This window comes from Fundulus heteroclitus, chromosome 16 (assembly GCF_011125445.2).
Source record: "Fundulus heteroclitus isolate FHET01 chromosome 16, MU-UCD_Fhet_4.1, whole genome shotgun sequence".
Lineage (NCBI taxonomy): Eukaryota > Metazoa > Chordata > Actinopteri > Cyprinodontiformes > Fundulidae > Fundulus > Fundulus heteroclitus.
Genome location: NC_046376.1, coordinates 1,501,800 through 1,572,174, shown reverse-complemented (window position 1 = coordinate 1,572,174; position 70,375 = coordinate 1,501,800). Strand labels below are relative to the sequence as shown.

The following is a 70,375-nucleotide window of genomic DNA, read 5'->3' as shown; positions in this document are numbered from 1 at the left end:
AGAAACTGGGAAAAGTGCTGAGGCAGGAAAGTACTCGGGGAGATGAGGTGAAGTGGTGAAAATTTAACCAGGCTGATGAAAGTTTAAGTGCGCACGTTAAGCAGGAGGCGGCTGAATGAGACGCTTTCACACAGTTTCTCCTGAATGACCGCGGTGCGCTGCTCAGACCGGCCTGACTCTGATTTCACCTGACACCTCAGGATGCTGCACAGCCCTCCGCTGGCCCTGGCCTCACCTCAAAAGTAACATCGTACTCCACTTCTACTTCCTGCTTCTTGATAATTGGCTGTGAGGCTGCTGTTTTGTTTCAAGGACACTGGCAGCATCCCTCTCTGCACTGCAGTCTGGTCAGTACACATGCCAAATCCCTCAAGTGCTTTTTTTGGTGACTTTTTCCTCACATGAAGGTACCAAAAACTAGAGAAATATCAATACCAGCATGCGGTACGAGTCTGATACAGTGTGTGTACACCATGAAACAGACGCACCAACTCCACGACATTCATCCCTAACTTAAAGGAGCTATAAGTAAAATATTGACTGTAAAATCAACCTAAATTATTTGTAACCTGGGATGTTAGTAAGATTCCCTCTAAACAGTCGGTCCTCTCCATCAACAACGTCTCAGTCGCGTTTTTCTCCTTTCAAACCTAGAGGTTACGGTCCGGACCTACTTCACTTCACGGTGTAGTCCGTGTTTACTTCCTGGTTCCTGAACCAATCATATGAGAGTTCCCAGGCTTCCCAAAACAGAGCGCAGCATTTGGTATTTTATGTTGACAAAGAGCAGCAGCCTGCAGACATGGAAGCCAGTAAGAGAAGCAGACCAGAACCAGAACAAAATACAACAACGTATACCTGTCCAGTGTAAATAAAAGTTCACAGCAACAACAGACCGTTGAGTAAATGGCGGGTCTCCCTGTAAGGCACTCTGTGTGTTGTTCCAATTTTAACCACTGGGCGTCATTATTATTACTTACTGTTCCTTTAAGGGTCAGATGGTAGCAAAGGGCTTTTATGCAAAGAGACGTGTAGCTGATGCTGTGGCAGTGGGACAGACACTATCTTTAGACATTTTAAAAGATATTCTGTTAACTGTGACATCATCAGGGGAGGCAGATCATCCTCTATTACCATCTAACATAGAAAGTACTCCTGGGCCAATGTGAGCTTCTGAGCTTTCTGTGTCTCTGCTCTGTCTTCTCTAACATAGAAAGTACTCCTGGGTCAATGTGAGCTTCTGTGCTTTCTGTGTCTCTGCTCTGTCTTCTCTAACATAGAAAGTACTCCTGGGTCAATGTGAGCTTCTGAGCTTTCTGTGTCTCTGCTCTGTCTTCTCTAACATAGAAAGTACTCCTGGGTCAATGTGAGCTTCTGAGCTTTCTGTGTCTCTGCTCTGTCTTCTCTAACATAGAAAGTACTCCTGGGTCAATGTGAGCTTCTGTGCTTTCTGTGTCTCTGCTCTGTCTTCTCTAACATAGAAAGTACTCCTGGGTCAATGTGAGCTTCTGTGCTTTCTGTGTCTCTGCTCTGTCTTCTCTAACATAGAAAGTACTCCTGGGTCAATGTGAGCTTCTGTGCTTTCTGTGTCTCTGCTCTGTCTTCTCTACCATAGAAAGTACTCCTGGGTCAATGTGAGCTTCTGTGCTCTCTGTGTCTCTGCTCTGTCTTCTCTACCATAGAAAGTACTCCTGGGTCAATGTGAGCTTCTGAGCTTTCTGTGTCTCTGCTCTGTCTTCTCTAAGCCCCAGTGGGTGGAGGCAGATGAGCGTTCACACTGAGCCTGGTTCTGGTTCTGCTGGAGGTTCTCCTCCCTGTTAAAGGGGAGTTTTCCTCTCCACTGTCGCTTCATGCATGCTCAGTATGAGGGATTGCTGCAAAGCCATCAACAATGCAGACGACTGTCCACTGTGGCTCTACGCTCTTTCAGGAGGAGTGAATGCTGCTTGGAGAGACTTGATGCAACCTGCTGGGTTTCCTTAGAGAGGAAACTTTCTCACCAACCTGGAGGATCTGATGGAGTCTGACTTTAGAAAGAGCCTTAAGATGATATGTTTCATGAATTGGCGCTATATAGATAAATAAAAATTGAAAGTTGAAATTAAACCTTCCACCTCGGTCTACTCCAGCCCTGCAGATATCCAGGAGCATGAAAAAAGACTCCAACCAGGTGTGCAGACCCGCTGCAAAATCTCTCATTGTATCTCAAATTGTAATCATTTTTGTTCTGCAGAGATCAAATACTCAACAATTATAGTCTTGGTAATTATTGACTGAAAAATACAACCAATGCAAAATGTGTAGTGGCATTAATTAGTACTGATATGGGAAATACTGAAGTTTTGGGTACTTGTACTTGGAGTCAGTTTTGGTGCTAAAAACAACCATCTACCTCTGTCTGTGGCGTAGAAGAGTCCTGAACAGAGATGTAGAGTTTAAGAACGGTGATTACATAAGGCCGGCTCACTGTGGGGACACACACTCACTTCACAGTGTTGATAGAGTCTTTCACAGACCTGATAGGGTGTTGATTAGGATGTGCTTTCCCACAAGGATCCAGTGCTGGATTAGAGCCTCGTGTGCTTTTCTGTCTCTGATTGCCGCTGCGTCACATCGTCCTGCCTTTCTTTGACCATCATTTGTGACTGAAGTCTAAGTCAAACACATGCTGCATCTACAGCACACCTGTCCTCCTCTTACCTGCAGGTGCGGTGCGAGCCTCCAGCATCTTCCCCATCCTCAGTGTCATCCTGCTCTTCATGGGAGGCCTGTGTATAGCTGCCAGTGAGTTCTACAAGTCACGCCACAACATCATCCTCAGTGCAGGGATCTTCTTTGTGTCTGCAGGTGAGTCAAACACCAGCGACATGAGGCCGGAGGCAGCACTCTAGCTCCAACGTTGAGACCGAAACTAGTTCGAATTACTACTTTTATTCACAAAATCCATCGACAAATGACTGCGTGGTTAGTAAACATGTGAAAAACTCAACATAAATTGGATTTAGTATGGAAAAATATGCTGTAGACTATGAGTGCGAAGAAATTCTCTGCTTTCTTCCACTTTCACTTTGTAAAGGTAAACTACTTCAATGCTGTTACAAAAAGTATTTGTTCCTTAAAGATTTCTTCTGTTTTTGCAGCATTATCATGCCTAAATGATTCAGACCACCAAATGATTTTAAAATAAGACAAGGATAATCTTAGTAAATGCAAAAAAAAGAGTTTCTAAAAGAGTTTCTAAATAATTCCTTAATCTATCCAAACCAACTAGGCCCTATGTCAAGTTGTCCCTTGTTAAATCGTGAATTAACTGTGATTAATTTAAGATTTTGGTTCAATTTCACTTGTACCACCCAGGCCCAGTTACTGGCAGACGTTTAGAAACGACAAATCACCTAAATAGAAATGTTCTGACTGCATTAAGGGAGCCATAAGATATCAGCCCAGCCACCAGCCTGTGACTGAAATCTGAAAAAACTGAACTAAAAATAATTAACATTTTCTTGAAATGAGTACATGTATCCTTGATTTGAGCAGGTAAATAAGATGATTTGCCAATGGAATGAGTATTTTCACCCTTAAAATAAGATCATTAGACATCCTGCACTTGAAATAAGAAGATGGAGATGAGTTGTTCCTATTTTAAGTGCAAAAATCTCATTCCATTGGCAGATAATTTTATTTACCTGCTCAAGTAAAGGATAAAAGCTCTAATTTCAAGAAAATTGTTGTTATTTTTAGTTCTGATTTTTCAGTGCAGCAGATGCTTTTCCTTTTCTCCCATGTATGCGCACAACACTGGTGTCATTTCCACTTGTCGCCAGAGGGGGCAGACTTTTGAAAAAGTTCTGGAACTTGCGCTATGCTCCTTTAACTGAAATCCAAAAAAAATTTTGAAGAGCAGTTTGTATTTCCCTAGGTTATCTTTGTCTGATGTTAATATTGATCCGAAGCATTTAAGTGTGACAACAAAGCCCATATAGAAGAAATTGTGAGGAGATACTTTTTCCACAGCTCTGTAAGTCATTCTCTTTTCCAGCCTGGGTTATAAAAAATGTAGCAGCAGATAATTTACACTCTCAAAGGTCTGACGTTGTCCCTTCTGTTGTACCAGGAGCCATTTCTCCTTGTGTATTCTGGTCTGTTCTCTTGATCTTGTTGCTAGGCTAACCGTCACCCGTTGGGATTCATCTCCCCGTGTGTGTGTCCCTGACACACTTTCCCTATTATCTGTCTTTCAACACTCACCATGTCAAAATATTCTCTATGACTAGACTAATAAGTTGAAGCATCTTTGCCGTTCTTGGTCTGACATTGAACATTTGATTAGAAGAAAGAAAAAGAAAAAACCACCAGGAGCTGCTTTGAGCTGAATCTTTGTCTTTTCTCTTTCTTCCTTTTTTATCCATATTTTCATGTCTTTTTCTCCCATCTGCTCCTGACCGATGACCCCCCCCCCCCCCCCCCACGACTTCCAACCCGCCAGGTCTGAGCAACATTATCGGGATCATCGTGTACATATCAGCCAATGCAGGGGACCCTTCAAAGAGCGACTCAAAGAAGAACAGCTACTCGTACGGCTGGTCCTTCTACTTTGGTGCCCTTTCCTTTATTATGGCTGAGATGGTTGGCGTCTTGGCCGTGCACATGTTCATCGACCGCCATCGACAGCTGCGAATAGGCGCACGCGCAGCCGACTACCTCCAAGGCTCGGCCATAACACGGATCCCCAGCTATCGTTATCGCTACAGGCGCCGCTCGCGCTCCTCCTCCCGATCCACAGACCCGTCACATTCCCGCGACGCCTCACCCGTGGGCCTGAAGGGCTTCAGCGCGCTGCCGTCCACAGAGATCTCCATGTACACGCTCCCCCGGGACACCCTCAAGTCGTCCGGCACGCCCACGGCCACCTACAACTCTGAGAGGGACCACAACTTCCTTCAAGTCCACAACTGCATCCAGAAGGACCTGAAAGACTCGAGCCACACCAACACAGCCAACCGCCGCACCACGCCGGTATGAGAGAGAGGAAACCGGCCCGGCGGGCGAGCGCCACAGATCAGGAGACGCAGGGAGGCCCTGTGGGAGAAGTTGGATTTCCATGTTTATAGACGTTCATTACTTTTGTTCAAATGCATGACTTTCCATAGCCATTGGTGAGAGAGTTCCAACGAGTCGGCTTCGTTCCAGGACCGAGTGGGTCAGGTGGTCCCGAGTCAGATCTGTCATCTTTTTGGACAGGCTTTCTTTTTGGGGTCCAGGGCACCAGATGACGGGTGGGCGGGGTGGGCATTTACCAGATAATCAGTTCCATGATTTCATTGCCCTTGGGTTGGAGCGACAGGTCGAGCTCCCCCTCAGCCAGCCTACGCTAAGATATACACTCCCTTTTTTATTTATTGACTCATTTCTTAATTTTTTTTGCATTAAAACTGTGAATTGTTACAGCTTGGGATTCAGTAAGAAGTACCCCAATCTGTAATCTCTAACAAAGGTACTATATATATATATATATATATATATATATATATATATATATATATATATATATATATATATATATATACATAAATATATACATAAATATATGTATTACTTTTATAAATAAATTATTACGTTAATAATCAAGAGATAACAGACTTTACCGAAGCAAAAAAAAAAAAAGAAGAAAATTCAACCAAGTGCTGTTGATAATATGAGAAAAGACTTTTGTATCTCTTCATGCGAAGGTCAAGAACAAGAGAAGGTCCTTTAGGTACCTGAAGCAGACGCAGGCATTCAGCAGTAGAGTATTATATATTCTTTTAATAGAACCTTCTCGTCTTTTTCTCCCGGCTCTGTTCTCTTTCTTCCTCGGGGGGGATTGGTGTAACGGGAGCGTTTAACCCCCCCATACCCCCCCCCCCCCCCCCCATCAGAAAGAGCCAAGCAAAGGAGTCAAAGCTCCACCAGCTAAAGACTCCAAACCATGACTTCTGCAAAACAAAAGGGAAGGAGCAGAGGGGAAGAAAAAGAAGAGGACGCCAGACACAAAAACAAGTTTAATATGAAAATAGAGCAAGAAAAGCTAAGAGACTCACAATTTCAGAAATTAAATGCATGCTATTAAATTACAGCAGATCTGCTCTTGAGAAACTTAAGTTTTAAAGGTTAATTATTATAAGGGGAAAAAAGCAAAGGCGCTAGAGTTTAAAGTATTAACGTTTTCATGTGTGGTTTGATTATTTCTCTTTTTTTATTATTATTATTTAGCACATTTTATCTCATTGCATTTGTCAGACAAACCAAACAATTTACACTGAACAAAACTGCTTTTTTTAACAGTTTGGTTGGTTTCTTTATAAATATATAAATAAATGTATGTGTGTATTTTTGTTCTGGTTTTTAAAACTCACGCAGCCTTAGTCATTTTTTGTTTTTGTTTGTTTCCTTTCATTTTTAATGTGCTGTTCAAATTGAAAATGAAATCTTTAAAAAGGTGCCAAAAACCGAATGATCCTATACTTGGAAGCATCAAGTCCTGATGAATAAAACACGAACCCCAGGGGGAACAAATCAGCATGTTTCTCTGCGTGTCTCTAACACACTTCCACCAAACAACACCTTCATTTCTCTCAGGTTTCACTGCTAACTCTGTCTGCCGCGTCTTCAGATATAAACCCGCTTCTGTTGGCCTTAACCTCTCAAATGGAGGCTTGGACATTTGTTGTGAAGAAACGATGTCTGACACGTGAAAGTTGGGATTTAACATGAGCAGAGCTACAAATTCACAATTTGATCATTTTTGGGGAGAAAATAAAATTTAACAGACCCATCTTTACTGTAATGGTAATAACAGGAAGGTACACCCTAAACATGCTCTTAGTTTTGTCTTTCAGGATGTAATAAACAGGAATTTGGTCTTTTTCGGGTTAAATCTAATCTGCAATGTGCATAAACACCCAACATATTGTACAATGGGAGGGTTTATTAAGTAAGTACACTGTATGATCCTGATAAATTACCGGTTAATAGCTTGGCATAGTTGTTTACTAGTCAGTCATATCATTATGGAAGAATTTTGGCCCAAATTACTGACAAATTGCATGATTGCTGTAAGCAGTGATTTCCAGCCTCTGCATTTTGAATGACTTGCTGAGACACCGTCGAGAGGGAAGGGGGTCAAACGTCATTTAATTTGATGCACAGAAAGAGAAAAGACAATTGACTCTCCTAGATTCTTCACCATACATCTATACCAACACATAGTATGACCTAAAAGTCATGAGTTATGATCAAAATAGGTCACAACATAATGTTGGTCCCTTCGTCCAACAGGAGGACAGGAACAAGAGAGAAAAGGAAAGGAGGGGATCCCAAAAACATCAACAGACAAGAAAGAAAAGGTTCTGTGGTCGGGGGGGGGGGGGGGGGGCAAATATTAAATCATTTGGTGCAATTATAATGGAAAAAAACCATAATTCAAAAGGAGAAACACACTTCCCGGTTATATTTCTACCTGACCCAGTTTGGGTCAGACTGTAGCTGTCAGAAGTTTTTACACCTGTTGGATTTTTTTCTTGCTGTAAAGTGAAGAACTTTAAATGATTTGCCTTTCTAAGGTCTTTGCTAACGTCTCTCCAACTTCAGTGTGGAAGCACTGAAACCGCCCTTAAACTTCTGCTTTCACACAGGTGCCTACACAGAAAATGATCAGTTAATAATAAACTAGGTTAGTTCAGCTAAACCAGGAAACAGAAGCTAATTTTTAGTAGGTTCTGATACGTAAAACATTAGGACGAAAAGCAGGGCGCACTTTCTTTTTCACGTTTAAAACAATCACTTGATGAGAAACAAATGTGATATTTTTGGACACAGGAATATTTAAGGTCTCTGCTTATAAAACTCTGTTTGGGTTCAGTTGATGACATTTTTATAGTCAGTGTCCTACTTTATTCTTTTCTCCTTTTTGATTAAGATGTAACCTTTTAACTTGTCGTTTTATCTTTAAACATACTCCAGTGTCTTTTCAATTTAGCAGAATACAGTGCAAGGTTGTTGTTGTTGTTTTTGCCACGTTAAATGTTTTAGATGATCAAAATAATTTTAGTATTGTAAGAGCAAAATATAGATTTCCAGTGGTGATTTCACTTATTAAGCAACACTTTGTGGCAATAATTGCAATTAAGTGTGCAGTAATTGGCAGTGAGCCTTCCACACCACTGTGGAGGAACATTGGGTTGGGTTTCTTTGCACAATTGTTTTAATTCAGCCACATTGTGGCGTTTTGAATCATGAAGTACCTGCTAAAGTTCATGCCACAGCAAATCAGTCAGATTTAACCCAGACTTAGTCTGTTTGAATCCAAAATCTTCATATTGTATGTTTTTTTAGAGCCATTCAGAGACAGAGTTAGTGGTTTGCTTCCAAACCCACATGTCCTTGAGTTTAAGGTCGCAAACTGTTGGCCAGATATTTTCCTTCAAGATTTTCTGCTTGAGAACAAAATTCCCATTTTGATCGATTGCATGAAGCGCCCAGACCCTGAAGCAGCAAATCAGCCTCAGACCATCACACTACTGACTCTTTGTACAGGACTGTCTCAGAGAATTAGAATATTGTGATAAAGTTCTTTATTTTCTGTAATGCAATTAAAAAACATGAAATGTCATACATTCTGGATTCATTACAAATCAACTGAAATATCGCAAGCCTTTTATTGTTTTAATATCGCTGATTATGGCGTACAGCTGAAGAAAACTCAAATATCCTATCTCTAAATATTAGAATATTTCCTCAGACCAAGTAAAAAAAAAAAAATTCTAACAGCTAAACAAAATCAAACATTTGAAAATGTCCATTAATGCACTGAGTACTTGGTTGGGAATCCTTTTGCACAGATTAGTGCATCAATGCGGCGTGGCATGGAGGCAATCAGCCTGTGGCATTGCTGAGGTGTTATGGATGCCCAGGATGCTTCAATAGCGGCCTTTAGCTCATTTGCATTGTTGGCTCTGGTGTCTTTCAGCTTCTTCTTCACAATAGCCCACAAATTCTCTATGGGGTTCAGGTCAGGGGAATTGGCAGGCCAATCAAGGACAGTAATGCCATGGTCAGTACACCAGTTACTGTGAGAATCTGATGTCGTCTCTTAACCACTACCATACTTGTGATTTAGTTTACTGAACCAAGCTGAGTGTTTTTCAAGGCTCAGGAAATCCTGCAGTGTTTCCAGTTAATTAGACGATTCAAGTGATTAGTTGAATAGCCTACTAGTATACTTTTTCACCATATTCTAATATTTTGAGATAGGATATTTGGGTTTCTTCAGCTGTAAGCCATAATCAGCGATATTAAAACAATAAAAGGCTTGAGATATTTCAGTTGATTTGTAATGAACCCAGAATGTATGACATTTCATGTTTTTTAATTGCATTACAGAAAATAAAGAACTTTATCACAATATTCTAATTTTCTGAGACAGTCCTGTACTCCTTTTTCTGGACATAACAGGATGTAGCTTTATCTTCTGAAGAAGTCTTTAATGCCCCTTGGAGAACTTTTAGTAGGCAAACCACGACTAGGAAGGTTCTCCACTCTTCCATGTTTTCTCCATTTGTTGATAACGGTTTTCATTGTGATTCTCTTGAGTCCTAAAGCCTTAGAAATCTCTTTCTAACCTCTTTCCAGACTGATAGATGTCAGTCTGGAAAGAGGATCAGACAGATTGTTTCTCATCTTTTGATTGAGGCCAGATGTGAAGTTTTTTTCTTTAGATCTTTTTTCCTGCTCAATTAAATAATTAATCTCAAAACTTTTTTTTAGATTTACTCAGCTTCTCTTTGTCATATTGAAATTTGTTTGATGACCTAAAAAAATTAAGTGGGACAAAAAAAACAGGAAATCTTTAGGGGCAAAATACTTTTTCATTGCACTATAATTACTGTGCTACATCATAATAATTATAAAGTTATTAATGCATTTTCAAGCACAAGGTTCACCAGAATATTGAGCAAGCACTTGAATTGATCATTAGCTGTGGAGAGTTTTTTTTTTTCTTCTTTTTGCTTTTTCTTGGTTAAAATTTAATTTTGTTTTTGAACAATTTCTTGATTTTGGCTCTACATCATGACAACAATAATAAAAAAAATAGTAGCACACCGAAGGGGAGGGTCTGATTTGGCAGTAATTTGATGAACCTGCAGACCAGTGATGGGTTTTAAAATTATAGTTTCCAGAGCTTCGTGTCAATAAGGAAAATCTGACCGTTAAGTGATTGCCAAATATAACATCTTTTCATCCAGTTTTCTTATGTTTACCAAGGAAATCTATAGCCTGCTTGTCAGAGTTAGTGTAATCAGGTTGAAAACCATGATTTTAATCATGTAAAATGACACAGAGTGAAGGAATTTTGACAGAAATGAGAAAAAAAAAAGCAAGTTAGCTCTGAAAAAAATATTGGCATCAGCTCTCCCATAAAAATAAAAGCTGAGTTGACAGATGTAAAGCCTTGTGTGCTCTGCAGAAATCATGGCCCTGGCCTGCTGTTGTAAAATGGCGATAACACGTTGTAAACGACCACTGCGAGCTATAATCCAAAAAACTACAGGCTTACCCATCAAATATCTGAGCTTATTGCATTTGAGAATGTCTCCTCTTCTGTTAAATAAAAACGAAAGAATCTGCAGAAGTTCTGTTCGCCTCGTGTTGCAGGTAAGCGTCGGAAAAGGCAGCTTGTTTTCTGGAAAATGTTCATTTCTAGGGGAAAAAAAACTAGTTTATGGGGTTTTATACCCCTTAGCAGAGGATTCCCTGCAACACCGGTCCTCCAGTCTTCACCACCATTGCTTCCATTTCCCTCTCTGTTGCTCTCAGTGTGCCTGAAACTGATCCACAAAGTCTGGAAGTCTGAAAAATCTGTTTGTTTTTTCAAGGTTTGTGGATCAGGTTTAAGTGCTTAAAGCTGAGAGAGTCGGTCCCAGAGAAACTACAGATCCCAGCACAGGTTTCCATCCTCTCATCATTGGCATGAATATCATATGTGGTTTGGACTTTTAAATACTGATTTAAGCATTTTTATTAGAATTAGCATCTTCTCATTAACAGGACAGCACCACCATGTAGGTAGGCCAGAAAGTTCTTGCCTTACACCTTCAACATGGCATGAAGCTGTTTGTTCACTGATCTTTTCTGACAAAATGTTAGTCCTTTAGAGAACAGCTGTTACACTGAAGGGAAACTACACACAGGAAGGCTCTAGTTACTAATTAGCATTATATCAGACTTTATTCAGGGGTATCACAGTAAAGGAGGCTGAATATAAATGCACGCCACACTTTTCAGAGTTTTCTCTTTCACAATTGTGCGCTCTATTGCTTCACGTTGCGCAAAAAGTGTGGAAATGTGAATATGTTTGCATGGCAGCTCAATAAAACGGGGCTGATTTGATGGTTTAAGTTAGCGAAGAAATATTTGACACTGATTTAAATCTGAAACACGTGATTTAATTCTTAAACATTTACAATTAAAGGACAGGAGTCAGTAATAAAGGCTCTCAAATGTGACATTGTGTCAAGTTTCAGCTCTTATTAGCTTGCATAACCAGTTCTTTCTTTCTTTCTTTAGCCTTTAACTCCTGCTCTTTCTTCCTTCCTGCATGTCCTGCTGTTTTGATCTAAAGCATCTATGCAGCGCTGCGTGGTCAGGAAGGGTCACCGGAGGGCAGGAGGCCTCCACTGCCGAGAACATTATCAGCAAACATGGTGGCTCTTCTCACTGCCCGAGCCCGGCTTTTCTGTCGCCCGCGGGCTGAAAGGTTACATAACCTCACATCAAACCTAATAATGCCCTTTCTGTGACCTTACTGGACAAAAGTGCTCAGGCAGAGATGCAGGCACCGATTGAAATTATTTACAATGTAGGACTTGCAAAAGTATTCACAACCTTTGAATTTAGAAAAAAAACTAATTGCATTGGAACCCAAAAACTTTTCTATGTTTCATCTGTATTTTATGTTGTAAACCAATTAGGGGTAGTCCTTTATTGTGAAGAGGAAGGAAAATTATTTAATGCATTTAAGCTTTTTGTTCAGCCTCTCCTACTGTGATACCCCTGAATAAAACCCAGTCCAAACAATTGTCCTCATGGAACACCTAATCGATACATAAAGTCCTGCTCTGTGCAGCGTCTGAGTCTAAATGCAGCTTTTCTGTTTCTAACCTCAGAGGTTTGCTGGAGAACATTGGTGAACAAACAGCATCATAAAGACCAAGGAGCACAGCAGGCAGACAGATCAGGGAGAAAGTTTAAAACAAGGTTAGGTTATAAATCGACAGACAATCCATCGTCTGGACAGAGAGAGGATGGACCAACTCAAAATCTACCAAGACACGGACGTCCAACTGAACGGACAGGCCAGACAAGGTGACATTAATCAGAGAAGCGGCCAAAGGACCTCCACTCTGACGGAGCAACAGAAATCCAAAGATCAAGTGGGAGAAGTCCTGCCCTCCACAACAACGATGCAAGAGTGGCAAAAAGAAAACACAAGAACTCCAATTTCCAGTTCACCATCAGCCATTTAAGAGACAAGAGGTCCACAAGTCAGAAGAGACCAGAATGACATTTTCTGTCAATATAAAGAACTCACCATCGTAGCTGTGACACATGGTAGTGGCAGCATAATGCTGTGGGGGTGCTGGTCAGTGCTGATGGGGAGACGGACGGAGCTAAATCCACAACAATCCTAAAATAAAACATGTTGGAGGCTGCAGAAGACCTGAGACTGGGGGGGGGGGTCACCTTCCAGCAGGACAGCCACCCTGAGCACGCAGCGAAAGAATAAAACTATTCAGATTATAAACACATCCAAAAATATTTAAGCATTAGATTGGCCTAGTCAAAGTCCTGAAATGAGTCCAATTAAACTTCACAGACGCTCATCACCCAGTCAGACTGAGCTGGAGTATTTTCTGAAAGAGGAATGGACAAACAAATCTATTTTAAATGTGCAACGCTGGAAGAAAAAATATAAAACGCTGTAACTGCTTTTCTATCGTTTTCTCTCTGGGTCCTCCGGCTTCCTCCAACAGTCCAAAACAAGATTCTTAGGTCAACTGGGGTCTCTAAATTGAGCTTAAATCTGAGTGTGTGTGTGCAGGATTCTCTGCTGCCCTGTGATTAACTCTTGATCTGTCCAGGGTGTTCCTGCCCCCCCCCCCCCCCCACCCCCCCCCCCCCAACGACCGCTGGATGTATGTAGGCACCAGGCCTCCAACAGCCCCACAAGGACAAGCAGGTATAGACGATGAATGGATCAATCATTTTATTCCACTTCAATAATAAGCACTACTTCGTATTAACCAATGAAATAAAATCCCAATAGAAAACATTGTGTTTATATAGTGACAAAATGTGAAGAAATTGAAGAGAATAAGACTTTTTTTTTCAAGCTACAGTATGTGTTGTCAGAGTCATCTGAGGGGTGTCTTTAAAGTTTCATCTTTATCATCAAAGTCATCAGTACTGAGAGTTAAAGATGCAACACAGGTTTCTGCGCTAAACAGAAAGCTGGGAGTGTTCTCGGTCTCCTGCATTAATAAAGAATAATGCACCGTTCATGCTTTGCAAATAACTTTCTAACACAATAATAAACATATTTTCCAAATTAACCTGTTTTTGTTTCACGTTTCATGCAGATATATTTTAAATTATGCAACTTTGAATTAAATAAAGCTGGAAGTGAACGCAGACTTCTCTACTTTAATTTTTCTGCTTCAGACTGTGTGACATTTATTTTTAGACTAAAGCCAAAGTCACTGAGGAGCCTCCTGAGTGGGACTGATCTGGAAATAAAACGCAGCTCATAATGTGTGTACATTTACATGCAAATGAAGCCAATATGTGTTAACTGCCTCAGAGCAGTCAGTTGAGACGTGTCAACCTGCTTGTGTCTGTCTGCCTTTTATTGCTGACCAGAGAACGGAAGCTGATCTTTGGCTATTTACGGGCCATGAAAGGTTGAGTGGCAACACTGATCTACAGGCAGACATGCAGATGAAACAGAAAAAAAATTGATTTAACTGGAAAGAACACAAAACACAAAGACAGTAGGAGGGAACCCCGTTTCTTTCCGAAGAGGCTGCGTGGACCTGTCTGCTGAGTTTCTGCTATTTTGTGAAAATAGTCTGAAGCCTTTAAATCCAGCTCTGAAAAGAGGACAGCTATTTAAAAAAGGGGGGGAGAGAGAAAGATAAAGAGGAGGAATTAAAATAGGCTGCAGCTCACAGAGTGCTTCTGGATGTGAGGAGCAGATAGAGCGACGCGTTCTGCCCTCTGGTGGTGCGGTGAGGGCAGTGCAGGATGCTGATGCTGCTGCTGCTGCTGTCTCCATCAGCTCAGGGAACGCTGTGTCCATGAACGGACCTGGAATACTGATGCAGGGCTGCAGGAGCTGCAGTGGGGAAGAGCTCCGACGAAGAGGAGCTTGGATCCAGTGTTGTCTGCAGCAGAGAGCCTCCGGCTTACCTGTGGAGCGGGAGCGTCTTGGTACCTGCAGCATGTGGCACGGATTGAGACGTCTCCCTGATACTTAGAAGATGCACCGCCAGCCACAGAGTTTGCTCACTCTGGTAAATCTTGGTTGCTCACATGTCTGCAGTGAAATCGGGCCATCATGTGCCAAGATGTCTGCAGTCGGTTGGTTCAGAAGGGTCCTGTGGACTGGAAGGTTGCAGGTGTCAGGAGGATCTTTGAAGCGTGGCAACAGTTTGTGAGCCGTAGAGGCTGCTGGAAGGATGTTCAGACATCCTTTCATTATTCAGAAAGAGGTTTATTTGGTGTCATAGCAAACAGTTTACAGGTAGTTAGGAAAATCCAACAAGATTAAACTATTAATGTTGAGAGCAAATAAAAAAAACATGGTTTGTCTAGGTTTAATGCCCAGAGTTACCAAAGTGGTCTCAGCAGGATCAGCAGCTGTTCAGGAACACCTTCCAAAAGGTGAACCTTGGTCAAAAGCAGCTGATACCCTGGACTCCGCCAGCAGGAGGCGCTGTTTGGTGTAACTGTGGAAAGCATGCAAGCTCTTCAGAAACAAACAGACAGATCTAGCTTTTCTTTCTGTTAATGTAACACAAGAAAACATGGTCTCCTGGAAATAAGAGACAAACCTGCAACCTTCACTGACACGAGTCGTCTTACTGAGCCCGTATCCTGCGTGGCTGACGACTTTATGCATGTTTGGGTGCATTTATTAAAGGTCTAAAGACAAGATGAAAGGCTAAAGGCTATAGACCTGCCTCCATCTGCACCAACCACCTGTGTTGGTGGGATAACATTTTTATCCTTCTGCAACTGCAGTCCAGGGGCCTCATTTTGGACCCCTGGTGTAAACAATACGACAGGATATCGGTTCAGGCTGCTGCTGGTGGTGTCATGGTGTGGGGGATATTTTTTTGGCACACTCTCAATACCACTTGAGCCCACCTGAACGTTGTTGCTGATCGTTTCCATCCCTTTGTGACCACGGTGTACCATCTTCTTCTTCTTCTTCTTCTTCTTCTTCTTCTTCTTCTTCTTCTTCTCCTCCTTGTGGCTCTTGAAGTCACATCCGACCGGCCCCCGCTTGAACAGGACGCTGAGTTCACTGCACTCCAACGGCCTGCGGTGGATGAGAGAAAACTAAAAGCAAAATTTCATTATTTTAGATAGAGAGAACTAAAGGAATCTTTTTAGATGGACTATGGTTAAACATCACATACTATCGCCCAGTCTCTTGTTTACAGAGCCGGGCCGGCCGCTCGTGCACGAACGGAGCCCCTCCCTGCCCATAAAATGCTACCGCCAGGCTCAAAATGGCAGAGAACACGCCCATCAGATCAAAAATGTTCCCTTGCTGTCAGTTATAAAGTTATGAGTTACTTACTAATTTACTAGACATGTTTCTCTGAAAGGTGAAGCTGTTCTGCTGTTTTTATCCTTTGCAAATATGTGCATATGAGCTGATGGGGGAGAAGGGGAAATGGGTGCTGAGTGCTGGAGCAGGTAGAGAGAGCCGTGGTTTGATACACGTCTTGTTTTGGTCTACAGACAGCGCTCAAGCTCCACCTACTGGTGAATTATCGCTTATTGCTCCTTTAAATCTTAAAAAGATTGCCAATAATAACTAAGACAGGTCAGCTTTTATTTAAAGGATTTACATTTCTTTCTGTTTTAGCAGATTCAAACTGTTATAAAGTGTTAAACTCGATTTTTTTTAAAGAAACAATATTCAAATAAGACACTCACAATTGTTATGGCCAAAGAATTAAATAACACGTGCACAAATTTAGCTTTAAATGAGGAAAACTAAAGGATTTGTATATATTAAAGTAAATATTCAATACCACAACAGCTATACCTTGAATACAAATCAAGTAAACATATACTTTTAATGTGAAAAAGAACCAGTTTTTAGTTTTAAGTTGGAATGCATCTAAATTAATAGCGACACCAAGTGGTTAAAGGGTAAAACACAGAGGAGGCGGGGCATTTTAGATAATGCTCATAATTGGGGTACTTTAAAGTGAAAGTTACCTATGCTGTAGGAGTTTCAGTCTGACTGGAGACAAAATGGTGAACAGCTGTCCTCTGCTGTCTGGTCTCTGAAAATAAATCCAATCTTAATCTAAACCTTTGATTGGGTTAGTTAGTTATGAAGAACAGTTATATTGTCTTAGGTTTAGGTACCTGAAACATGATTGTGATTACATAAATTCAGAATAGCAGCTCTAGACAAAGGGTTTAAAATGTTTATTTTTTTCAATTCCTCCATTGTTCTTTAATACATGCTCAAAGAATGTAACCAAAATTCAGTTTAATCTGATGTCTAATTTATGGCTTAAAGTGGAAAACTTGAAAGTCAGGTTCTTCCTCTGTTTTGCATCTTAATGTTTTAGCAGTGAGGGTTTCCCTTCCTTTGAAGTTTCACAAAATGGACTTTAAAAAAACACACAGAAGAATATAAATGGTAATTCAGCCGTTGGTTGAAATGCTCCCACCCCTCCCAGGTCCAGGCATGGTGGGCCGAGCTGGTAGGACTTAACTCATCTGCCTGCTTGGTGATCATTTTCTGTTTAGGCAGAAGGTGATGCAGGAAACATTCTTGGTTATTTTATTCAAGTTCAGCACCTTGGTCAGCGCCTGATATTTTAAATGTGCCTTACAAATACAGTTGGCTTGGCTGTTGAAAATCCTTCTAATGAAAGGCATTGATTAGACCGTCTGGGTTGTTTTTACAACAACTTGCCAAGAAATAAAGACTGAAGCCATTAACAGCTTCGGTGTTTTTACTGTTGCCAAATATTGCTGAAATCCATTCAAGGGAGGGAAAACTGAAGGTTACAAAAAATAGAAATTGGATATGTCCTCTGGATGAGTTCTCCTTTGTTAAAATGTTGTCTCCAGTCTGTAGAGGTGTAGGTAAGCTCAGCCTTAAAAGTCGTACCTTTGCATAGTGGACCAGCAAGTTTAAAGGTGATCAAGTCTTGTTTTTTGGGACATAATCGTCTCAGTTTCTCTGAAACTCCTGCAACACAGGAGATGACTACTGGTCTGGGTTTGGGGTGCGCTCAGTCATGATCCTCGGCTGTTTGGTTACTTATCAGTTTTAGGTTCCTGAGGATCGTATGTCTTTAGATCGTTAGTCTGTAGATTGTGTTCTTCCCTTCTTGTTTCTTGTCATTGTTTGATTTCTGTACATCATGGATTGAATTCCTTATTTCTTGCTTCTGTTAGATCTTTGTTTTACTTGTCTTCAGTCCACTTATTAGTGGGTTTCTTTAGTTTTAGACTCTTTTTATTGAATGTGGTTTCCGTGTTCTTGTTGGTTCTGTATTCCTCCTCATCTTCTGCCATGTCATGGCTCTCAATCCGCTCATCACCTTCATGTCATTCACGTTTCTTTTCCTACTAACCACCTGCCCTCCTCTCTGTTTTTTTCTTATATATTTAAACTGCTGGTTCCTCTGCCTCTTCCTTGGATCCTCTGTTGTGCTGTCTGGTCTTCTTCTTGCTTTAGTTATGGGCCTTCTCATCACTTGCACTGCCTGTAAATGTTAAAAAAGTTAAAAAAAAAGTTATTATTTATTCATCTCCCCATGTGGCTGCCTAGCTGTCGCCTGCGTTTCAGTATATCTACTTTTCCACAAGACGTGACACATTTATTCAACAAGGCTATTCTCTTATTGGGTTTGTTGCTCTAGTGTTGTTCAACTCTTCAGAGCTTTGAAATTTGAACAACTAGGAGCTTTATATGCATGAATCTGAGTCTCTAATGCATAATGAGCTGTTGTGCTTCGTTTAGGGATCTAACACTTTTGAATATAGCCTCTTAATAGCTCTAAATCTAAAACACGTATTGCTTCAACAGGAACTAAACTTAGTTAATTTAGTTACTAATTGCAGCTTAGCTTAGCTGGTTTGGACTTCTGATCAGAATTCTCCATGGGTGCCTCCCATTGGGGTTTCTCCAGCCAGCGCAACAGGGGAAGATCCAAAACCCACTGGAAGAACTTTATATCCCGTCTGGTCTGGGAACTTCTTGTGGTCTCCCAAAATGATTGAAAATCCCATCTTTGACTGTTTTAAAGCTTTATTTTCTTTGCCCAGTTTTGGCTTCAAAGCCAATTTTATAGAATTAAACAGTTTACACCTGGTTGACTCAACTAAAACAGTATAAATGCAATTGAAATCAACTTTTTATTTCTTTAAGAATCTCATAAGTATTTTACATGTTAGAATGGGTTCACATCCTCCTTGCTCAATGTCGAGCCCATACCGTCTGTCAGATAAATGTAAAACGTGGAAGTCAGCGTGATAAGCTGAGAATGTATTTATTTTAATGCAGAGATTAACAGGAAAGCCGTTGTTGAGGTGGTCACCATCCTGGAGTGGTTGTGGTTAGAGTCTTAGGCTACGTCAGCTCTGCAGCCCTTCAAGACCGTCTTTGCTGAGCGCATGAGTGACGAGTGCAAGCATCACTTCTTCAAGAACTGGTTAGTTTAAACCATAAATGTTCATACTGGTCTCTGAAGTCGATGTTAGCTGCCAGAAGAAACCAAGGATCGTGCACCATGATTGAGCCATCCGCTGAAAGGATTATAAGCCAAGCCACCCCCTTATCATTGTTGGAAGGAGGGATTGCATGACTGCTGGCCCTTTTGGGGGCTTGCTGCTCTCAGGGATGAATCCAAGAAGACAGCCTGCAACAAATACTGCAGGAAATGGCAGGACTGGATGGGCAGAAGCAGCTAGAGAGACTTTCTGCCATGAAGAAATAGTCCTCACCCACACACAGGTCGGTTTATCTGACTCTGTAAGGAGGAGAAGGTTGTGCTACGGACAACGATCAGATCATGGAGATTGTGTCAGGCATGGTGCCAGGTACTGAGGCCCAGATTCAGGAGGGTTTGGGCCGGCGGGCTAGAGCCAAATTAAGGCCCCTTTCTACTAAACATTTCTGGGTGAATGTGAATACTAATTATTTGGTACACATGAATGTGAAATCCTCAATCGTACAGCAGGGGTGTCAAACTCGTTTTGGTGTAGGGGCCGCTTACAACTTAATCTGATCTCAAGAGGGCCACACGAGTGAACTCATTGCAAGATTAAATAGAACTAATAAAAGTGGACTTGTTGTTGATTTTTTTTTACATTAAATGAATTTCACTTTTACACAATATATTATGAATAACCTCAGCATTTTTAAGAAAAGTATGTGCAATTTCAACAATACTTTTACTCAGTTAAACATTTACTTGAGCATTATGCATAAGAACTGATCACAGTGATTATACAATGTTGAAAAACAGTTATTCACACTGTCCTGCATGACAAAATACATCAAACAGATAAAAATTAAGAAATTATTTAAAATCAATTTTCCACATCTGAAGCTCAGTGCTACCATCTGCTGATTAAAACACAGCGCCCCCCGTGGACAATATAGGAACTGCAGATTTTCAATTAAACGAAGTACATATTTTTTTTCAATAATTGTTTTATAATTGTAAAGTGCCTTGAGATGACATGTTTCATGATTTGGCGCTATATAAATAAAATTGAATTGAAAATTTAATTGAATTAATTGTCTTCCATTTATCTACTCTTTCTTTCACCTTTTCTCTTTTTCTTCTTGTTCTTCCTTTCCTCTCCTACTTTCCCATTGTAGTGTCCATATCATTTGATATATTCAGTAAGATTGTTATTCACGCTGGCGGTAATGACACCCGGTCACGCCGATCAGAGGTCACCAAAGTTGGTGTTGCTTCGGTTTGTGAGTTTGCTAAAACTATGTGGGACTCTGTAATTTTCTCTGGTCCCCTGCCTGATCTGACCAGTGATGACATGTTTAGCCGCATGTCATCATTCAACCGCTGGTTGTCTAGGTGGTGTCCAGAAAACGACGTGGGCTACATTGATAACTGGAGAACTTTCTGGGGAAAACCTGGTCTGATCCGGAGAGACGGCATCCATCCTACTTTGGATGGTGCAGCTCTTCTTTCTAGAAATCTGGCCGGATTTATTAGTTCTCCTAAATGCTGACAACCCAGGGTCCAAACCAGGAAGCAGAGCCGTAGTTTAACACACCTCTCTGCAGCTTCTGTACTGTTAACCACCCATTATCCTATTGAGACGGTGTCTTTCCCACGGCCAAAACTTAACAGATCAAAAACTGATCTAAAAGGAACAAATCATAAAAATCTAATAAAAATCAATACGACTCACCCTGAACCAAAAAATAAAAGAATTAAATGTGGTCTATTAAATATAAGGTCTCTCCCTCCAAAGACTTTGTTAATTAATGAATTGATTTCAGATAATCAGATTGATTTATTTTGTCTCACAGAAACCTGGCTACAAGAGGACTACGTTAGTATAAATGAGTCAACTCCCTCCAGTTATTCAAATTTCCACATTCCCAGATCTGTGGGAAGAGGAGGAGGAGTGGCAACCATCTTTCAGTCTGATTTATTAATTAGTCCCAGGCCAATTAATAACTACAGTTCTTTTGAACATTTAACCCTCAGTTTCATCCAAACTGCAAAGCAATAAAACCTCTTCTGTTTGTTGTTTTGTATCGTCCACCAGGCCCTTACACTCAGTTTTTGGATCAGTTGTCAGACTTCTTATCTGATTTGGTGTTAAATACTGATAAGGTTATTATAGTGGGGGATTTTAACATCCATGTTGACACAGAATGTGATAACCTTAGTGTAGCCTTTAAAACTATCCTAGATTCAATTGGTTTTGCTCAAAATGTGCATAAACCGACGCACTCTTGGTTACATACTTTAGACCAGAGGTTACGGATTAGCGGACCGGGGTGCGGATCCGAACCCACCTGCTAGCTAATCCGGACCCAACCTGATTTAAAACATTTGTAAATTACTGCATGTTGGCGACAGTATCTAACTTCACTTGCGTCGCTTCTCCTGTTAAGTCGGGCGTACACTGTACAAGTTTTTCAGTCGTGGTACTTATATACATCTCAAACTGTGCGACGGAAGCGCGGGGTTTAAAAGTTCACCGCTCACGATCTGTGTACGGCGCGACGCTCGGACGCGACCGGAGTGCTAACACTGTACGTCCGAACGTAGACAGAAGAAGACGAAGAAGAAGAAGAAGAAGATGGAAGTGTCAATGGATACTGTAAACATTACCGGTGAGAAACGCGCTGCTTTGGCAATATGTGTAATTTTGTGTGCAGAAAGCCCTAAAAAGAAAAGGCGACGACGTATTTGGAAAAAGACATGGCTGAGGAAACATGACTACTACGGTCTGTCAGTTTTACAGAAAGAACTTAAGGTAAGCACATTTAACACCCCAGCCTTTTCCTTTGTTTATCAACAATGTCACGATAGTCAGTTAAATCTACTTTTTTGCGCGTGCACACTGCGCGAGGTTGGGGGAAAAACGGCTCGTAAACTGTGGTAGCTCTGCTTGAACAGCAGGATGCGCTCACGAAAACCTCACGACGGCCGACTGAATGGGTAAAGCCCTCCGGAGCGTCCGGCACCAGGCTGCACGTGATGCAAATTAGCCAATGAGCTGTGTCAGTCAGGATTGCTGTTGCTAGCTAGTTTTAGACACAGCAGGCAAACCTGAGGAAAGCCGGGCGGAGGAAAAGAAGTAAGAGACGAAGAGAAAAAGAGAGCAGAGAAAGTTTGGACTGCTGGAAAAAAGCGGTGAACTGGTGAAAGAAAAGGGAAATGTCGTGCTCAAAGATTAGGAAAGTAAACACAGAAAACAGGTCTTTTAAGGAAGAATGGACTGACGCGTACCTGTTCGTCTTGCCAGGTGGGAGCACAAAACCTGTCTGTCTCATTTGTTCTGAGACAGTCGCTCTCATCAAAAGCAGCAACATCAAGCGACATTACGAAATGAAGCACAGCTCCTTTTCCCAAACATATCCGCTTGCTTGAGCCTTACATGCGGAGAAAATAGCCGATTTAAAGGCACAGTATGATCGGTCCTGCTGAATTATGGTCCATACATTCACTCCTCAGCAACGTGCTAATGAGTGCTTTCTGAGAATCGCATGGATATTGGGACAGCATAAAAAGTCATTCAGCGATGCAATGGTTGTCAAAGAATGTATGAGTGCAGTTGCTATGACACTGCTTGATGGAAAGCAAAAAGAAGAGCTTTGCCAAAGAATACAGGAAATCCCTTAGTCAGCAACATCCACCATAAGCAAAACAGAAAATGTGACACATGATGTGCTTGCACAGCTTGATGAAGCGATTGAAATGGCAGATTGCATAGATTTGGCCATAGATGAGTCCACTGATATAACTGACAATGCCCAGCTTGTAGTTTTTGTGAGATTCTTTAACAAAGAGGAAAATAAAATGTTTGAAGACCTGTTAGGTGTAGCTTCCCTGGAGAGCAAAACAAGAGGGGAGGATATCTACCAAGCAATAAAAAAGATGCTAACAGAAAGGGGAATAGATGTGAGAAAAGTTGTTTCAGTCACTAGTGATGGAGCCCCGGCCATGTTAGGGCGAGAAAAGGGAGCAGTGGCAAGAATGAAAGAGGACCACCCTGAACTAATCTCTTACCATTGCATAATACACCAATCAGTCCTGTGTTCCATTCTGTTGGATCAGTATGCTGATGTGATGAACACAATGATGAGAATCATTAACTTTCTCCGGGCATCTTCTTCCCTGCAACATCGCCTACTCAGAGAGTTCCTCAAAGAAGTTGAAGCAAATGCAGATGACCTCTTGCTGCACAACAATGTTAGGTGGCTGAGTAAGGGCAGAGTTTTGGAGCGCTTTTGGTCCATTTAAAAAGAAATTCAAATTTTCTTGGGACAGCTGAAGAGCGAAAAGGCAACACTATTTTTTTCATTTCTTACTGATACAGAAAAGATGGATTATGTAGCATTCTTGGTTGACATGACATCCCATTTGAATCAATTGAATTTAAAGCTACAAGGCAAGGACAATTCAGTCTGTGATCTGATGGCATCTGTCCAGGCATTCCAAAGCAAACTGGAGATATTCAAAGAAGACCTCCAGGGGGAGGGCACACACTTCTCGGCTGTCAAGGAGCAAGTCAGGGGAGACAAGACGGGATGCGTTGAATTTGTGGACAAACTGATCCTCAATTTGGAGAAACGGTTTGATAGTTTCACCCTTGGAGAACAGCTCAGTCTGTTCATTCAAAACCCATTTCTTATCACTGACATCCGAAGATTTTCCAAGGAGGCAGGTGACACTTTTAAGTGGGCAAATGTAGGTTCGCTTGAACTGGAATTGGCAGATCTTCAGTCCAATGTGGTGCTTAAAGGGTACGTAGGAGTGTGTGATGCTACAGTTTTCTGGACCCAAACAGTCTCAGAGACCGCTTTTCCAACTCTGAAAAAGATGGCCCTGCACATTTTGAGAATGTTTGGCTCGACCTACTACTGTGAAGCAGCATTCTCCACCATGAACATAATCAAAAATAAATATCGATCCAGGCTCACGAATGAGCACCTTGATATGTGCTTGAGAATGGCTTTGTCACCATTCAAACCAAGGTTTAAAATCCTTGCAGGGCAGCCTAAAGCCCACTTCTCTCATTAAGCCATATAAAAAAGAAAAAATGTGTTTTATTAAAGATGTGAAAAGTCAGGAAATTGTCAATATATCAAACTGCGAAAGATTGTTCTCTAGTTCAAAAAGCACTGTAGATTTTAAAATGGAAAAACTTTCTTTTTTTGTTATTTTTTTATTTAAAAAGTAAATGTATAACATGGATGCATAAACACCTGCATTTTAGTTCAGTGTTAAATGCTGTTTAAAGTAACGGATTATAATTAAAAATGTTTCCGGACCTTTACTGGTTGTTGATTTTCTTTATTCGGACCCCACTGATTTTTAATTAGTGACCCCTGCTTTAGACCTTGTGCTGACATATGGCATTGATTGTGAAGAACCCTGTCCTATCTCATCATTTTTAATAACATTTGAGTTTAATCAAACTGAGTTCTCCACCCCCACAAGAGGGTTCCATTATAGTAGATCTTTATCCGATATTGCTGCATCAAACTTTAAAGAGTCTGTCCCACTCTTAATATCGTCAATAATGCAGAAATACCCTGCAGATAGCAGCAATGTTGTTTCTTCCCATTCACAAATAGACGTCTTTGTTAACGGTGTGACTTCCTCATTGCGTTCTCCATTAGACAATGTAGCTCCCTTGAAAAAACCTGCGCAGTGTCTGAACTCTTTAGAAGCAGTAGAGCTTTCTGAGCTATCTAAAATTTTAGCTTCATCTAAACCTTCTACGTCCCAAGAGCCAACATCTGGTCAGGATGCCTCCTGGACGCCTCCCTGGTGAGGTGTTCCGGGCACGTCCCACCGGGAGGAGGCCCAGGGGAAGACCCAGGACACGCTGGAGGGACTATGTCTCTGCTGGGAACGCCTTGGGATTCCTCCTGAGGAGCTGGCCCAGGTGGCTGGGGAGAGGGACGTCTGGACCTCCCTACTAAAGCTGCTGCCCCCGCCACCCGACCCCGGATAAGAGGAAGAAGACGGACGGACGGACGAACGGATCTAAACCTTCTACCTGTATGTTAGACCCAATCCCAACCAAGTTGTTTAAGGAGGTATTCCCTCTGATCAGTGGTTCTATTTTAGACATGATTAATCTATCCTTGGTAAATGGATATGTACCACAGGTTTTTAAAGTAGCTGTTATTAAACCTTTACTTAAGAAACCATCTCTTGATCAAGATGAGTTAGTAAATTACAGACCTATATCTAATCTTCTTTTCTTATCTAAAATTCTTGAGAAAGTAGTTGCTAATCAACTATGTGAACATTTACAAAGTAATGACCTACTTGAGGAGTTTCATTCAGGCTGCAGAGCTCATCATAGCACTGAAACAGCTCTGGTGAAGGTCACCAATGATATTCTCATGGCCTCAGATAATGGACTTGTGTCTATACTTGTCCTGTTAGATCTCAGTGCTGCGTTTGATACAGTTGATCACAATATTCTCCTACAAAGACTTGAACATACTGTAGGGATTAAGGGGAAAGCATTAGGCTGGTTTAAATCTTATCTGTCAGACAGATTCCAGTTTGTTCATGTTAATAATAAATCTTCCTCAAACTCTAGGGTCACCTGTGGAGTACCACAGGGTTCAGTCCTTGGACCAATTCTATTTACTATATATATGCTTCCGATCAGCAAAATTATCAGACAGCATGGGATTAATTTCCACTGTTATGCTGATGATACTCAGCTATATTTATCCATAAATCCTGATGAATCCAATCAGTTACTTCGACTGCAGTCATGTCTTGATGACATCAAAAGCTGGATGACTTTAAATTTCCTGCATCTAAATTCTGACAAGAAGGAAGTTGTAATCTTTGGACCAAAGTCCTCAAAAAATAAACTTCTTAAACAATAACTTAATCTGGGTGGCATTAACCTGGCCTCTGGTAATAAAGTAAAAAATCTTGGTGTTATTTTTGACCAAGACATGTCATTTAAATCCCATATTAAACAGGTTTCCAGAGTTTCCTTTTTTCACCTCCGGAATATCGCCAAAATTAGAAACATTCTGTCCAGGAGTGATGCTGAAAAACTGGTCCATGCATTTGTTACTTCAAGGCTGGACTATTGTAATTCTTTACTATCAGGAAGTCCACAAAATGCAGTTCAAAGCCTTCAGCTGATCCAAAATGCTGCAGCAAGAGTTCTGATGAAAATCAACCAGAGGGATCATATTTCTCCAATTTTAGCTTCCCTTCATTGGCTTCCTGTTAAATCAAGAATAGAATTTAAAATTCTCCTTCTAACGTATAAAGCCCTTAATAATCAAGCTCCATCATATATCAGAGCTCTGATTACCCCGTATGTTCCTAACAGAGCACTTCGCTCTCAGACTGCAGGTCTGCTGGTGATATATCGTATATATCGTGATATATATCGTGTATCGCGATATAGCCCAAAGATATCGTGATATTAGATTTTCTTCATATTGCCCACCCCTAATTTGACTTTGTAAAGAGCCTCGAGATGACATGTTTCATGAATTGGCGCTATATAAATAAAATTTAATTGAATTGAATATTCCCCGCGTGAATCATAATAAAACTATTCACATTCATAAATCAAGCGGAGCACTATGGCAAAAGCCGTACTGCTCCGCTTGTGAAAGTCAAATCTGATGAGCTCTTTTTGGCATTACGACAACAATTCTTATTGCCACATTGCCAGACAGGACACTGAAAAAAAATAAAAAAATGTTGTTGAATAATGATAATGCATTTAGCCACTGGACCGGACTAAATTGTTCGGCGGGCCGGAAACGGCCCGCGGGCCGTATGTTTGACACCCCTGTCGTACAACATAGTATTAAACGTCACTAGAGCTGCACAGTCTCGGGAAAACATGCATAAGCAAACATCTGAATATTACAATAATATCAATTATATTTAACTCTGATTTGCTTTAGATGCTAAAGCTAAAAATCTTAACCTTCCTAAAAATCAGAGCCCACGTCTTTCTTTCATTTTTTAAACACACAAAATAGTACATTATTTTAAAACATTGATTTAGGCAAAAGATAATTTTTGGGTCCTTTTTGAATTTTGGATTTTCTACAACGATTTACTCATCAATTTCCTGGCAAAACATCTGACTACTTTCTTTGTTCAGTTAAAATATTGCATGCTTAGTTTATTGTCCAGCAGGGAGAAAATCCACTTTTTTGCGTTATTTTAGTTTGGACACCCCTCGTCTGGGCAAATCTGGGAAAGCGAGACGTTTAGCTGTTCCATGTTTAGGGTCTGCTGCCTTGTGTATTGCTGCTGAAAAGGTTGCGGTCAGCTGCGGTGAAAGCAGCCACCTATGCAGAACAAATGGACAGCGAGTTTAGCAAACATTGCATGTTTTTTTTTAACTGGCTATACGTGTCCTTGAGCTGTAAGGCGCTCATTCGGCTGACGGCGGATCTCTCGCAGTCGCAGGACGGTAATTAAGCTCCAACATCATCTGTTCTGACTCATCATCGCCAAAACTAAAAGCTCCACTTCAGCAGGTAATGAGGAGAACCCTGAAAGCGCTCTGCAGGCCAGTTAGGTGGCTCTCTGGGACTTCTCTGCATAATATTCAGCACTCTTTGCAGGAAATCTGGATTTACCGCGAGGACTTTCAAGGTCCCGCTCACCTCACCCAAAGCAGAGGGAGCTGAAGGACGATGGTTGTTTTGTGGAGCAGCACTTAAATACTGACGTTTTCCCTACCAAAGCAGTTTTACAGAAAGAATTCTCCTCTGAAGGACGGCGGTGATAAACGTGTGAACCCACAGTGTGAGAGGCGGGATGAAGGCCTCCAGAGACAGACCCCTGTCCTGCTGCACCTTCATATAATCCCGATGGTCCAGACTCGGGTCATTACTGCTCAGATGTTCTGGCAGGAGTTCTCTGTCTGACTCCACCCGATCTGCTCCAACGGCACTTTTCATCGTCTCCAGTGAACTCTGAGACAGTAATTAAGCCTGTTGAAGAAAATTATTGTCAATAAAATTCAGAATACCTGTGAAGCAAAAGCTGCAATTATCAATTGTTTTATCAGTGTTTTTTTACAGTTCTGTTTGAGTTTTCTCCATTTTTTAGGGTATTTTTTACTTTATTTGTAGTGAATGTTTGTCTCAAGTGTCATTTTGTCTCAAGTTGCAGTCATTTTGTATTAATCGATTTATTTTAAACTTTATTTTAAAATGTTGGTTTTAAAATAAAGATGTAGGTTAACCATGTTTGGGTTCAGAGTCTGGGTTAGGCACAAATGGGTTTAAATAAAAGTCAAAAAATGGCCCCACTACAGTTAGAAATCCAAACCTCTGTGTGTGTGTGTGCCGTCCTGCAGAGGGACCTCCAGTCCAGTGCTGTGCTAGCAGCTGTTGCTGGTGGGACAGCAGCCAGGTAACCAGGGTGCATGCTGGGACAGCGGAGAGGGCCAACAGTTTGATTCATGTGGATCTGGGTGTATGCTTGCCTGCACTCTCTCATGTTGGTGTGCTTCCTGGCATCTCGGATGCCCGGCTGGCACCTAGGCAGGGGCGGGCCGGCCTGCAGAGCGAGGAAGCGGCTGGGCGGGACGACCAGAGACTCAGGACCATCATCACACCTGGAGGCCACGACTGGTCCAACAGAGAATATGGGCTGATGACTGTAAGGTGCAGAAATCTGTCTGTGGGCTACAGTTTGTCCTTGTTTAAATGCTTTTTATTAATTCACAAAGACTGTTTCTCAGTTTATGTAAATTGTACATACTTTTGAAAAGGTTGGTTCTCTTTCATGATGAGAAAATTGTTTTAGTCCGGTTTGAGAGAAAGGAAAGGAGAACATCCTGAAATAATATCTCCCTGAATAGATTTTATCCAGACATGATACACACACACATATCTGCAGGGCTGGAGTAGACCGTGGTGGAATGTTTAATTTCAAGATTTATTTATCTATATAGCGCCAATTCCCAACACACGTCATCTCAAGGCAAGTAAAAATTCCATCAGATCCTCCAGGTTGGTGAGAAAGTTTCCTCTCTAAGGAAACCCAGCAGGTTGCATCAAGTCTCTCCAAGCAGCATTCACTCCTCCTGAAAGAGCGTAGAGCCACAGTGGACAGTCGTCTGCATTGTTGATGGCTTTGCAGCAATCCCTCATACTGAGCATGCATGAAGCGACAGTGGAGAGGAAAACTCCCCTTTAACAGGGAGGAGAACCTCCAGCAGAACCAGAACCAGGCTCAGTGTGAACGCTCATCTGCCTCCACCCACTGGGGCTTAGAGAAGACAGAGCAGAGACACAGAAAGCTCAGAAGCTCACATTGACCCAGGAGTACTTTCTATGTTAGAGAAGACAGAGCAGAGACACAGAAAGCACAGAAGCTCACATTGACCCAGGAGTACTTTCTATGGTAGAGAAGACAGAGCAGAGACACAGAAAGCACAGAAGCTCACATTGACCCAGGAGTACTTTCTATGTTAGAGAAGACAGAGCAGAGACACAGAAAGCTCAGAAGCTCACATTGACCCAGGAGTACTTTCTATGGTAGAGAAGACAGAGCAGAGACACAGAAAGCACAGAAGCTCACATTGACCCAGGAGTACTTTCTATGTTAGAGAAGACAGAGCAGAGACACAGAAAGCTCAGAAGCTCACATTGACCCAGGAGTACTTTCTATGCTAGAGAAGACAGAGCAGAGACACAGAAAGCACAGAAGCTCACATTGATCCAGGACAAAAAGTTAAAAGCTGAAATAACAACAAACACTGCAGATTGGAGAGCAGTAGGAGAACTCAGCAGAGAGAGAGAATTAGATCCTGATGTCCTCCAGCAGCCTAAGCCTATAGCAGCATAACTATAGAGATAGCTCAGGGTAACATGAGCCACTCTGACTAGAAGCTTTGTCACAAAGGAAAGTTTTAAGATTAGTCTTAAAAGTAGACGGGGGGTCTGCCTCACGGACCAAAACTGGGAGTTGGTTCCACAGGAGAGGAGCCTGATAGCTAAAGGATCTGCCTCCCATTCTACTTTTAGAGACTCTAGGAACCACCAGCAGACCTGCAGTCTGAGAGCGAAGTGCTCTGTTAGGAACATACGGGGTAATCAGAGCTCTGATATATGATGGAGCTTGATTATTAAGGGCTTTATACGTTAGGAGAATTTTAAATTCTATTCTTGATTTAACAGGAAGCCAATGAAGGGAAGCTAAAACAGGAGAAATATGATCCCTCTTGTTGATTTTCATCAGAACTCTTGCTGCAGCATTTTGGATCAGCTGAAGGCTTTGAACTGCATTTTGTGGACTTCCTGATAGTAAATAATTACAATAGTCCAGCCTTGAAGTAACAAATGCATGGACTAGTTTTTCAGCATCATTTCAAGACAAAATATTTAGATTTAATGAATACATGATCATTTTATGTCAAGAGTTGGTCCTCCATAGCTGCCAGCCAATATTTAAATATGGAGGGAGGAGCAGCATGTGACCTGCACAGCTAACTCAGATGTTTTCTACCGCAGATGAAACTGATGCAGAGCTCTGCATTTGTCAGGCCAGTTCATGGTCACAGCATCGCTGCACTGCTCCCACCACACCACCAGAGGGCAGCGTTTCATACAGTCTTTCAAAAGTCTGCCTCTTTATTTACACTTTGGTGCGTTGGATCTGAAGCCTTCAGATTGCTTTTGTAAACAGATTTTTATTAATCCATTAACTGCCATCAATATCCTTTGCTCTTTACTTTTAACCACTAGAGCTGCTGTGTTCATGTCGGAGTTACGCTACGGTCCAGGTCAGACTTCAGAAACACTTTTAATACTGAATGTATGGCTTTAGCAATGGAACAAAGCTCCCCCCCCCCCCTTCTTCCAGAAATTTTACTTTTAATCAGTTTGCACGTTTTTGAAACTAACATTTATGTTATGGAAAGGCTCCTTCTGTGGCAAACATCCGTTTTCTCTCATCTAGAATGACCATATTATTTTTTTTAGTTACACAAGTTATTTGGTGTACACAAACATTTTGAAATTTTTTTTTACAAGAATAAAGTCAAAAGGTTAGTACAGTTTCAAAGTCCTGACAATAATAATTTGATACCCACTTAAAACATTTCCTTATTCGTCAAATTGACATGATTTTACAAGAAGTCCAACATTCATCATAACAGAAGGTTAGACTTAATTTCTGCTTTAGTCTACAGCATTAAGCCCATAAACTCTTCCTTCACCTGTTCTCTGGTCAGCAGAGCCAACAAGCCTTTAAATCACAGGTGGAGGTTTACCTTTAGTTAGTTAACGAGGCCTTCACTCTGTGGTAAGTGATTCTCAGCAGGTTATAGAATCAGATTCATGGTTTCAGGCCAACATGGAGCTGACAGCTAGAGACGCCTTCATCAATGCTGCCAGTCATCAAAATAAATAAATCAGTTTCTCTATTCTGACTGGTTGGCCTCATAAAGGCTGCTCTGCTTGGTTTTCCTTCTCCAGTTGTCAGAAAGGACAGAAATTAGACAGATCACTCCTGGGGAAGTCAATCCACATCTACACCACTGAGAAGTCCAAATTCATAAAAACCTACAAAGATCTTGATACTAGTTGCCTTCAGAGCCACAAGTCCAACCTCTGCAGGTAAAACATAGGCGGTAACATCCAGTCTGGACGTTATAAACCTGCTGCAGACCTGTTGCTGCTTTTCTATCTAAGAACAGAGAGACAACCACACGTCTGATTTTAGCAGTTTTTATTAAACAACTCTGCAGGACAGCAGCAGAGCCTAGACCGTCTCCTCCTTGGCGATGCGGTCCTTCTTGAGGGGTCCCTGTGGAAGACAGACAGGCGGTCAGTAAACAGCCAGACAGCTGACAGCAGCAGCTTTAGGCTGGGGGGGGGGGGGGGGGGGTGTGTTCCCAGAGAGTGAACAGGGAGCCGGCGCAGATGGACACGGCTCCCCTGCCTCACTGGGGGTCTCTGTGGCACTGGAATGGAACCGGCAGCTCAGATGGAGGCTGAGCCGGGTTACGAACAGTGCGGGGGGGGGGGGGGGGGGGGGGGGCCCTCCATCAGAACCCGTCTCACCATGAAGGCCTTCTTCTCCTCCACCGTCTGGAAGCGGCCGTGGCCAAACTTGGAGGTGGTGTCGATGAACTTCAGGTCGATCTTCTCCAGAGCGCGGCGGCTGGTCTGCACCAGGAGGGACTGAGGGGAGAAGGTTTGATTAAAGGCTGGTCCTCCTGGTTAACACCCCCCCCCCCTCACATCGCTCCCTGTCCTGGTTAACCCCCCCCCCCCCTCACAGCACTACCTGTCCTGGTTACACCCCCCCCCCTCACAGCACTACCTGTCCTGGTTACACCCCCCCCCCTCACAGCACTACCCGTCCTGGTTAAACCCCCCCCCCCTCACATCACTACCCGTCCTGGTTAACACCCCCCTCCTCACATCGCTACCTGTCCTGGTTAACCCCCCCCCCTCCTCACATCACCACCTGTCCTGGTTAACCCCCCCCTCCTCACATCGCTACCTGTCCTGGTTAACCCCCCCCCCCCTCACAGCGCTGTATTTCCTGGTTAACCCCCCCCCTCCTCACATCACCACCTCTCCTGGTTAACCCCCCCCCCTCCCCCTCACATCACCACCTGTCCTGGTTAACCCCCCCCCTCCTCACATCACCACCTGTCCTGGTTAACCCCCCCCCCCCCCCCCTTACCTTGCGCAGAGTCAGCACCCTCTTCTTGGTTCCCACCACGCAGCCCTTCACCATGACGAAGTCGTTGGTCACCTCTCCGTAGTGGACGAAGCCGCCCTGCAGACAGAAGGCGTGTCAATGAGAGCGCTGTGGGCGGAGCCTGCAGCTACCTGGGGGGCGGAGCCTGCAGCTACCTGGGGGGCGGAGCCTGCAGCTACCTGGGGGGCGGAGCCTGCAGCTACCTGGGGGGCGGAGCCTGCAGCTACCTGGGGGGCGGAGCCTGCAGCTACCTGAGGGGGGGGGGGGCTTACCAGGGGGTTGATGCTCTTGCTGGTCAGGTCGTACTCGGTGGAGGCGTTGTTCTTCACCACCTTGCCGTCCTTGGTGTGGTAGCCCTGGCCGATCTTGTAGATCTTCTTGTTGATCTCGGTGCGGTGGTGGTAGCCCTTCTGGCCGGCGCGGGCCACTGAGAACGCCACGCGGGCCGGATGCCAGGCGCCGATGCAGGCCACCTTACGCAGACCACGGTGGGTTTTACGGGGAAGCTTCTTGGTGTGCCAGCGGCTGGTGACGCCTGGAAGGACACGGCGGTTAATTCCCGGCCCTGATGGGGCCCCTGGCGGCCGGGGGGGGCCGACCCGCTAACTCACCCTTGTAGCCGTGACCCTTGGTGACACCGATCACGTCGATCATCTCGTCCTGGCTGAAGACGGCGCTGACGGCGACCTGCTGCTCCAGCTTCTCGCGGGCCCAGTCCACCTTGTCAGAGATGGTGCCTCCGTTGAGCTGCACCTCCATCAGGTGGGACTTCTTCTGCCTGAGAGGCAGCAGACGCATCTGCAGAGGAAGAGGCGGTCAGAGCGAGGCGGTGCTGCAGGAGACCAGACTCTGAAGCCAGCAGGTCTCAGAAGGAAGGCAGCATGGAAGATTTCCTCATTGGTATCGGGCGCCATGCCTGACGCAGGTTCCGTGGTCTCATCACCGACAGGAACGTGGGACCCCCTCCTGGGGGGGGGCGCCTACCTGTGTGTGAGCGATGACCCTGATGACCTGGCAGTACTTCTTCATGGCAGAGAAGTCCTTCTCCAGCTGCTTCTTGCCCTCCTCATCCTGCCACTTCTTGCAGTACTTGGTGAAGGCCTTCTTCTTGGATTTGTACCTGAGGGCAGCAGCACAGCAGAGGTTTGCACCCGTCCCTCATGGCCCCCCCCAGGAGGGGGGCCAGCGGAGGAACGCGGCGCACGGCTGCAGGCCGTCCTCCCCGTCACCGGTGGAGGGGGCCAGAGCAGCGGCGAGGCGTTTGGGCTCATGGCGGTTTCTAAGCAGCACTTTCCACCAGCCAGAGGAGCCTGGAGCTCATCGGGGCGCGCTGCACCCGAGAGGAGCTGCCATGGGGGGGGGGGCACCGTCCATGTTAGAGTCGCTCAGTGACAAACACTCTGGTTCATTTCCACTGGCTACCAACACTCGCTCCACAGGGGGGGGGGCACTCACCAGTTCCTGTAGAAGCGGCGCTTGCACTCGTCGCTCATGTGCTCAGAGAAGATGGTCTTGAAGGAGCGCAGGCCGCGGGGGGTGCTGACGTAGCCCACCACGCCGACCACCACCATGGGGGGCGTCTCCACGATGGTCACCGCCTCCACCACTTCTTTCTTGTTCACCTCTGCGTTAAAGTTAGAGACGCTTTAGCTTCAGCAGATCTACGCTTCACTGCAGAGACTGAAGCCACGGACTGCTCAGAACTCGACATTCAGCAAAGAGGGTGTGAACCCATTCTGTCCGCCCGTCGAGAGGCTCATCATAGGCAGAACCGCACAGGCTGCACATACTTAAGGCAAACATACACATACGAGGAACATGTGGCATCCAAAATAATATAAATAAAATAATGAACTTCACTTTATTTAAGTCAACTTTCTACATAAAGGGCAAATCCGGGTTTTTTCTTTGCAAAGGGCGACCAGGTGTGGCCGTTAAACCTGGTGTGGCAGAAGATCTGAGACATTAACATGTAAAATATTAAACTTCATCTCTAAGATGAATTAAAGTTCAAGTTGATTAAAGTTACTTTGACCTTCATGGAGAAATTCAACATGGTGACAAAGCTGCAGAATCAGGAAGGCACGTCTTTTTATTTCCCTTTACAATTATAAACTAAAAACATCAATAGCAACTTAGGTGATTGTTGAGTCATCAAATTTGCCTCCAATTAAAGAACACCTGGTGAAGGTGATTAACCGTAATGCAGTAATACACCTGACCACCAGAGGCAGTAATGATTTCCTGGGACTCCCAGTGGGAAGAATGAACGTTTACCAACTATGGCTGATCAGCTCCACGTGTGGAGAGGAAAGGATCATCTAAGGCAGCCTGATAAAGTTAGTCAATACTTTGGGGGATATTAAAATTACCTTAAATAAAAATAAAAGGCATTTTTAGTGAATCGGCTTTAACATGGCAGTAACCCAGCTTTATCTCTAACTGGGCAGCTAAATAAAATAAAGTTAAATCTTTTTGCAGCTTTAAAAAAAAAAAAATGACATTATCTGAGTTATTTTAAAGTTCTATACCTTCTTTAGCTTACATACTTCATTTTGCATCCATATAAAAATATATTTTATATACAATTCCTTTTGCAAATCTTCCAAAAACCCTATATTCAGTTACCTTTTAGTCCACACAACAGCAACAATAGCACAATCTGTTTTAATAGTTTAAATATTTAAGGGTTTAAACTAGAGCCGATTAGATGTCCATCTGAAAATCTGCAATTAAAGCTGAAAAAAATGGCCGCTAACTGAACCCAGCCAAACGCCTAACCCGGTTTTTAACAAATAAAGTTAAATTTAACAAATAACCAGTTAAATTATGCATTTTTGTTTTTTTTGCACTGTTTAAATGGACCAACGCTTACTTGAGCCTGGTCGGTCCACCTCCCGGACGATGTGGGTCATGCCGGCCTTGTAGCCCAGGAAGGCGGTCAGGTGCACCGGCTTGCTGGGGTCATCCTTGGGGAAGCTCTTGGCCTTACCGCGGTGACGGCGACTCCTTTTGCGGGGCAGGAAGCCCAGCGATCCGTGTCGCGGAGCCGAAAACTTACGGTGGGACTGTAGAGTTAAAATAAAAATCAGGTCTAGTTAGCTTCCGAAAATAATCATTTTAAGATACATTTACTAAAGTGGCTCGATTCGGGACACTAGCGTTAATCTCGTCTAATTTAACTGTCACAATTCAAACCCGCTTTTAAACGCTAACGTCTTTAAACTGGACCTGGCGCAAGGTTTTAGCTGTTGGATAGAATCTTTAGGCCTGGTTAAAGCAGCCATTTTGGATCCAGACCTGCCGGGATGTGCCCACATGCTTAATAAAATCCTCAAAATGTACAATCAAATAACTAGAAATGGCTGTAAAAATCTATTCTAAAAGCTAAACTAAGGCAATCTGGCTTCTCTAATGAAGGAAACTGTGAGCGATGGTTAAGATTATCCATTGATTCATCTATGAGAAACTGCCAGGAAGAGCCACTGACTCACCATAGTGTCTCCCGTTCGCTTGAAAGAGGCCGGCACTGTGGGCAGCTACCAATATATAGCACAGGAACTATCGCGTGAATCTGCGTGACTATTTTTTCCAAAAGGTCCCGCCTCCTCCAAGCACTCTCGAGGTTTAGCCACTTGGTGTCGCTGTTTCACTGGATGGCAATCCACACATACCGGCTGACATTTGTTCGCTTACTTTTTTTTAAATACTAGTCGGGCTTTAATCTGCTGTTACTTTTGTTTGTTTGTTTTATTTGGATCCCCATTAGTGTCAGCATAAGCTAAGAGCTATTCTTCCTGGGGTCTTCCAATCTTCCATTTATTACATCACATTACACACTATACGCTCAGGGCATTACACAACATTGAAGACATATTTTACAATTAATGCCTTTTATCACCAAAATAAAAAAACATAATAAATAATAATAATAAACATAATTAATAATTAAAACAGGATGTCTAAGTCTGGCACTAAAGGAGCTGCGCAGCTCCTCTACAGTCTGGTGCAGGGGGTGGAAGGTGTTGTCCATGATGGATGTGAACTTGGACAACACCCTCCTCTCAGCCACTTCCTCCACAGAGTCCAGAGAGCAGCCCAGGACAGAAGTGGCCTTCCTCACCAGCTTATTCAGCCTCTTTCTGTCCCGCTCTGTGCTGCCAGGAGCCCAGCAGACGACAGCGTAGAGGAGGGCTGAGGCCACCACAGAGTCATAGAAGGTCTTAAGCAGAGGCCGGCTCACTCCAAAGGACCTCAGCCTCCTCAGGAGGTGGAGGCGGCTCTGGCCCTTCTTATACAGGGCGTCGGTGTTGTGAGTCCAGTCCAGCTTATTGTTGACGTGAACACCCAGGTATCTGAAACTCTCCACAGTCTCTATGTCCTGCCCCTGGATGTTCACAGGTGAGTGAGGTGGGGGTCTTCTCCTGAAGTCCATCACCATCTCCTTGGTCTTACTGGTGTTTAAGCACAGATGGTTTTTCTCACACCAGTCCACAAAGTCCATGATGACCGACCGGTACTCCACCTCGTTCCCCTCAGACACACAGCCCACAATGGCCGAGTCATCAGAGAACTTCTGAAGGTGGCAGCTGTCCGTGTTGTAGGTGAAGTCCGAGGTGTAGAGGGTGAAAAGAAACAGAGACAGGACGTTGCCCTGGGGGGCCCCGGTGCTGCAGAGTGCCACCTCTGACTGACAGCCGTGCAGCCGCACGTACTGAGGGCGGTCAGTGAGGTAGTAGATGGTCAGTGAGGTAGTCTATGGTCAGTGAGGTAGTCTATGGTCAGTGAGGTAGTTGATGGTCAGTGAGGTAGTCCATGGTCCAGTCAGCCAGATGTTTGTCCACCCCAGCGTCCTCCAGCTTCCCCCTCAGCAGCACCGATCTGATGGTGTTGAAAGCGCTGGAGAAGTTAAAGAACATGACTCTCACAGCGCTCCCGGTGGTCTCCAGGTGGGTTAGCGCCCGCTGCAGCAGGTAGATGATGGCGTCCTCTACTCCGATGTTGGGCTGGTAGGCGAACTGCAGCGGGTCCAGGGTGGGGCTCACCACAGTGCGCAGGTGAGCTAGGATGAGGCGCTCCATGGTCTTCATCAGAGGATGAGGCGCTCCATGGTCTTCATCAGAGGATGAGGCGCTCCATGGTCTTCATCAGAGGATGAGGCGCTCCATGGTCTTCATCAGGTGGGAGGTAACTGGTCTGAAGTCGGCCGGTTCCCTGGCGTGCGGTGTTTTGGGAACCGGTACCACACAGGAGGTCTTCCACAGGGTGGGCACCACCCCCAGGCTGAGGCTCAGGTTGTAGATGTAGCTGAGGACCTCACAGAGCTCGCACAGATCCTCAGTAGCCTGGGGGTGGGGGGGGGGGGGGGGGGGGTGAGGGGGGCGTCCGGTCCAGAGGTGTGGATGGGTTGGTGGTTGGTGAGAGTGATGGTGGGGGGGGGTAGGTCTCTGGTGGTTGGAGACGTGTGGAGGGTTGAGGACAGGGATGGTCAGTATCCTATAGAACTCAGTATTAACTATCTAAGTTCCTCTGAAGGTAATATTTCTTAAGTGAAGTTTTGAAACCATAGAGAGAGTTTTGTTGTTTGATAGTATTTGGGAGCAAATTCCATTCACACATTGCCCTGTACCTAACTGAACTTTGATTGATGTGGTTTAATAAAACCACCTCATACTGCATGTCTCTTTGTATAATGATGTGTATTAATACTAAAGGATAATTTTGTATATAAAGTGAAAGGTGTTTTATTTGTAATAACATTACATCAAAATACTATTAGTTAAAACACCAATCTATTTTTAACTTTTAACCATAAAAGGCTGTCATGCATTTTGTCAACATTTGATCTAAACCTACATGAGAGAGCAACATGTGCAGCTTTATTCAGAATTACTTGTAGTTTTTTATATTAATTGATTAAATATTTGACCAAACCACAGAGCAATAATCAAGGTGTAAAAAAACAAAGCATGAAGTACTTGGTTAACAATCTGTGGTGTAAAATATTTTTTACACCTTTTAATAACCGATAAAGTATTATCCATTTTAGTTAACAATTTCTGAACATGTCTGTCCCAACACAATCTATTATCAATTATCACTCCCAAGTTTAGCCTCTTCTCTTTGATCAACAGAACTTTACTCTATGCTGAGATCAAGTTTCGGTTTGGTGGTTTTAGTTTTACTCCTTATCCTTATCCAGTAGCTCTCTTTGTAGTTTTATAGTTAAATCACAAGTATTAGTTGCTGCTAAATATATAGTCTCCTAATCATCTGCAAACATTGAGATGCTTGCCTTTTCTAAAACAGATGGAAGATCATTGGTAAAGATTGTGTAAAGGAGCGGCCAAAGACAACTTCCCTGAGGCACGCCATGTTCCACAACCCTTACCTTTGAAAAACTGGGTTTAGCTGCTTCTATCTGACAAATAACTTTTCATCCATAATAACGCGGTTCGTAAAAAAACATAATACTCCAATTTTTTTAACAGTAAGTCATGGTCAATGATGTGAAATGCTGCAGTGAAATCAAGCATTACACCTATTATTTTCCTCTCATTAACCAACAGTAAGGGTGATAAGGCTGTTGAGTGTTTTCTTCTATATGCATGCTGAAAAGTTGTAATCAAATCATTATTCATAAAATAAGACTGACTCTGTTCATAAACACTTCTTTCCATTATTTTACCAAGAATTGGTAATAAACTTATTGGTCCACTGTTTGATCCAGAAAAGGGCATTTTCTTATTTTTAGGTATTGGCATTACTTTACAACTTTTCCAGTCTTGCAAACATACTTATCTAAACAATATGTATATTTTGTTGATTATTTAAAAAAAAAATTGTTTCCCACATTTAAAGCTATATTTATGAGTGAAGTGCTTTTGCGACACCCGTCTCACCCGTTTTGTCACAACAAACGTCATTTCAGTTTGAGGTGTAAGGGAAACTATATTAATGTAAATTAATATATGGTTTTCAACATTTAACATTTGAAAGGTTTCGCAGGAATACGTATCAAACTCTTTAATCTGAACCCTTAAAGGCTAGGGCACAGCTATCATCAGAAGTTACCTTATTAGCAGAATTCACGGATGTGTAATAGGATTTTATAAATACAGCATTTCTGTGAAGGCCCCAGACGCTTTTGATAACTTTTTACAGATAAAACGGCATCATGCAGACCAAGGAAGTGAGATCAGAAGAAACTGGCGGCAGTATCATGAGTTGATAGTTGCTCATCTTCAGAAGGAATGCTGGTCTGAATGGATGGGAGGACAGAAACGATTTCACTACTGCATACAAGAAAAAAATGATAGCTGTGCTAAATTTGTACCGCCTCACTTCTTATGTCCTTATGACATTCTTTGCAATATAAATCCTACACAGCATGATAGTTTACTACAATGAGATTTCTAATATATAGTGCAGCTCTACAGAGCAAATCTAATTTCTCCCTACTAGCAACTGTATAATTACTAGTACATAAAACAGGAAATCATCAGTGTCATAATCAGGTTGTAATATTTTAATACAATTTCCATTTTATAAAACAGAAAAACATTTACATCCATGAAAACGCTGACATTTTCTTTCTTTAATGGTCCAGTGTCTAAAGTATTAACTCATCAGAATACTACGTCCTTTAAATCACATTTCCTGAGACCTCTTGATGAATCTAAATAACTCAAATTCCTGCAACAGTTGCTCTGTTGCTGTTTCTTGAACAAACAAAACTAGGAAGTCCTCTCAGGCTTGCTTCAGTCCTGCGCTGGGAGGAGAGTGTCTCCTCATAAATGAAGGTATTGCATGTATCCAACATACATAAAAATCTAATGTTTTGGGTGCATTATTTTTCCACAGGTCTCTTGTTGCATGTGAAAGAATTATTCATTCAATCAGCATTCAAAACCTGTTTGTTATCTACACAGCAGATAGTTGCTAAAATCGTCCCGTTTTAATGCAACGGAACAACAGATCATGTAGTAACGCGAGTGCAGAGGCATCTTCTCTGGACTGGAAGGAATGAGACTCCAGCTTGGCTCAGATCTGTTGCAGTCTTTGCACCTCTGCCGTGCAGAGTGGGGGAAGTGGCCTCGGGTTTAAAGATGATTCCTCCACAAAGTCAGTCCAAACATCCTCCCTTCAGCATTGAAACGTGTCTTCCAACATTTACCAAATGTTCTAAAACATGCATAAAAGGTCCACAGTCTCCTCAGGATGCAGACTCAGCTAGACGGGTTGCTGCAGTGAAGGTTGAAGGCGTGTCTCTTTTTTCCAGGAGAACCATTCTGCAGATCCTTGCAAACGCCACACATGTCAAGTTACATGTTCAAAGAAAGAAAAACCTAGATGCAGGCCAGCCTGTTCATCACGTTCTCCACAGTTACACCAGCCGGCGCCCCCTGCTGGCACAGTTCACGGCGCTAGTCGCTGTCGGTCCAGGTTCAGCTTTTGGAAGAAGGCCTTCCCAAACTCATAGCTGCTGATCATTACAGCACAGGCTGGAGCCACTTTGATCACCCTGGGCATGAAACCTAGACGACAAAATATAGATTTTCACTTTTCTGGCAAACAGATTTTTATTCAACAAATGACCCTTTGTGTACCTGCAAAGAGACCTCTGTAACCCAACTCTGACCAGATTTCCTTCATTATGTGCCACGTGGATGATGTTCCCTTTTTGGTAACTGTAACAAAACACAAAAACACCAAGGTCCTTTTAGAACAGAACATTTTGTCAGAGATTAACACCTGAAATAAGCAGGTATGAGCACAGACCTCCCAGAGAGTCCATCTCTCCCAGCTGGATCTGCCTTCGAGTCTTCACTACGTCAAACGGCAGCGTCAGGATAGCAGCAATCTGAACACAGACACATGCGCTGTGTTGGCAATATTCAGATATTTTTGTTTTTAGGAGGGATTGATGGAGGCAACTGTTGTGGAAAATATTATTGACGTATGTAACTGGGATCATATCTTGTCTGGAAGCACCTGCTTAACTTCCCCGTGTGAAAGAAGCTCTCATGCTCACAGATTTACTGTGTTTCACATCCAAGGACACAGAGAGTCGAGTTAGATAAGAACTGGATCGTACCAGTCGCTGCACTGAAGATTACTCCCACTTTCTATGTTAACCCAGAATGTATAAAAGTTTAATGTGTTCTTGTTTCCTGACTGCATTGGGGGACAGAGCCATTCAAACACTTCTTACCTTTGAATTAAACTTACAAACACAAAGATGTATCATTTGTTTTCATGCTTACTTAATTGATAATTGTTAATATCCACTACACAACTATCAGAGAAATGGGCCTAACTGCACTGCAAAAAGGGAACTCAAGGTAAGTAGAATCTTCTTGAAATTAGTGTATTTGTCCGTGATATGGAGGAAAATCAGACTTTCTGCCAATGGATGAGACTGTTTGACTTAAAATAGGAACAATGCATCTACAGCATCTTATTTCAAGTGCTGTACATTTAATTTTCTTATTTTAGGGGTCAAAATACCCATTCCACTGGCAAGTAATCTTATTTACCTGCTCAAATCAAGACAAATCCACTAATTCCAAGAAGATTTTACTTACTTTTAGTTCCCGTCTTGCAGTGTGGGACGTGTGTTAAAGCAGTGGTGACTACTCACGGCTCCAGAAACAGCTCCTGCAGTAAAGCTGATGGAAAAGTTGGCCTTTGGCGTTCCGTACTGTTCGCAGAGCTGGGCCTTCACCAGTTCATAGTTAAACCAGTACAGAGCTGGAAGAGCAACACAAGCAGCGTTATTTCAAAATACCGGCAGAGGACGTTGCACCTGAGTAACAATGGAGCTAAACGACACATTTGGGACATATTGAAGCGTTTTAGGAACCATCTGCATGAATTTAAACACGTAACTAGTAGATTGCTGCAGTCAATAAATGAGGTTTAATAAAGTCCAACCATTTCACAATGAAAACGTGGAATTTAATAATAGCATTTCCCCATTTGATCAATCAGGAAAAAATGCATCTGTCTGTCAAATGAACCAGTAGAAATGATTCTTTAAAATGCCATGCACCTTTAAACAGAGCCATTTCTCACCAACACTGAGCTGGCTAGGTGAGTTGGCAAAGAATCTTTAACTGGCTTTTTATTGCTGTATTTCTCACCAGAAAAAGGCACGTCCCTGAGAACGGTGGGCCCCCAGCCCCTCCACAGGGACAGCAGGCCGCCCTGCGCCACAGCCGAGCGGATGCAAACCCGCAGCTCGCTGTACGTCAGCTTTCTGGACTGCATTTTGGTCCTGACCAGCTCCAGAGGGCTTATCACCGTCACCGCTCCCACTGGGATTAAAACACAGAGCTTATGTTGCAGTTAAAGACGACATTAAACCATTAGGGCCGTGTTTTTTTTTTTTTTTGCTCTTACATCTGGCGAGACCTCCAGCAAGAAGAGGGACGTAGCTGCCCTGCAGACCCAGACCGAACCACAGGAAGTCCCTCAGCTGGTCGTAGCAGGTGAAGTAGATGACTGTGGCTGGAACCGCCATGACCCTTCACACACGCAGAGGAACATGAATAACAGCTGCTGCCAATGGTCACATAAATATATAAATATAAATATAAATAAAAGATAGAAATCAGCAGTGAGAATTCAATTCATTAAGAACGGACTGTAATGTTCAAGTTTACATCAACCCAGAACTGCATGAAAGTTTGCTGACTTAAGATAAGAGATAAGATAAGATAGTCTTTATTGATCTCACAATGGAGAAATTCACTCGTTGACTTGGTGCCGTTCAGACGATATATGAATAATCGTTGCTTAAACTGCAGCGTCATACGCGGTTATCGGCCGAGTCTGACGATGTTTGCTCTGAGCACAAACCTGCAGATTGATTTGTGCTCAGAGCAAACATTTCAGATAGCCCAGTCCTCCCCATGCTTGTTTTCTTTCAGGTTTAGAGAAGCTTTCCCAATGTTCAGGAACAAAAACTGAATCTGGACCTATAAAAAGAACAAACATGCAAACTGCAAAAAGAGCCAGGTTGCACAAACAGCAATGTGTAGAAGCTGCAACTGCTTCAAAATAAACAAAAATAATACAATGTCCCTTTCATGAATTAGACCCAGAGCTTACACTGAAAAACCTGGAAGGCTTTTATCCATTTCATTTTACAGTTATCAAAATCAGTGGGTAGAATAGAAATATCTTTTATTGTGCCATAATGGGGAAAATCAGGTGTAGCAGCAAAGGGAAAGGCAAATGGAAGCAGGTGGATTCACAAAAAGGTAAAAATATAAAAACAACTCTGCTCACAGTAGAGTAAAGGCAAATTTAAAACTGTATAAAACTACAGTACAGTTATTAGTTATTAAGAAAACCTTACTGCAACTGAGCAAAGTGATTCAAACAAAAATGTACAAAATATGCATTTATGCATAGAAACCCCGTAAGACTATTTACGGGAACAAAAGGGTGTCGAGGCTGACAGCTTTCCAATAACTTCCTCCTCCCTGCAGCCTTTAGGCTGAAACTAAAGCTGCTCCACGAAATAAAGAAGAAAAAGAAAATAAAAATAAAGACGTCACGCTACACACTCACAGCGTCGGTGGCAGCCCACTCCACAGAGAGCGCAGTCCTTCATGGCGGCTGATTTTCACAAAAGCATCCTGGGTAAAAACAACAAAGACATCTGGATGAATCAAGCGGACACTAAACACGCAGAAAAAAAGACGTAAAGCTGCAAAATGATGCAACTGACCAGGGTGCCGCTGAAATGCGTGGGCGTTTTGTACCAGTTGGTGCAGCTGGTTCCGTGCCGACAGACGTAGATGTGATCCATCAGGCCGTTGCAGTACAGAAAGCATTTCCCTGCAGAGAACAAGCAGCCGTCAGACCTGAGACCCCCATGAACCCTTTAGTTACTCATTAAGCCCCATTTTTATCCCACAACGGTTTCTGAGAACGTCACAGCAAAAACAAATACAGGCCGATGGCACTGACACTCAGAAGATAACACCAGGGCCGGCCTTGTTGCAGTTTATTTTGGCCCGATCAGTGACTGCCGTTAAAACACAAAACAAACCGAGGAGGCTATTTTAGCTTCACAAGCAGAGTTTATCTGGCATGGCTGAACAGAAACACACTTTGCAGACAGACCGCAGTGCGCCTCTGCAGCAGATCCATACTCACATTTGGAAGAGCGGCGGACCCCGACCCACGGAGCCGATTCACAGCCTAAAGCTAGAAAACGAAGCCAAGGTGGAGCGGAGGGTTAGCTTAAAGTGCAAAAGCAGTTAATTTAAATGTGACATAGAGCAAGAGAATGAAAGCCAGTCCTACCCTGGTGGAAGGGCGTCTGCTGAGCCTGCAGCCGGATCTTCACTACGTCCAGCGGCGTGACTGCCAACAAAGCCACACGTAGAATCAGAACAGAAGCAGCAAAGTAGGTGCAAAAAGAAAAAGAAGAAGAAGAAACAGAGCAAAAAGTCTACGGCTCTTGTTCTCGTTGTTTCTATAATCTAACCAAATAGAGATGTGAGGAGGGCTCCAGTGCCAGAGGCCAGCATCTGCTGCACTGGAGAGATCGCAGCCACAGGGCCGCCAACGGTCCGCTCCCCCATCCTGCCCACCTGTCAGACCAAAAAAATACAAAAACATACAAAATAGCAGGTCACGGCTGAAAAAAGATCATCATGCACTGTCACCATCAACCGGTCCAGGAAAAACCGCGATGCAGGAGGAATACAAAGATCTGCAACCTAAGGCTGAGTTTGCTGATGGACATCCATCCATGCTACTCCTTAGAAGGCTCTAAACTGGATCAGTGGCTGAAGTATTAAGCAGAGAACTCAAACTGATCATATTTACCTGCATTGAGGCCAGAGGCGCTTCCTCTGCTCACACTGAGCGGTAAGTCTAGGTGGAGCTGTTAAAACAGGCTCCCTGACACATCCTGATAGCTTATCTCCCACATGCATGATGCGGCCAGCCTCCTGATCCTCAGCCAGACACAGCCGTATCAAACTGGTTTCCCCCGTGGGGGGGGGGGGGGGCTGGGTTTCCGCTGGCCTGTCCACCTCCAGGGGCTTATGTGGCCTTCACAGCCAGCCACGGTTTCACCCAATCAGTCAAATGTATTCCAGCTCAGCGTGGACGTATTACGTTAAAAAGCTGCACAACCTGCACGCCTGTTTATTAAAATCACCAGACCCACAGTCTGACTTCCTCTCTGCATAAAATTCAGCGCCTGGACACGATGTCCTTTCTCGCGATGCCGAAGTTAGCTTCCGGTTGGCCAGTGGAGTAAAAGCCGTCCAGGAAACATCTTCTGTTAGGGTGGAGCGCAAAATCTAAAGCATACACGCTGTAATTAAGAATATTGTTAGTTCATTACAATGACGCAGTCCGAGGTAGATCAACCAAATTGTCTAATTATTTTTAACTAAAGTCCCTAAAAGCAGAAATGGTATGACCCTATCATTCTGAAGCCAACTTCACTGCCTCTTTTTTAATCGGCGTTAGCTTGCTAAAAAATATTTTTATATAAATATACACACAATAGAGGTGAGCAGGAACACGTTAATACTAGTTTTCGTTTAAACACTGCACCGAGTATGACGTCTTAAACCATGTTTTTTTGTTTTTTTGTTTTTTTACCGCTAACCGTAGAACGCTCGGTAGCCATCTTGCTGTTTCCAATCCACGATGCTCTATTAGAAACCATGAGTCGGCGTTACCCACCTCTTACTTCAGCTGCCAGCCTCTTTGTGAAACATAGGTGTCTTCGCCCATGTCAGTTACTAAATCTGCGGTTATTCAACTTTGAACGCTCCATTCCGGTGGGAACCCCGAACCCGAAAAACGTTATCAAACTCTTGCCTCGCCAACACATAACTGCACGTACGCTTGCCGTAGATCTCAACAACATGTGCCTGGGCTTAGCAGCGGACCGCCGTGCCGAACGGATGGTTTGTAGATCAGCGTTTGGATTTGGCACCGCCTTCTTCTATTCTGGAGGCTTTGGCGCCCTCTAGCGGGCAGGGACATCACTGGCTGCATCTAGGAGCTTCATGTAAACAAGTTCACTGTTACACGTTGCAAAAGCAAACCCAGTTGCTGAATGAGAAAAACAAAATTGCACATATTCAGTCACCTTCAAAAAACAATACATAAAAATAAAAATACTTTAAGTTTAGCGAGTTAAGACAATAGAGAGACAGAGAGCTCGAGGATCCTCCTCTGTCTTCCCCTCCCACTGACTGTGATGGGGGCGTGTTCGGGATGATGCAGGACTGCTGGACTCATTGTGGGGATTCACTGGGGTTATTCACTGTGGTGAGACGCAGCGGGGAAGCTACACTGTCGGTTCACAACAGCCTCTCTGTCTTTTGCAAAGGTACGTTACGTGTAAAAAAAAAAAAAAAAAAAAAACTTCTTTTAGCTTTCATCCACCGGAAAATGCTTTGAAATTAACAGATTTCCATGGCTAAAACGTACTAAGTAATTATTTACCAAAAAACATTTAAAGTTGTTAAATCTTAATTATTGTCGTTATCATCTGTTTATCACATGTGCATTTATTGAATACATTTGGTTATAATTTCATTTAAACTGATTGTTTCTTTATAATAATTTGTGTTGGGAGATGAAGACAACTGTGAGGAAACACTTCCTTGAAGTGCTCCTACAGGAAATAAACAAATATGATTTGTCACCGAGTCAGTATAAATTTATTCTTGTCTATATTGTCCAGTTCATAAGGTTTTTTAATCAATATTGTAAAAGGCACAGTTTCAAGGTTATATGCAGAATCACTTACAATACAGTAGAACCTGGAGCCATTTGAGGTAACTTGTGATCTCAGAAGTCCAGAGGGAAGGGGTTTTTAAGTTTCACTTTCTTCTTCCTTCTTTTTTTAACTGGATCTCCCTGGCCCTGCCTGCAGATGCAGACCTGGGTTGTGATCTGTTGGGCTATCCTTGCCCTGGTTGGTGCAGATGAGTGTCCTGATGGAGGCAGATGTGTAGAGGGTCAAACCTGCTGCAGCAGCCCAACTAATGGCTATGGATGTTGCCAGTTTGATCAGGTAAATGTGGTTGCCCTCCAAACTCCTGGGTTTGAGTACATGCTTCATTCTAAGAGAAATAAATCTGCAGGATTTACTCAGTGTTAGGATGAATGATCGGGGTAACCAGCAAAATAAACCAGTTACTACTATGTAGTTCTCCACATTTTATTGAATTAAACACCAATCTAAAGTGTTCACAAATAAAGGTTGTACAGCCTTTGTAAGTGATCTAATGCGTAAAGATGATTTCTGTCGCTCTTGCCATGTTTTATGTGCAGCAAACAGCCATATTGGATTTTGAAGCTCCAAATCAACAGAACTTCACGGGTTGTTGACGTTAGTTTTACAACTTCAAACTGAAAAATTCTGGCTTCCAAAAAAGCAACAAAAAATAAATGTTTATGCAAAAAATATTTATAAATATTTTACAAAGAAATTGACATTGTTATTGAATATTTTCAACCTACATATAACATTCTGAAACTAGCATTTAATGAAAAGAAACAGCAACATCTAGCAGCATCAATGAACATTTTATTTACACAACCCTTGTACCTAACATTTATATCAAAAGTATTCTTTAAAATGTGTAATTTCATTCAACATCTGTTTTAAAAAGATAATAAAGAATCCTGTGGAATACTTATAAAAATGTCTTAAATATGGTAAACAAGTAGCCCCTAGCGTCAATGAAAATTAAAATAATCAAATTATTCATCCTAAATTAAAACACACAGTAAAGAAACTTAAACAAAAATGTCTATTGAATTCCTTAATTTTACTGAAATGGAGTTAACTGGGTTAACAATCAAAATTCAAGTTACCACATTCTTCCGCCTAACTTTCTCACATAACAGAATAATGTTGCTGAAGGTTTTCATTGTTACCAAATTTATTGCAAATACTAAGCATAAAGACTGTAAACATGTAAAGAGTTTATTCACTTTTATGCAACTCTTGCTAGGATTTGCTTAAATATCTCTTGTTATGGTCCTTTAGTATTACTTTTCTTTTATTCTTAGTCGCTTAAGCATGGCAGGTTTTGCTCAATCAATTATTATACATATTGGTATGAAAATATTTTATTATAAATGCTGATGTACATCATCGTGTCACACATTCAGCTACGATGCAGCGTTTCATCCTCATCCAGGTCCATATCATCACAGTTATATTGACATAGAAGATAATGTTTGTCCTGTACTCTAAACTAAAAGGTATTCTATAGTGGTACTATTCATGCTGTAAGGCGTTTTACTACTGAACAAACCAGATAACAGAGCTGCCGTCGCTCAGAGGGACAGATAGCCGTACCAACTTTGGTAGTCAAAGTGTTCCTACTACTCCCGTGTCGACAGGCTGAATGCTGCGAGGATCACATCCACTGCTGTCCAGCAGAAATGCTTTGCAGCCCAGAAACGTCCAGCTGTGTGAACGCCACTCTCTCCATGCCATGGGTGGAAAGGACCTCTGCTCATCAACCCACAGTCTCCAAAGTAGGAGTAATATTATTTTGCTTGCCTCCACAAAACCTGGTTTAAGCCTTCTGAGTGGTGTCCCTCATTGACTGTCCCTCCAGTCCTTCAGGATGATCAAGTCGTACTCGGGCGAAGACGACGATAACATCTGTCCCGATGAGTCACGCTGCCCCGCTGAGTTCTCCTGCCTGAAGGCTTTGACAAGGTTTGGATGCTGCCCCTTAGCAAAGGTAAAGAAACCAGCACAGAAAACACTAAACCTCTCATTGATACACATGCCAGTAATGATTATCAGCAATACCTTGTAGGGGAGGGATTTTTATTTTTCTCCTTAAAAACAGGCTAAAAGATTCGATCTGTTCTGAGGACAAAACCGCTGCTGACCAACAAGAAATGTCTTGTTGGTCCATTTTATGACAAACATTCTGTGGACTGACCAGACAAAGTATTTATTTATTGGATTTTATGTTTCCTATTAGATCTGGAGCACAATTAGAAGCAATGCATGATGGTGGTCATGTGGTGTTAGAGTCTGCTCTCCTGCTTTAGGACCTCTCTAGAGTTTGTGAAGTTCAGCTGAAGACCATTGGGACGATGATGCAGGATTCACAAGAATATCTACCTTGGTTTAAAAAAAAGAAAGAAAGGTTTTGACGTGGCCTAATCAAAGTTTGGACTTAAATCCGAATGAAATGCTGTGGTGTGGCCTTAAACAGATTGTTAATGTTCTTAAACCCTCCAATGTGGCATAATTACAACAATTTTGCCAAATTTTTCCCATGGCAAAGTAAAAAGATGAGTTAGTGAAAGCACTGAATGGCAGATGTTACTGCCAAAGTGGCTGGAACAATTAACGGGTTTATAGTTGCCTGATATCAAAGTTTGTTGGTTTGAAGCTTTTAAATGTTGGAGGGGGAAAAAATACATAATCTTTAAGGGTCTTTTTCACAGGAGTGATATTTTGTTTTTAGTCATGCAAGTTTTTCACTTCCTGGGATAAATTGTCTTGTATGCTGGATCAAAACCCATAAATCTCTTGTGGAAACATTGTTATTGCAGTGGAAAAATGCCTGACAGGTGGCATAACGCTCCGATTTCAGAGACGTTTCTAACTAAATGCCCTCCAACAGGGAATCTCCTGCTCTGATGGGAAGCACTGCTGTCCTGAGGGCCACCAGTGCACCATGGACAGCCGCTCTTGCATCAAAAAAGGTTCAATTCATAGAAGTATTTGACTTTTTCTCCCACTCATCTGTATTATTTTATTTTTTAGAATTTTAATGTTTGTGGGGGTTTTCTTTATTTTGTCAAAGAACTTGTAACGGCAGTTGTGTGCAACGACGGCGTGTCGGAGTGCCCGGATGAAACGACCTGCTGCGAAACCCCAGAGGGAAAGTGGGCGTGCTGCCCGATGCCGAAGGTACGCACCTTTAACACAAACTGTTTCAGGGGAGTAGAACTTCATACTAGGAGTGCGATAATGAATGGAGGGGAGTCAAATGATGGATTTGCATGTCCCACGTCGCCATACGTCCAACTTATCATGTCTTTATTGTGTCTTATCCGGGCCTTACCTGTGACTTTATTGTCCAAACAGGCTGTGTGCTGCAGTGATAAGCAACACTGCTGCCCTGAAGGGACGATATGCAACATCGAACAAATGAAATGCACTTCCACATCTACCAAAAAACAGCTGCCAATGTGGGCCAAGTTCCCCGCCAGGCTAAGAGCCGACTGGGAGAACCAGAAAGGTTAGCCTTTGCTCCCTAAGCCCAGCACGCTGTACTTCCCCGTAATAAAGAAATCTGGTTGTATCTGTTTTTCTCAGAAGATGAAAAAATTAGTGCAGAGGCAGCAGAGGCGGGCGAAACAGAAACATCCACCGAGGTCTCCACAGCCAATCCAGTTCCTTCTCTGGAAGAGGAAGTGACTCTGTCATCTGTTGCTAAGGAAGATACAGGTGAAATTTCCCTTTATGTGTCTTGAAAGCCTTATTAGCCAGTTTTAGAGTAAATAGCATTCCCACTCACAGGATTATCCATGTAATCTACAGAGGACTGACAAAACAAGGACAAATCTTTGATATTTGCACCTCTGCTATGAATGTTTTCTTAAACTGCAATGGGTTTCTTGGGTCTTCCTACATTTCTTTGCTCAATCTCTTCAGCGTAGATTCCTGGGGCGTCTTTTATGCTCTCTCCTCTGCAGCTCACAGATTTTCTTCAGGGCTTGGATGTAGAGGCTCACGGTCAGAGAAGGAGATTGATTTTGTGCCTGGTCACCCATGACTGTATAAGCCCATATATATATATATATTTGATCACAATCCTCCTGAAAGACTTACTGATGATCTGCTTTCAGATATCTGTTAGATGCCACCAGATTTTTATTCATAAATGTTCTGGCATTAATAATAAAAGGTTCATAGGCCCAAAGCTTTTCAATGAGCATCATTGGCTGTTGCCAACATATCAGCATAAAGCCTAAAATGTTCAACCCATGTCGCACTAGGCAGACATCCTGCCATGATATTTCACATCTATGTAATTCAGAACATAGTTTCTTCAGGACAGAGACGTTTCATCTTTTTCATCAAACTCTTGTTTGCAGTGAGTGAGCAGATATGCGCCACATCAGAGATCCTTGTCCTCAGGTTCCTGCAACACAGGAATCAATTGGTTACAAGTTTTTACAACAGATGATATGCCTACGTTAGGGCTGCAACATTTAAACTTAATGTTGCATAACAATAGTAGTTAACTGTCAGTTGAAACGGTCTACTTGGATATTTAAACAACAGGAATGATTAGTTAATAATTTAACACTTTAGGCCAGGACCCTTAGAATCTGTGAAAACACATTTTCTCCCAGCGGCAGAGTCAGATCAAATGAAAAGTGTTTTCTAAACCGACACGTTTTCTTTTTCTCCAGCCAACAATGTGCCTTGTAATGAAACAGCAGCCTGTCCTGATGGTTCCACCTGCTGTAAGACCAAGGAGGGTGACTGGGCCTGCTGTCCCTTTGCAGAGGTAACGCTTACCCTGAAGAGTTGTTTAAAAAATGAACCTGTAACTGTGCTGTTTGGGGGATTGATGGTTTCCTGTTTGTCCAAACGTGTCCTCCTCAGGCTGTTTGCTGTGAAGACTTTATACATTGCTGTCCAAAAGGTAAGAAGTGTAACCTGGCAGAACAGTCCTGCGATGATCCTACAAACTCTGTCCCCTGGTTGGAGAAGATACCTGCAACCTCCAGACCAGCCATGCAGGTGAAGAATGTCCCATGTGACGACACCGTCTCTTGTCCTGATGGTTCCACCTGCTGTAAGACCAAGGAGGGTGACTGGGCCTGCTGTCCCTTTGCAGAGGTAAAATGATCAGATTAGATTAGATTAGATAAAATTGTATTGTCATTACACAGGTACAGGTACAAGGCAACGAAATGCAGTTTAGGTCTAATCAGAAGTGCAATAGCAGCAAGTGCAGGATAAACAATGGTTCCATAAGTACAGGGCATGATTTATTACTGAATAAATATAGAGATGGATACTATTATAAACAGAATTTTACTGATAGATTTGTCCTATGAGTATAATATATAGATAACTAGTATTGTGAACTAAATTTACAGCTGGATGTGTACCGAATATAATATCCAGGTGGATATTACTATAAATAGAGTTTTACAGATATATACAGTAGCATAATATACAGATGATTGTTATTATAACACAGTTTACATGTACTATGAATATATGTACAGATGGCTATTACTATAAAATGTATAAATAAAGTTTGGACAGAAGCTATTTAAATTAAAGTGCAGTGGAAGGTAATTGTATATTACAGTTAAAGTACGGTATTGCAGATGTATATGTAAACAATTGGTACTGTGAATAAACAGTCAGCAGTGCAAATCAATATTCAGTCATAGTTAGTAGTGCAGGATGCATGTAAACAGCTGTTACTATAGTAACAGTCAGGAGTGCAGGTGAACATTACAGTCTAGTAAATAACAGAATAATAAAATGGAGGTAGGTGTGAGGAGGGAGAGGAGAGTCTATCAGTGAGGGTTAGAGTTCAATAAAGAGACAGCTCTGGGGAAAAAGCTGTTCTTTAGTCTGCTGGTTCTGGTCCAGAGGAACCTGAAATGCTGCCGGAGGGCAGGAGAGAAAACAGTCTGTGGGCTGGGTGGGAAGAGTCCTTAAGGATGCTGCGAGCTCCATGTAGGCAGCGTTTCTTCTGGATGTGCTCAATGGTGGGTAGTAGAGTCCTAGTGATGTGCTGGGCGGCTTTCACCACCCGCTGCAGGGCCTTACGCTCTGCAACAGTACAGCTCCCATACCACAGTTGGTCAGGATGCTTTCTATTGCACTGCGGTAGAAAGCATCCTGACCAACTGTTGCACCGTTGGTCAGGATGCTTTCTATTGGACAGCGGTAGAAAGCATCCTGACCAACTGCTGCACATTTGGTCAGGATGCTTTCTATTGGACAGCGGTAGAAAGCATCCTGACCAACTGTTGCACAGTTGGTCAGGATGCTTTCTATTGGACAGCTGTAGAAAGCATCCTGACCAACTGCTGCACAGTTGGTCAGGATGCTTTCTATTGCACAGCGGTAGAAAGCATCCTGACCAACTGTTGCACCGTTGGTCAGAATGCTTTCTATTGGACAGCTGTAGAAAGCATCCTGACCAACTGCTGCACAGTTGGTCAGGATGCTTTCTATTGGACAGCGGTAGAAAGCATCCTGACCAACTGTTGCACCGTTGGTCAGAATGCTTTCTATTGGACAGCGGTAGAAAGCATCCTGACCAACTGCTGCACAGTTGGTCAGGATGCTTTCTATTGGACAGCGGTAGAAAGCATCCTGACTAACTGTTGCACCGTTGGTCAGGATGCTTTCTATTGGACAGCTGTAGAAAGCATCCTGACTAACTGTTGCACCGTTGGTCAGGATGCTTTCTATTGCACAGCGGTAGAAAGCATCCTGACTAACTGTTGCACCGTTGGTCAGGATGCTTTAACAATTCCCTTGAAGAGTTGTTTAAAAAAATGAACCTGTAACTGTGCTGTTTGGGGGATTGATGGTTTTCTGTTTGTCCAAACGTGTCCTCCTCAGGCTGTTTGCTGTGAAGACTTTATACATTGCTGTCCAAAAGGTAAGAAGTGTAACCTGGCAGAACAGTCCTGCGATGATCCTACAAACTCTGTCCCCTGGTTGGAGAAGATACCTGCAACCTCCAGACCAGCCATGCAGGTGAAGAATGTCCCATGTGACGACACCGTCTCTTGTCCTGATGGTTCCACCTGCTGTAAGACCAAGGAGGGAACTTGGGCCTGCTGTCCTTTACCTAAGGTCAACAAACCAACATCTTCTACATTTGATTCCAACGAATTTGTTGACTACGTTTTCTAGAGCATGATTTAGGGATTAAACTGGTAGTTTTGGTAGCCACAGTCAAGAGGAAAACTAAGTACACCCGTTTTGCTTCTATGGTATTTAAAAAGGAAAGAACAGATACAGCTTCTTAAATGCACTCCATTAACTGATGATCAGCTAGTTTGAGATCCCTTTAAAATCAGCAGTCTTCAGGTCAATAACACAGCCTCAAAGGTGGAAGGAGAGCAGCACAAACCTCAGAGAAGCAACGTTTGCTTAAGATCAGTCTGGGAACTATTATATCAATCAATCAGTATTTGCATTGTAATCGAATTACAGTAGTAAATCCATTAATTAGAAAAACATTGACTACCTCAGAGCTTTCCTTCCTCTGTAAAATCTGAAGAGAAAATTGCTTTTGTTCAGCTAAATACCTTTTTGAATGAGAATGAATTTTTACTTCAGTCTGGTTTTAATACACACCACTGAAGCAGCTTTGGTGAGTGTCTGTAATGATATTTCTTTTAGCAGATGACGCGAGGCGGTTTATGATCCTAGAACTCCTGGACTGCAGCTTTTGATATTATCAACCACAGTTTTCTTTTACCAAACACTGGATGGGAAGCAACCGGACTTTCGTGCAGTTCTTTCTAAAAAAGGTTCGACACCTATCCAGGAGTCTTTGTCCATTCTGGAGGCCACCAGAAGAAACGTTTTTAGAAAGAACTGAGCGAAAGTCCGGTTGCCTCCGATTTAAGCCTGTTTGCTGTTGTGATGACCCGGATAACTGAGAATTTGCACTGGGTTGGGCTGACCGGAGCAGCGGTAGAGTGGTTTCTCTCTTACCTGAGTGCCAGATGCTTTGTGTTGGTCGTTTTTTATCTAGTCCAGCACCTGTTATCTGTGGGGTTCCACAGGGCTCAATGCTTGGGCCGCTTCTTTTCTTTGTACCTGCTTTCTGCAGAGTCTGCTCTGAGGAAACATCTTTCTTTCTGTTGTTATGCTGATGATTGTCAGATTTATCGGCCCTTAAACCTATTAGTAGTTCCAGCTCCATTCTCCCTCTATTAAAATGTCTCAATGATGTTAATGCTTGGGTGGCTTTAATTTTTTTAAGTTTTAATAAAGACAAAACTGAAGTTATATTATTTAGAGCCTCCATGCTGGCTCTTTTTCTATAAACATTGGGAATTGAACTATATAAGCAGTCTATTGCAAGTCTGAGGATGATTTTAGACTCTAACTGTAAATTTAAAAATGCAGATGATCTCTGTTGTCGTGAAAGCTTTCCTTCAGTTAAGGCAGATAGCTAAACACGAGTTTCATTTTTCAGTAAGAATGAAAAAAGCTCATTAAAAGATTCACATGCATTGACATCCACATTTACATATACATGGGACAGAAACAGAGGAATATTCAGTTAACACCTGATTGAGTTACATTATTGTATGATGCTCAATATAAGTCTTTGTACAGATTTATACCATAAAAGCTTAAACCTGAGAAAAAAAGTCAGGTTTGATGCTCCTTTGGTTAAATAAAATTGAATGCAGTTATATTTCACTGGATTTTGGTGAGTTTTAGTACTTTGGGATTTTTAATTGGCGATTAAAGAAGAAAATCTGTGTGGATTACTGCATACTTTCACCCAAGATTGATTTTTGTACATGCCAAATTGGGCTTTAAACATTATGGCGCAGGTTTTTTGTGCTGACGCAGACTTTCTTACAGGAGACCCTGATCTTAAAAAAGTAGTTCATGTCTTTATTACAATCCGACTTGATTACTGTAATGCCCTTTATGTTAGTTAGTCAGGGCTGCTTTCACGTCTCCAGCTTGTCCAGAATGCTGCAGCTCAGATCTTAACTGGAGTTCTAGGTTAGGTTTTATCGTCGCTTTATTAGCTACCTGTGGGTCACAAAACCCATTTAAAAATTCTTCTACTTCAACTTTATGTTTCTTCTAGGACACTGAGAACATCTGATTGTCCCAAAAAAACAAAGTTTCAGTTTGGAAGACGTCGGGATTATTTAGAAACTCTGGAATAATCTTCAAAATAATCTTCATCATTTGCTGTTTTTCTTCTTCATCTCTTAAAAAAACATGTTTTCTCTGCCTTTTGACCCAGTGTGAGTTCTTCTTAGTATTTTATTGCTCTTTGTTCTATGTTTCGTTCTCTGATGTTTTTAGACTAATTTGTTTTGATGTACCTTTAGTCTCTGCCTTTTCCTTTTATCGTTCAGCACTTTGGTAGCGATCCGTTGTTTTAAATAAATTTAACTAGACTTGACTAATGTACCTGAGTCAAGCGAAGTAGTAGCAGCCTGATGTTTGCGGCCAAAGGGTCTGTGACACCAGCTGGTCAGCAGAGCGCTCCTATGAGCTGCATCAACCGCATCGTTTCTTTACAGCAGAGAGATCGCAAAGATGTTTGCAAACAGCAACTAAATATAGAGTAGAAGAAGACATCAAATTGTTTGATGGGTTTAAGGGTTATGGGTTTATCTCAGTGACTCAACTAGTTCTGTAATCGTGATTTTCTTTAGCGCTGGAAGATGTTCGAGACATGGCCTGTTTCATTGGCAGCAGCTGAGCGAGGGGCTCCTCTGGGCTCCTCTCCTCGTCTCCTCATCTCCTCTCCTCTCCTCGTCTCCTCTCCTCGTCTCCTCTCCTCTCCTCATCTCCTCTCCTCGTCTAGTCTCCTCGTCTCCTCTCCTCGTCTCCTCTCCTCATCTCCTCTCCTCGTCTCCTCGTCTCCTCTCCTCGTCTCCTCGTCTCCTCTCCTCGTCTCGTCTCCTCGTCTCGTCTCCTCGTCTCGTCTCCTCGTCTCCTCTCCTCTCCTCGTCTCCTCGTCTCCTCTCCTCGTCTCCTCTCCTCCTCTCCTCGTCTCCTCGTCTCCTCTCCTCGTCTCCTCTCCTCATCTCCTCGCCTCCTCGTCTCCTCTCCTCGTCTCCTCTCCTCGTCTCCTCTCCTCATCTCCTCTCCTCGTCTCCTCTCCTCATCTCCTCTCCTCGTCTCCTCTCCTCGTCTCCTCTCCTCATCTCTTCTCCTCGTCTCGTCTCCTCTCCTCGTCTCCTCTCCTCATCTCCTCGCCTCCTCGTCTCCTCTCCTCGTCTCCTCGTCTCCTCTCCTCGTCTCCTCTCCTCGTCTCCTCTCTCCTCGTCTCCATCTCCTCTCCTCATCTCCTCTCCTCGTCTCCTCTCCTCATCTCTTCTCTCGTCTCTCTCCTCTCCTCTCCTCGTCTCATCTCTCCTCGTCTCATCTCCTCGTCTCGTCTCCATCTCTCATCTCCTCATCCTCGCTCTCTCCTCGTCTCCTCTCCTCGTCTCCTCTCCTCGTCTCCTCTCCTCATCTCCTCTCCTCGTCTCCTCTCCTCATCTCCTCATCTCCTCTCCTCTCCTCGTCTCCTCTCCTCATCTCTTCTCCTCGTCTCGTCTCCTCTCCTCGTCTCCTCTCCTCATCTCCTCGCCTCCTCGTCTCCTCTCCTCGTCTCCTCGTCTCCTCTCCTCGTCTCCTCTCCTCGTCTCCTCTCCTCGTCTCATCTCCTCTCCTCATCTCCTCTCCTCGTCTCCTCTCCTCGTCTCCTCTCCTCGTCTCCTCTCCTCATCTCCTCTCCTCGTCTCCTCTCCTCATCTCCTCATCTCCTCTCCTCTCCTCGTCTCCTCTCCTCATCTCTTCTCCTCGTCTCGTCTCCTCTCCTCGTCTCCTCTCCTCATCTCCTCGCCTCCTCGTCTCCTCTCCTCGTCTCCTCGTCTCCTCTCCTCGTCTCCTCTCCTCGTCTCCTCTCCTCGTCTCATCTCCTCTCCTCATCTCCTCTCCTCGTCTCCTCTCCTCATCTCTTCTCCTCGTCTCGTCTCCTCTCCTCGTCTCATCTCCTCTCCTCGTCTTCTCTCCTCGTCTCCTCTCCTCATCTCCTCTCCTCGTCTCCTCGTCTCCTCGTCTCCTCTCCTCATCTCCTCTCCTCGTCTCCTCTCCTCATCTCCTCCTCTCCTCGTCTCCTCTCCTCATCTCCTCGCCTCCTCGTCTCCTCTCCTCGTCTCCTCGTCTCCTCTCCTCGTCTCCTCTCCTCGTCTCCTCTCCTCGTCTCCTCTCCTCTCCTCATCTCCTCTCCTCGTCTCCTCTCCTCGTCTCCTCTCCTCGTCTCCTCTCCTCATCTCCTCATCTCCTCTCCTCTCCTCGTCTCCTCTCCTCATCTCTTCTCCTCGTCTCGTCTCCTCTCCTCGTCTCCTCTCCTCATCTCCTCGCCTCCTCGTCTCCTCTCCTCGTCTCCTCGTCTCTCTCCTCCCCCTCACTCGTCTCCTCTCCTCGTCTCCTCTCCTCGTCTCATCTCCTCTCCTCATCTCCTCTCCTCGTCTCCTCTCCTCATCTCTTCTCCTCGTCTCGTCTCCTCTCCTCGTCTCATCTCCTCTCCTCGTCTCCTCTCCTCGTCTCCTCTCCTCATCTCCTCTCCTCGTCTCCTCGTCTCCTCGTCTCCTCTCCTCATCTCCTCTCCTCGTCTCCTCTCCTCATCTCCTCCTCTCCTCATCTCCTCTCCTCGTCTCCTCGTCTCCTCGTCTCCTCTCCTCATCTCCTCTCCTCGTCTCCTCTCCTCATCTCCTCCTCTCCTCGTCTCCTCTCCTCGTCTTCTCTCCTCGTCTCCTCTCCTCGTCTCCTCTCCTCGTCTCTTCTCCTCGTCTCCTCTCCTCGTCTCCTCTCCTCCTCTCCTCATCTCCTCTCCTCCTCTCCTCGTCTCATCTCCTCGTCTCCTCTCCTCTCCTCGTCTCCTCGTCTCCTCTGTATATCCAAAGCACTCCAGAGTCAAATGTGAGGCCACCTGTCTGACACCTGAAGCTTGGACCAAGCCGGCTTCTCAACGGTCTCAGACGCAGCACAGCAGCAAATCTCCAAGATATTGACCGAGAACAAAGATGTTCCAGTGGCCTAGTCAAAGTCCAGACTTCAGGCAGATTGAAAAGGCAGAGGTCAGAGGTCAGAGTAGCTGAGCAGAATGTGTGAACCTCAGTGGAGCGCTTTACCACAGGATCTGAAGCTTTTGTCAGACGTCAGGCTTTTCTCAACAAAACCAAAGCATTGGTCAAAAGAATATCAACACTGTGAACATTAACAATCAGATTTGGAGATGTGTGTTTTTATGTATTTCACCTTTGCAACGTGATTTGTAATTCCATGGTACTTTTATATGGGTCATAAATGTGTCACTTTGAATTTGCAAAAGCAATTTTAAATTTTAAATTTGTTCTTCTGGATCAAAAGCGTGACCAGGGACAGGGGCTGTAAATTAGCAGTTGTACTGTCCCTGTTAAAGTAAATAAAATGAAAACATACATAAAACCAGGAGTTGTTACAACTAAAGCTAAAGCTATTTAATCAACAGGTGTACTCAGTTTTTCTCCTTACTGTTTTGACAGATAGCTAAACGTTTTACTCCCATTGCTGCAAATCCAACTTTCCTAGAAGAAATGTTGAGACTGAACATTTTGCCGACACTTTAGGCGGTCTGCTGTGACGACCACCAGCACTGCTGCCCTGAAGGCACCACCTGTGACCCGACCAGCACCAGCTGTGTCCAAGCTTCAGGCTCAACGCCCTTCATCCACAGGACTCCCATGCTGGCCACCACACAACCCACAGCACTGGAGACAACAACGCAGAGCCTGACCACTACAGAACCCACGGCAGTGGAAACAACGCAGAGCCTGGTGACAAGCCCACCAGAGGCCGACGAAGAGGGAGAGCTTCCTCCACAAGAGACAGACGATGAAGAGGAGGAGGAGAAGGGCAGCAGTGAGGTGGAGGACAGGAATCAGTGTGACGAGCAGACCAGCTGCCCTCAGGAAACAACTTGCTGCTTCATGTCTTCGTCTAAAAAGTGGGGCTGCTGCCCGCTGCCGAAGGTAATTCTGCTCCTTCTCACCATCACAGTCCTCCACTAACTCATAGTGTTCAAAGTAGTAACTAAAACATTTAGGTGCAGGAAAATGTTTGATAGTTTTGTTTTCAGCCAAACAAACAAAGGTTTTATAACGTTCTAAATGTTGCATGGATCCTGTACTTCACCCTGACTAGCGCGCACGTTCTCACACGCTTGTGGTTATTGTGACACAATTATTGCCAAAAGTATTTATAGCTCAACTGTGGTGTGGCACACCTTTGGAGAACTGATGAGCAGTTTTTAGACTGAATCATTTGGGTAAAGGAGTTCTGGATCTACACAAAAAAGGCGTTACTTTTCACATCTAGTGCCTTTTTCTCTCCTATCAACTCATCAGGTTTTTCACACCCTGATTAGAGACCATTTTAGCTGTTCATTTCAGAAACAGAGGCTTAAACACTCTGATCTCACCACTGTGCACTCCTGTACAATTTACTGTGCGTGTTATTCATTTTTTATTTTTTTGTACACAACTATTGAACACTTAATAATCTGGGTTTGTGGCTGAAGGTGGATGGCAAAGGCTGCAAGACTTGTAGCTGGTGTTAGCAAGGCTGATGCAAAGAGGAAAAAGCTCAATCTGGAGATTAAGTTTAGATTGATTTTATGCAAAAAATTGTAAATAAGGTAAAAAAAAATGAGACAACAAGCTCATCAAAAACTAGTCTGTTAAAAATCTGATGCAAAAGTTACAATAAACTACAAATAACAAAGGCTGAAATGTGAATTGTGATTGTAGTAATAAAAAAACTTACAGCAGATGTCTCCTAATGTAAAAGAAAGACGTGTATTCAGTAAAAGTTTCAAAACACATCTGTTACCTTTCATTTTAATTCAAAAAGACATTTTATACCCAGGCTTTAGTGAGTCCTATCCTAAGTTTTCATAAGGGCAGATGATCAAGTTTAACTTTAACGTTTAACTTTAATTATATCCGAGCCGAGCCGTGGTTGTATTCAGAAGAGACAGCAGCCAAAAACAGTACTTTATTTTTTTCTTCTTCTGTGGTTTTTAACATTGTGGGCAGATCTCTATCATACTGCGCATGAGATAAGGGATTCCCTGGAAGAAAAGTTCATTATTTTTCTCTATTTACACAGCAACAGAGAGCGGGACATTTGAACAGTTAAACTCTGGAACCCGTTTTCAAACTGCTCTGTTGTAAGAGAAAACATTCAGCGCTGAAAACGTTGCTGTGTAAACGGGGCCTTTGTGTTTTTGGAGCTGGTCACACCTGCTTTAAAAGTTTAATATGTCAGCAGAGTATGAAATGATTATTCACTTAATTATGAAGCCATCCATATGCACTACAGCTGCAGCGGATGTCCGTGTGTTTTGAGGCGGTGAAGCTCCAACAATTAAAATCTTTAGTGTATCTCCGCTGACGCTGAGCTCTGCAGACGCATGCATGTATTTTCCTTTACTAATGTCTCAGCTGCATAATTAAGCTCATAAAGTGTTTGTAGCCAAAATAGTGCCCCAAAAATATGACTCAGATGAATTTAATTTGAGGTCATTTCTTACTAGCAATGCAGTTTTTGCATCTGAGGTGCAACAGAAACAGCAGATGTCATGTGACAGCCCTGTTTCCCCTTCGTCACGCATCTCTCTTCTTCCTCTTCCTCTCCTCTCTGCTTTCAGCCCTTTCATAGATCTCTTCTCAGACTTTAAAGAGGTTTAACTCTGAAATACAAATGTACCAATAAGCTGTGGTAACAGTTAGTGGGTGTGCAGCGCTGTGACTGTGCACCTTTAGCACAGACCGTCCAGGTTTGGGAATTGATTGCTGCTTGTAAAAAATACAGAACTAACTATCATTACATCCTGTTATTTTCAGTTAGTGAAGTGAAGCAAGACTCCTCGGTTTCTCTTGGAGACGCAGCTGATAGTTGATGCAACCTGTTCTCCCTCCAGCATGGCTCGCCTTCCTCGCTAAATACTGACCAGGTCCGACTTCAGGTCAATTTCAAATTAATTAAGTGTAAAAAGCTAAATGACCAGACCAGGTGTTCCACTTAAACTCCCAACAGTTACTGGTTCTCCTGTTCTACAAGCAATAACAAGGAACTAAAAAAACTTAAATATGTGTAATTAAAACTTTGATCCTGCAAGCTAAACAAAAGAGAAGTAAGCAGCAGAAATTATCCGAGATAAATAAAGAATAATGTTAAACAGTATCGAACTAATACAAGAAAACAGGGAGAAGCTATTTAATAGAAAAGAGGAAATTGCAAACAAATCAAAGACAGTATTGTTGGTTATCACAATTGTTGACAAAAACCCAATTGCTAATATATATATATATATATATATATATATATATGTATATATATATATATATATATATATATATATATATATATATATATATATATGCACACTTCCTGACATTTTCTCTACTAAAGAGAATATCAAAAAGTATCGACAGCTCTTACCGTTTTATAAGCACAAAGAAAATAAATTGGAACAAAATACATGTTAGAAGAGCCAAATTCAGAGATTTAAACCACTAAAAACTATTCAGATTTGCCACAAAAAAATGCATAACAATAATAATTTGAGTGTAAATTGGAGACAATATAGACTGCTGCTTTGAAATTAAATTAAATCTTGCAACATTACTATCACTAACGGTGACTAATTTGGTTGCAAACGGGATGCATTTGTATTTTCCAATACCTTCTGGCAGCTTGACATCACAGTAGTTTTTATTTTACCCTGAAGTCTGCCCTGTTGGCCTCAAGTAAAATGTAGGTTATTTATTGTTTTAAAAGGCTGCACACATGGAGCATGCAAGAGGCTAAATGCAACAACACTCATAAAATAAAATAAAAGAGCCAGATCAAAAGAAACTCCAAGAGGAAGGAAGTTAACCTTTGCACCGTGTGAAGCTGCATTGTTTATTCAGTCACATGCATAATTCAGATATTTCTGGCTTTTAAAACCTCTTTCAATTCTGTTTTAATCATAAGACAGACGTCTCACCTCCCACACAGATGTCACACATCAGTTCAGGAAAGTACAGTTGTGTGTTTCTCGGGACAAACCTGTGATGAGTTTCACTGAACTTGGTGATGCGTCTCTGTTGTTATGGCGATAAAACCAGAGAAGCCCGACTGAGGGGGTTTGAACTGAGGAGGGATAGGGAGGACATCGGTGGAAGGATGCTGAGGCTGGATCTGGCAGGCAGGAGGCCTGGAGGAAGACGAAGGAGGACATTTATGGACGGAGATAAAGAGGACAACGTACAGTCGGTGTGAGAGAAGAAGACACAGAAGATGTCAGATTATTCTCTGTAGCGAGCCCTGAAAGGGAAAAGCTGAATGAAGAAGACTGATGCACTTTAGATTATATCAGTAATTCAGTTCAAATAGTAAAACTAATCTATTATATACTCTACATCTATTTGATCTATAAGTTTATTTCTGATCATTTTGATAGCTTACGTCTAACGGAAACCCAGAATTCACTTTCTCGACGTAAAGAGTTAAAAATAAGTTTAACTCTGTAATAGGGGGCTAGTGAAAAGCGTCTTTGCTTAATGTGTGATATACGCGCTCAGTTCAGTAGTTTTAAAGAGGTCTTCGTCTGAGCTGCATCATCTCTCCTCTTCCTCGTGACAATATCCCACAGATTGTCTTTGGGGTTTCGGTCAGTCCAGTCAATCAGGCTAATGGTCATTAACCGAGGTGCTCACACTTCTGTAAATAAGAGTTGCTTCCTAGTTCTCTTAAGCATGTGCTCCTTGTTCTGTTAACCTTTTTCTTCTGCTCAATTTTCCATAAATATCCTTGGATTCAGAACCCTGAACAGCAAGTTTCTGTTTCTAACTGACCCTCCTGGTAGAGCAGGGCCGTCAGACTCATTTCCATATTGGACCACTTTGGCATCATGAAGTCATTAAAAGGGCCGCTTGTTCCTGCATAGACGAGACTTTTCTTTTCAGTTCACATAGAAATATAAAAAATGCTCAGTAACATAAAAGTAGCATCTTAGGTCCAGTTTATACAGTTTATCTGCATAAAAAAGTTGATATTGGGGTGAGTTATACTTTAAACTCATCATTCTGCATCACTTCTTCTCTTTTAGGACATTTCTGGGTTGTTCTAATGTGTGTGGGATGTGATTACTGCACAGTTAAAAAATAAATAAATCAACATCAACAAAAATTATTAAAAAAATAAAGAAATCAACATTTGCTACAGTAGCCACCGTTTTATATGGCTCTACTTTATGAAATATTTGCCTTTTGTGGCTCTTAAGGGCCGGGTAAATTGCTTTGACACGTGTCAGTGACTGAATTCTGGAAAACTGTCAGTAATAAATATTTTTTAATTGGTCATATGTAACATCCCATTGTTGTGCGAAATCACATTTTGTCTTCATGTTAGGTGGATGCCAAATGTGTAGAATGCACGTTAGACTGTAATACTGCCATTAATAAACTATTCCATGATGAACTCATTTACAGAGATGCACCTGTACTTCAGTATTTTGGGAGTCAGACAATGGCGCAGAGAAACGAAAATTCAAATTTAATAGCATCTTATTTTCCCCGTCATTGAGAGTTCGGTCTAATACTACCAAAAAAAACCAAAAAACAGAAGTGACAACCGTATGGCTGATGTGAAAGTTCCACTTCCCCTTTTCACTTCTGCCCCCAGGCTGTGTGCTGTGCCGATGGCAACCACTGCTGCCCCGAAAACTACCAATGCAACGAGGACAAGACGACGTGCATCAAAGGAGAAGTGGAGATCCCGTGGTACACCAAACTCCCGGCCATCAGCGGCGGCCGGGCCGCTGACAGCAGCGTGGGATGCGACGAGGACAACCAGTGTCCAGAGCGCACCTCCTGCTGCAGGCTGTTCACGGGCGAGTGGGGCTGCTGCCCGCTGCAAAACGTGAGATTAGTGGCACCAGCTTTGACTTTAAAATGTGCAGCGCTGTATCAATGTCCAGGGTTTGCTTATGTAAAGTAATATCCTGTGTGTGCAGGCTGTGTGCTGCTCAGATAAGGAGCACTGCTGCCCTCAGGGTTACACCTGCAACGTTCTCTCTCAGAGCTGCCAGAAGGTCATCATGCTGCAGCTGGAGACCCTCCCACTCACACCGGTGTATCTGCCTGAGTACCATCTTCAGCTGGCTCCGTTAAAACACAAAGACGTCCAGTGTGACGAGCAGACCAAATGCCCGGACGGCGATACCTGCTGCAAGACATCCTCCACCACCTGGGGCTGCTGTCCTTCTCCTAATGTACGACACGCTGAAGTTCTTTTTTAGCACAGTCGTCTGATCAGTTGTGGCGAAAAATCTTCATCTACCATCACATTACAAGCCTTGTGCTTTCTTTCTTTTTTTAGTACCTTTATTACACTGTTTAGAATCTGTCTAGCAGTTCTGTGGCTGCAGAACATGCACAGCTTTCTTTAAATACCTCTCCAGCATTCATACCAAATTTAAATTGCACATAAACTACCACTGAAAGGTTTGGGGTCACCTATATATATATTTATATATATATATTTTTTTTTTTTATTAGAAAGCATAATTTTCTTCAAATAAAATAGCGTTAAATGAATCAGAAACCCAGTCTAGACATCGTCAGCGTGGTATTCTGTCTGATCTGTCTGAGCAGCTTATGGTGCATAAGAAATGCTCATCAAGCTGAGCCAGCTTGTGTTAGACGCTTCTGGAAGCCTGAGGTGAAGTTTTCTCAGCTTACCTCAACAAACTGACAGCTAGAAAACCAAAAATCTGCAAGGCTGTAATTACTGTAACTGCAGATTCTTTGGTGAAAGCAAAGTTTGAGGGACAAAAATATTATTTAATATATAATAATATATAGTACAGACTGTTATTTCTAACCCAGTCAATGTCTTGACTATATTTTTTTATTTACTCATTTGATCAATAATACGTGGGTTTTCTTGGAAACAATCATGATATGCTTTGGGTCTCCCTAAACCTTTGAGCAGCAGCATACACACCTTTTCTATAATATTCATGTAAATGCTGGTCAAATGCTGCAGCAATCACCCATTTATAACAATGACCTGATTTCAGGTGGCTTTATGTAGAGGCCTCCCCATGCTGAACCCTTGAACTACTTTCTGCTTAGTTCAGCTAATGATTAATTAAACACTGTGGAGCCCATCATAGCATTGAACTTTAAATTTGATGATTTTGTCCTTTGAGCTATTCTGAGTTGGACATACAGATATGTATACAGATCATTGTCCTCCTGGATGATCCAAGTTACCAGCTGATGGCTAAGCAATCTCCTCCAAGATTTTCTGCCTCACAGCAGAATTCATGGTTCTATCAATTATGGCAAGACTTCCAGGTCCTGAAAAAGCAAAGCAACCCAGACCAGTACACTTCCGCATGCATGACTGTTAATACGATGTTCTTTCTCTAAAACGCTGCTTTGGTTTAATGACACACGTAATGTGAAGTGAGTTGCATGGATTTATTGAACTTAGAGCTCCCTGTGTTGTCCCTGCAGGCGGTGTGCTGCAGCGACATGAAGCACTGCTGCCCCACAGGCTACACCTGCACCGAGGAAGGCTCCTGCATCCAGAACTCAGGCCTCGACTGGCAGAACTGGAACGTGTTCCTCAACAACAAGAAGAGAGCTCTTATTCTGTAAAACCATTAGATTTAAGTTCAATAAAAGAAATGGATATCAAATACATTTAATACTTCTTAGAAAATTGTGCTAAATGGCGATGGCGGCGCAGTAAAGCTGTATTGCACTTGAGGAGGCTGTAAGGATACGTGGGCTTGGTTAAAAGGTTTCTGTCTGCATGTTTGCGTGCGATAGGAATTTATTAATGCTCACTTAGTAAAATACTTGAACCTCTATCCTGTCAGGAAGAAAACTGAAACACTCCACATGCAACACAAATGTTCTCACTAAATCATTGTCATGATCTGCTGCGGCTACCTGTTCACAAACTGAATTTCTTTGTCAATAATCAGTCCCAAACCGTAATGATTTATTAATTATACAGTTTGATCTTTTTTCTCCTCACGGTGAATGAGCAGGAATATCTGTGATTTAACTGTTTAAACATTAATAAAGAATTACAGCAAAAATAAGTTAGTTTGTAAATCATCTTTACGCTTCATGCTGAATAGAAAAGAAACTGCTGTTTTTTTGTTTTTTACTGATTTGGTTCTTCCTATCAATCAAACCTGTTAATTTGGTGTGAAAGAATTTTAATTGATGCAGCTTAATTAAAGAACTGATCTGATTTCTGTGTTTCCCATTAAATCAGTAAACAAGAAAGAATGACTTTGAAATGCTTCATCACTCTTTGTTGTGTAATAACAGGGTAAATATAATTTAGAACTAAACCTGCTTTATTATACAGACCAGTTTATTTCCTTTACCCCCAGTAATTTGGGAACCTTCCCAGAAAGTTATGTTAAAGTCCTTTTCTTGTATTTGTGTGTGTGCTGCTGGTATAGTTGCATATGACATACTTTGTTGGACTCTAGTGCATCACCCAAACCTGGTTTTTTTTTTTTTTTTTCCCACAGAGGTCATAAATGTCAAGTTTAAAGTACTCACCTGGCACAAAATCTTTAAATTAAAACAATATACAATAAACTCTTAAATACTTGACCTGGCTGAGGTCACCCCAGGTCCATTTCCTGAATAATGTGGTGTTTCTATTGTAGACTTCTGTAGTAATAAAAAAAAGACTCTTGAAAGCGAGAGTATAATTTGCCATATTTAATCTAAAAGGCAGAGGGATGTTTACAGCTCCAGTACTGGGTTCTCATACACAACAACGCAACGGTAGATTTCCAGACGCCTGAGAGCCCCATTTATTCCTCACACAGACATTAAGTAGGAGCCATTGTGTCCAACCAATCAGGGCACAGTATGATATCAGTGCTCATCACATTGGTGGAGAACATCATGCTATAATGTAGACGTGTCCCACATGACGAATTCCCCTAATCAGTCGTTCTGTCCAATCTACGTATGTCAGGCTCTGTGTCTCCAGACTCTGTTGACTATCTGCAGTTTCCATGATAACCGATTTTACAGTCCAGTCTCTGTAATCTCATTATCCCCAATGAAACTAAAATTGCAATATTTTAACGGAAAAAGGTAGCAACAAAAATAGTTTAGCAAGTTTGCCTGGTAAGAAAAACATAAATGGCTTAAATTGTTCTTAGAGGTTGGCTATCTTTGTCTAATTTTGCTTTTTTCTTGTGCGTGTGTGTGTGTGTTTCAAGTAGTGTTGCACCGATAGCGATACCAGTATCAGCCGGTGCTCCGATCCAGCACTAAAATGGTGCTATCGGTATCGGCGAGTACCAAAAAAATGATGTTTGTATGTCACTTCAACGCAGCCTTCTGTCTCCCAACACTCACTAGTTCTACTGGATGCGCTGCGCACTCCTCCTCTTCAATCAGAATCAGAATCAGACATACTTTAATAATCCCAGAGGGAAATTACTTCTGTTACATGCTCCAGAATACACACATTTTTATATATGTATTTACAACATAACATTCCTCACAAGGTAATATGATATATGCATATATATAAGTCAATATATATATATATATATATATATATATATATATATATATATATATATATATATATATATATATATATATATATATATATATATATATATATAACGTACAGAGCGCCGTGGATTGGTTTCACTTTAGAGAAGGTTGGCCTGCTACTGTTTCAGTTTCTCGTCCAGTTCAGTTTGGGTTTCAGTAGAGAATCTTTTTTTTTTTTTTGGTTAGATTTTATCCTTTGCTGGTTTTATTGAAGGAGGGGGAGTTTTTATTGTTTAGCCCTGTGCATTGTTTTAAACCAAAGAACCTACGCTGTCCCTGGGTTCTAAGCTGTTTTTATTTAAATTGAGGAGAATAGTGGAAGGGGAGTTATTTTCTTTTTCTTTGTTTTATTCACCAGCGCTGGTGGTGTGTTTTTGTTGGGGGTCACTTGGGTGCATTTAGTTGTATTTGGGTTTTATTTCTTTATTATTCATACCCAAGCAGTCTAACTTAATTGGGGTTTTAACTGTTTCTCAGCTACAAGGATTCCAGCATTGACCCCTACTTTTAATGTGATATTTTTTGTACAATGAAATAAACTGATTTGCCCTTATAAGGAACTTTGGAATTTAATAAAACTGTATTCAACTTGCAACAGTGCCTATGGTAATTTTTGCAAACTTATCTGTGATCTGGTAAAAAAAAAAAAAAAAAAAGAGGATGTAAGGTTATCAACGTATAACAAACTGTACCCAAAGTGACATAAGGACAAATAAAGCAAGTCCCCGTTGTTTCCTTTATTTAGCCAAGTAATGAATGGGTGACACTGGAACTTATTGGTTCTAAAAACCTGGCTCATAAAAAATTAATACTTTGTGGGGAGCGTTACATTTTCTAATTAAAATGTTTTCATGTGTCTGTATCCTTTTTGAAAGGCCTCGTGTCAGCGAGAATAGCTCCTTAACATTTTTACCAAACCTGTAACTTCATCAACTGCCTGGACTGTTGATTAAACCTACGGCATCTTTGAATTGTGGTTGAGGGCCACACACAATCACCCCCCCCCCCCCCCCCCCCCCCCACCACCGCATTATGGACACCCATGGTGTCAACAAACTCAGCGCCATCTACTGGTCAACTATTGCACTGTCACTGAAAAACTGATGATGAACGACACACCAGGCACCTGGAAAACATCCAACTTCTTAAAGCTAAGAACAAAAATATTTCTACTAAGG

At 42.6% G+C, this 70,375-nt stretch overlaps 4 protein-coding genes and 2 non-coding genes across 9 annotated transcripts in view; 2 read left to right on the top strand and 4 right to left on the bottom strand.

Annotated features, from left to right (window-relative positions):
• The window catches only part of cacng2a (calcium channel, voltage-dependent, gamma subunit 2a), a 147,955-nt gene extending 142,694 nt beyond the window's left edge, over positions 1-5,261 (top strand). The window contains exons 3-4 of the mRNA XM_012851923.3: positions 2,707-2,847; positions 4,487-5,261. Coding sequence (XP_012707377.1) covers positions 2,707-2,847; positions 4,487-5,022 — 677 coding nt within the window. The 3' untranslated portion in view covers positions 5,023-5,261. The remainder of the gene's footprint in view (positions 1-2,706; positions 2,848-4,486) is intronic.
• A 26,499-nt stretch (positions 5,262-31,760) lies between these two features.
• Positions 31,761-36,381, bottom strand: rpl3 (ribosomal protein L3). Its single transcript, XM_036147749.1, has 9 exons — positions 36,254-36,381; positions 35,635-35,827; positions 34,215-34,383; positions 33,744-33,879; positions 33,371-33,557; positions 33,032-33,294; positions 32,742-32,837; positions 32,111-32,230; positions 31,761-31,853 (listed from the first exon to the last, which is right to left on the bottom strand). Exons 1-9 carry the CDS (start codon positions 36,254-36,256, stop codon positions 31,809-31,811), a joined length of 1,212 nt encoding a protein of 403 aa, XP_036003642.1. The 5' UTR covers positions 36,257-36,381; the 3' UTR covers positions 31,761-31,808.
• LOC118566507 lies at positions 31,934-32,065 on the bottom strand. Its single transcript, XR_004933083.1, has one exon. It is a non-coding gene; the product is annotated as a small nucleolar RNA SNORA54 (small nucleolar RNA).
• Positions 33,618-33,710, bottom strand: LOC118566508. The gene has a single exon (XR_004933084.1). It is a non-coding gene; the product is annotated as a small nucleolar RNA U83B (small nucleolar RNA).
• A 3,974-nt stretch (positions 36,382-40,355) lies between the features above and the next one.
• slc25a39 (solute carrier family 25 member 39) lies at positions 40,356-46,669 on the bottom strand. 2 transcript variants are annotated; one of them, XM_012851925.3, is made up of 12 exons: positions 46,482-46,669; positions 45,265-45,370; positions 45,081-45,140; positions 44,931-44,981; positions 44,500-44,609; positions 44,340-44,407; positions 43,164-43,288; positions 42,905-43,078; positions 42,403-42,512; positions 41,541-41,622; positions 41,369-41,449; positions 40,356-41,296 (listed from the first exon to the last, which is right to left on the bottom strand). In XM_012851925.3, the coding sequence occupies exons 2-12, from the start codon at positions 45,359-45,361 to the stop codon at positions 41,178-41,180; spliced, it is 1,077 nt and encodes a 358-aa protein (XP_012707379.2). In that variant the 5' UTR covers positions 45,362-45,370; positions 46,482-46,669; the 3' UTR covers positions 40,356-41,177. The 2 variants fall into 2 exon arrangements, with proteins under 2 accessions (XP_012707379.2, XP_021165931.2); XM_021310256.2 differs by lacking the exon at positions 46,482-46,669 and adding an exon at positions 45,609-45,734.
• Positions 46,670-47,009: 340 nt separating this feature from the next.
• Positions 47,010-67,699, top strand: grna (granulin a). Of its 3 annotated transcripts, none has more exons than XM_012851928.3 (15): positions 47,010-47,136; positions 47,686-47,826; positions 49,167-49,304; positions 49,388-49,516; positions 50,417-50,498; positions 50,600-50,706; positions 50,884-51,037; positions 51,118-51,246; positions 52,218-52,315; positions 52,414-52,650; positions 54,406-54,642; positions 60,159-60,560; positions 65,263-65,499; positions 65,594-65,851; positions 67,104-67,699. In XM_012851928.3, the coding sequence occupies exons 2-15, from the start codon at positions 47,686-47,688 to the stop codon at positions 67,245-67,247; spliced, it is 2,493 nt and encodes an 830-aa protein (XP_012707382.2). In that variant the 5' UTR covers positions 47,010-47,136; the 3' UTR covers positions 67,248-67,699. The 3 variants fall into 3 exon arrangements, with proteins under 3 accessions (XP_012707382.2, XP_021165930.2, XP_012707381.2); XM_021310255.2 differs by having other exon boundaries at positions 51,115-51,246; positions 52,218-52,259; positions 52,595-52,650; XM_012851927.3 differs by having other exon boundaries at positions 51,115-51,246.
• The last annotated feature ends 2,676 nt before the right edge of the window (positions 67,700-70,375 follow it).

Excerpts from the sequence above, each read along its gene's own strand:
- rpl3 (XM_036147749.1), bottom strand. Across the intron at positions 33,558-33,743 it reads GGGTCATCGCTCACACACAG|ATGCGTCTGCTGCCTCTCAG; the intron begins GTAGGCGCCCCC and ends CTTCCTCTGCAG. Across the intron at positions 32,231-32,741 it reads GGGTGCTGACTCTGCGCAAG|TCCCTCCTGGTGCAGACCAG; the intron begins GTAAGGGGGGGG and ends TTCTCCCCTCAG.
- slc25a39 (XM_021310256.2), bottom strand. Across the intron at positions 43,289-44,339 it reads AGTGGGCTGCCACCGACGCT|GGTCATGGCGGTTCCAGCCA; the intron begins GTGAGTGTGTAG and ends GCGTGTGTGAAG. Across the intron at positions 41,623-42,402 it reads CAGGAGCTGTTTCTGGAGCC|ATTGCTGCTATCCTGACGCT; the intron begins GTGAGTAGTCAC and ends GTCTGTGTTCAG.
- grna (XM_012851927.3), top strand. The coding sequence starts at position 47,686 with ATGCAGACCTGGGTTGTGATCTGTTGGGCTATCCTTGCCCTGGTTGGT. Across the intron at positions 51,247-52,217 it reads TGTTGCTAAGGAAGATACAG|CCAACAATGTGCCTTGTAAT; the intron begins GTGAAATTTCCC and ends CTTTTTCTCCAG. Across the intron at positions 60,561-65,262 it reads GCTGCTGCCCGCTGCCGAAG|GCTGTGTGCTGTGCCGATGG; the intron begins GTAATTCTGCTC and ends TTCTGCCCCCAG.